Here is a 59,026-nt window from a genome sequence, read left to right as displayed (position 1 = left end):
ATTAGGTCACGCGATTGGAAATATACACGCGCAAAAAATAGCAAATCATCCTAACCTAATTACCAACAGGCCAGGGAAATTACCACACTATTGTTTTGTCATCTTGATTGATTTCTGCTAAAGCTTCCCCCCCCCCCCCCCCCCCCCCCACCCCCCTAATGCTGTAAAACACAAAAAATTACGTTTCGGTTTCAAAATCACCGCTTGCAGGAAATATTGCCAATCACACGTTCCCGCGCATGCGTACGCACCGTAAATTACCGGACTTACGAAGTTCGCCGTTTACGCAAATTAACAAATTCAGAGTCCGAACCATATCTTCCACCTAAGCGCCATTTCACGAAACTCAAAATTTACAGCCCGAGGAGCCTTAACACACGAAAGTTCTCTTAATAAATTTATCCGCAAATTGGTTCAAAAGCTGCAGAAAGCCAACAGCGAGAACCCGCCAATGTGACGTGCACATGCGCCGCACGCCCGCACCGATTCGCTGTCAAAAAACAATCTGCCGATCCCAATTGAAAGCAATCTATCATTCGCCGACAAGCCAATAAAAGTGTGGCGCGTGTTTAGGCTTTACACATTCAACAATTACACAGCGTATACGCTACGAATGGCAATACTCCATTCCTCGCTACACACGCCCCGCGAGCTACGACGCATCTCACCACCTACCAACCCTACCAGAGTGACTTCGAAACCCCGGGAAAAAGACCATCCATCCCGTACCGTAATTATCCGGATAATTAGTAAACACTACAGGGACGCCGACAAATGGATGACTGCATTAGCTCGATTATTCAGCATATAGTCAAGCTAGAAATTTTTGTTTGTATTATTTAACACCTTTTACAAGCAGTATTTCAGTCATATAGGCGGGTACTTTCCTAACCATCGTTCCTGGAGAGTTACACAATATCTTCCTCCGTGCTAAACTACCAAAGCATCTCCCAAGGATAGAACCCAAGGCAGAGAGGTAACTGGATTAGAAGTCATCGACTCTAACCTGTCGACCACGGAGGCGATCGAGCTAAAAATGGATGAGGGGTGTAGTGCCTTACTGTTTTTAGGAGGTGAATTGTCTTGAGAGATGAAGTCTCTGAGGGCTGAAGTGTCTGGGGTAGAAGTTCGTCAAAATATATTGACGTGCCAAAGCTTGTTTCGGAGATATTTTGGTTAAGTTTTTGCGAGTCAGCATTGTTACTGATCTGCAATTTTCGAATTGCTAGACATAGAAAAATGCCAAAATGTATTTGGACCGATTTGGTTTTGGGCCGAAACATCCTGTTTGCTATATAAATATAAATAAAACAAACTTCAAAAAAGCAGTAAAAAAAAGAAGTATTTACTGGCTACACCCTTCTTCTTTATTTTCCTTGTAACAAATCGGGCACTGTTCAATGTTTCATGTTGTAGAATGATTTTTTCACCTTCATCGTCACTTTTTGCTACGTGTATAGTAGCCATGTTGGATGTAGAGGGGGAATTCCCGGGATCCGGGACGCCCGGGATCCGGGATCCGGGACGCCCGGGATCCGGGATAGTATTAGATATATAGGGAAAAGGTGTAAACTATATTTGTGTTGATTATTGTCGTAAAGAAAAGCGATTAAACGATAACTTTTTATTTTTTAATGTATATAATGATTGGTAAATTATTTAACTTAAGATTTAAATATATTTAGAGCTATTTATTAACAAACTTTAAATGCGGAAATCGCAATATTTGTAATTATATGCCTAAACTGAAAAAAAGCAAAAGTTTTTGTTTATATAATTTATGGCTAAATTTTATGTTCATGTATTTAAATATTATTTTAGAAAAGATCATAAGATATACTAAACATAATTGATAAAAAATTTTTTTCCATCAAAATTGATTTCAAAGTGATGCAACTTCTTAATGGATTGAGATAGAGTCAAATGCTTTTCAGCGTTGGTTACACGTTACCTTATGATCGATCTGGGGTCATTTTTAGCCTGTCACATGTTCAAAATTTTTTTGGCGATGAGTGGGACTGCCAACCCCTTCAAACCCCCCAAACAGAAGGGGGCACATATCCACCTTCTGGCACCCCCTGCTGTATCTTTAGGTTGGGGGCCGCGCCGAAAAAGTGGTCACTTTTTTAAACAACAATTCTCTATCAAAAACAAGTGTTGGGGCCTAAATAAGGCATTTTTTTCACCATTTGAGACAACAAAAAAGGGTGAAAAAGGCGTTTTTATCCCGGCTTTTCTGAATATGATATGGCAGTGATTAATTCCCGGGATCGCTATATATCTAATACCATCTCGGCTTTTCTGAATGTGATATGTTAGATCAAAGATATTCTGTTTAAAATACTGTACACGTAACGGTGTCAGACGTTTCACTATTGAGACGTTTCACGTACTCAAAAGACAGTTCACACGTAGACGTTTCACTCTTATTTTGTCAATTGTATGGACGTTTCACTCTCAATTTTTATAGATGTTTAGTAGGAAAGTTAACAGATTTTAATTTCATTTATATCAAACAAATTAAAATGGAAATTCAATTTAATGTTTCATTCTGTTGATTTCAATGGTATTGTTAATACGAATTATTAGAAGATTACTCTTTTAATTATGGATTGAGTTAAAAGAGGTGTAAATAAAAGACAAATTTCTGAAATATCACTTTTATTATAAGCTGATAATTGTAACAACATGAGAAAATTCTATTTAAAGTAAATTAAAAAAAAATAGAATAGCATAAAAAGAACAAAAAGACATACTTTAAGTACCAGTTTAAATATTGAAATCACCACCAGTATAAAGTACTTAATAATATTCAAATAATAAAAAAATATCTATATATTAAATATAATGATTACTTTTTGTAAGTCTTAAACAATGAAATGCGAAACATGTATATAAAATAAATTATATTAAAAATTAATTTCTTCATCAATTTATTAAACAGTAGCCATTAAACAAACTAAAGTAATTGTGGTGTTATCTCATCACCTAATTAGTTGTATAAACACTGAGACCATCAACTAACAGTTTGACACCACTATTAAATCAGTTGTATAAACACTGCACTTAGGCATCAACAGTTTACTGATCAGTTGTTTATTGGACCATTAAAATATTTTTTGACAACAGCCAATTTAAACACAGAAACTTCTGCATAAGTGATTATACATGGCAAATATCGAAAAAGTCCAAATGCTTACTTGCAATTCAATTTAAAGATATTTCTGATTTCAATGGCCATTAAAATTTTTGACATATATCGCAAAAGCACTATACTAGCATTAAATAAAAATAAAAACATTTTTTATCCCAACAAAACAACACATTACTCACAGTTAATTGTTGTAACAAGTTTGTTATGCTTGAAATTAAAATTGCCTTATGAGTCCATGTTTACAAAAGATCAAATAGTTAAGTTATATTAAAGTGTTATTTTAATCAAAAAAATTCTTTAAGTGAAATAATGTGATAATTGCACCTATGAATCCAGGAATAGAAAAATACCTTATTTCGAAACAACAATAAAGAAGATAAGATAACTGAAATGATAGAAGAACTTAAAGTACTTGACAAAAAAAGTAAAATCCCCCCTTTTTAATATTATATTTTTATTAAATTTAAGGACTATTTTGGTTCAATTCAATTCAAAATTTTAGGTCTATTTTAGTATATCATAAGTATCAAAATAATTTTGGTATAAAAAGGGTCTTCAATTGGGAGTGAAACGTCTTGGTGTGAACCGTCTCAATAGTGAAACGTCTGTCTACCCACGTATATAGGGAAAATGATCATTTGTCCTATTGAAACGTTTGTTTTAATATTATTAAAGGTACAATATACTCATATATTGATAGGTGTAAAATTATTTGAATATAACAAGTCTGATTCTGTGTAGATGTCACCGAGAACAGGCTGTCAATTCCCGGATTACAATATGTTTAATACCACCCCGGATCCCGGCTTTTCTATAAGAGAGGGCGGAGTTACGGTTTTTACCGTAACCTTTCGGTTTCTACCGAAACCTCTTCTCACTGGTGTCCCCGTAAGTACCTACCGCTAATGGTGGGTCAATAGCGATTACCTGCAAAAATAACCAAATTCAAGGGCAGATTACTGCGTCATTATTTTTCTCCTTAAATGATGCAAAGTTTAAATCAATTCCAATGAAAAAGAGTTCGTTGTACCTATTTATCCATATGAAAATTATGACAAACGTGTTTAAAAATGTTTATTTTAGCTGATAGTTATTTTGTGATAAGAATGTTTTTCTTTCTGAGATACAGATTTAACATAATAAGTTTCTTTATTTTAGAAAAAATACACAGTTGATCTTTGAGATGATCCCCAGGAACTACAGTACTTTCAAGTTCGAATACGGTTTATCAGTTAATTCTGTAGAAATGTGTGCCTAAGTTATGTATCAGTTATAAAAGCTTCAGCTGTAAAATCTTTTGAATTCTGTGATAATACATCAACCTGTGTCCTAGGGCCATTCTCATTTTTACGATATTCAAAAGTCTTACATGAAAGATTCAGCCATTTGCAACCACTATTCAAGTAAGTACGTTTCGATTAACATTTCTCTTATTCAAGATTACTGATACTCAAAGTGGAAAATAACTCAAAACTTGCCACAAATTATTAAACAAAGATGTTCTTTCCTTTTTCTTGTTATAATAGAGGAAAAAACCTAAGAATACAACCTTTATTTACCTCCTAAATCATTTACCATTATCTCATAACAAATATAAAGCAATACATTCATTTCAATATGTATCTTGTATTTCAGTACCATGGGTATAAGATAGGTTATATAAGTATATGATATAATCAATTGTACTGTATAACTTTAAATAAATAAGTGAAAATTTCCATATAATGGAATTTTATGATAAAATGGTATTAGGATGGCAACGAATACCGAAAAATTAATACTCGAGTACTGCGGTCATTTTTCCGATCGAGTACTCGGTTACTAAAGGACGATTTCCAATGATCTTCAAAGTTTATCACACAATGGTATCAACACCGTCCGTATGCTACTTTCGTTTTCTATTTACATTCCTAGAATTCGTAACTATAGATAGGACTGCAAAGGGACAAATTAATTAAAACTTAAATCAACGACATTATACTTTAGAACATTTTAATTAATGCAATATCAAGTTTAAAACATGTTTAGCAGTTGAAACATCTTTTTCTTCTTGTTATAAAATAGATACTGATCGGCGGCAACAAAAGTTTAACCGGGACTAAATACTACTTAATTATTATATCATAATAGCAATACGGCCCTTTGTTTGTTTTTCAAAAATGTTACCTTAAAACAAGATTCGGGTACAACTGCATTGTGTTACACAATTAAAGGGTTACTAAATATCATAAGAGGCCGGATGACGTAAGCGACACATGTGCGCGTGTCAAACTGTTGATCGCCTCAATAAATTTATGGTATCAATTTTCGCACCTCTGCAAGGAAGTTGTGATTGCATTTAACAGGTATTTATGAAGGGTATATGCTACATCTCCGAATTTTGAACAAATTGGATACACCAAACTGTCTAAATAGCAAATAAAAATAGAAATTATACATTTTTTTTCCGAGTAATCCAATATCAATTTGTTAACCGATATTCGGACGTTCGATCGAGTACTCGGTTAACCGGTTACTCGTTGCCATCCCTAAAATGTATACATATATATATATAGGTCTATATAAATAGCAGACATTATCGTCGGGAAAATATAAGCCCTTTTCATAGCCAGCAGTCCTGAACTTAATAATCTACAAGATAATTAAAAAAGCTTGAAATTATCACGGAACCCAATAAAAAATAAAATTAAAAGGATTACTCGTTGTTTAGGCAAATTTTACCCAGCATTGAATGGCTGACTTAACGATACCTCGCATAACAAGCATTACCATAGAAGACATGTCAAAACAAGTTTTGATTGGACAATCCAATACCGAGCACAAAGTTCTTTGCATATTCAAACGGAAATATGTTTCTGTCTAATGCACTTCGTTTAACCGACAGAACATATACGTTCATTTTCATGCGTATAAAATTTCAAGCAATGTTTCAGCTATAGGAAAAAATATTAATGTAATACCTGCCGTCACTCATGGTCAGATTATTATGATTTACAGGAAAATATTTGTCTGATTTCAAAGCCAATGGGTAATCTGTATTTAACCCCCGTATATGACCGTGTAATTAGTGGCTGTCAATGTTGAACAGTGTGCTAAATTATGTGTCGAGGAAGAAAGACTGGAGTGTGCTAGTTTCGCTTACTGTTTCAATACAACAGACAGTAGACCCAGAAGAAACGGAATATAAGTTCAGTGTTTCCTCTCTGTTAATACCTCCCAGTGTAACGTTTACAATAGTAAGTACATTTGATATATTGTTTTAGTATACTTTATGAAATCTTTTCCAGTTTTCCAAAACGTAAAATTTTTCATTGTAATGATATTGTATTCTAGTGGACTTTGTTCAGGTTATTGCCACACACTCTTTACATGCATTTCGCTTATACATAGTTACGTTGGTACCAAGACTTTAATATTCGGCAACGTCACATTCATGGGCTTCAGTCTATATAACATTTGTTGTTCTGTTGACATGAATGTTTATTTTCTGTCGGCGTCCACATTCGTGTTCAGTCGAAATATAACGTGTGTTGTTTTGTCGACGTCACATTCGTGGTTCAGGCGAAAATAATATAAGTGTTTGGTTCTTTCGACGTCACATTCGGTGGTTTAAGTCGATTTTTAAGTATGTGTTGTTCTGTCGACGTTACAGTCGTCTTTCAGTGGGCATAACTTGTGTGAGTTCAGTCAACAGTAACTTGTGTAGTTCAGTCGGACATAAACGTTTGTGTTCGTTGATTATATTATAGGATATCGAGTGAGTTTGTGTGTTGTTAGTCCAATTTTTAAATTTATTGAACGAGTGCCATGAAATCTATATTAAAACATGTATTAAATTTAATTCAATGCTTACTTTGCTCGTTCAGGGGAGACATATCGTGACGGAACACGCGCTACTCGTTGCAATTTCTCCAGCACCTACCATTTCCTGCCGACTTCAACTGACACCCCGAAAACTGGTACGTGTTTTGTTTTATAATATGTTATATCCATGAAAGATCTTATGAATAAAAGTCTTTATCCGACTACGCTCACATTGTTATATAAAGTTTTAGCTTTAACAATCAGAAAAAACATAAACAAAAGAATTTTATTGATGTATATTCATTTTTTATTGACGGTAAGTGGCAACGGGTTCAACGTGATATATTAAAAAAGAAATGTTGCTTTTTCAGTTCTCTTCCTCCGGACCCACAACGTCTAAAATACTTCAAACTACTACTCAGACGAAAGTACAGTCATCTAGTACCAACCTACCAAACCGCTACGTTTTATTTATTTACAATTCATTCGATTAAGAGAAATAGACACAAATAACAAAACAAATATGCTACTGCAACATAAAAAATCACAGAAATGACTGGATTATCGTAACAAAAATGAAATCCCAACTAAATCTGTATGTTAACCAGATCTAACACTTTTATATGGTTAACACACTTGATTTAGGATGGGCTACGTAACATGGTTTAAACTCATTTTTGAATGGCTTTATAGTAGTGCAAGTTTTTAACGTCCGCTTGTTCATTGGATAATCGTACGTTTATATAGTTTTTTAATAATACTGCAGCGTTTGTTACGTCGTTTTTTATTGGGATAATCGTGACGTCATATTATTAGTTAAAAGCATCGTTGACAGGTTATATTGCCCTATATTTAAACGGCTATTTTGTAAATATAGACGAGCGCTAGGAAGAGGGTTATATTTGGCAAACAGCCGTTTATATATTGCCATATAACCTGTTTCAACCTTCTCAGCCACCCGTGTATATATAAACTCACGATATCAATGAAAAGTGACGTTACAAACGTGCAGAATTATAAAGTTTTTTTATAATACTGCAAGTTTGTAACGTCATTTTTCATTGGATAATCGTAACGTTTATATAGTTTTATATACACGGCTGCTGTCGATTCATGAGGAAATCTTGTTTTTTTTTGCTCTAAAATAACTATGCTTGCTGTAAATTCGTAATAAATATTCCTGACATGTTAAATGGCCGTATATAAACAGTTGTTTCCAATATATACTAACAACCGTTTATATAGGACCTTTTAACTGTCAAGAATCTTTATAACTAATTATATAACATGGTAAACTAACTTGTAGAATTGCTATATAACATGGTAAACTAACTTGTGGAATATAGTATATAACATGGTAAACTAACTTGTGGAATATAGTATATAACATGGTAAACTAACTTGTGGAATATAGTATATAACATGGTAAACTAACTTGTGGAATATAGTATATAACATGGTAAACTAACTTGTGGAATATAGTATATAACATGGTAAACTAACTTGTGGAATATAGTATATAACATGGTAAACTAACTTGTGGAATATAGTATATAACATGTGTAAACTAACTGGGATATAGTATTTATATAACATGTAAAAACTTAACTTGTGGGAATATAGTAATTTAACAATGGTAAACTAACTTGGGAATATAGTATAATAACAATATAAGGTACCAATGGAAAGATGTAGATTATCTGTAACAGATTGTACCTTTATACTATTTTTGATTACATTGTTTACTAAAAAACAGCATAACACTTTTTACAATGCAAAACAAGTTTAAAGTACTTTTTGTCTTTCAGGACAAAACAACTAATAATTATAAGAAGGTGTTGCTGAGAAGAATTGTTTTAAAGGACTCTAGTTCATCGCCTATAGTTAAGAAGGGACTGTCTGCAGGTATTATCAGAGTAACAAGATTTCAAAACCATATAATCTTTACTTTATGCTGCATATTTTCTGTGTCAAATTACGATTATATAAACTCTCTAAACTTGAATCATTTACCTTAATATTGTGAATCTAAAGGGCGTCATATTCTACCCCCATCTTGCTCCGCCCTTCTCAACTCTTTGTACTTAACTTTACCTTAATATTGTAAATCTAGGTGCCCCAAATTGCTTCGCCCTTCTCAACTCTTTGTACTTAACTTTAAACGCAATTGGAGCATCATCTTATTCTGCTTACACTTTCTTAAGGATTTCCCCCATTTTCTTTCAATACATAATAAAACAAAATTTTGAAAATGAAACTGTCCGTGAATGACTGATTAATCATGTGAAACTAAATATAAAGTTGAAACAATTTTTAACATTATTAATATGTCCATGTCTTTGTATTTTTATGAAGGCGGAGTTGTGGGCGTGGCCTTTGGTATGCTGACAGCTTGGTTTACTTATTGCTCTTATTGCATTGGCTGAATAAACGTATCAAAAAGAAAACAGACCAGATGAATGAAGTTAACTTTAACGAGGAACACGAGTTAGGTAAAGTTAGTTGTTGCTAAAATGAATTTATTTGCCAAAAGCGTTACAATATCGTTATTTTCCACAGCCTTCATCATAAAGTCCAGTGTAAATAACAAATTTACATGAAATTCCTATGCTACATTACCACGTCTGTTTTAGAAGAATATTTGCAATAATTATAATTTGCCATGTTTATTGTTAATTAGACTGTTCTTCTTCTATAAAATTTATAATTGTTAGTGTTATGTAACGGACTTTGTCAATCTATTGAAAATTTTATATATCCAATCAACTGTTGAATTATTGGAAAAAAGTACTTTACCAGTTCTTTGGTTTTGATCTTTTCATGTTTATTTTTGTTTTTTCGTTTATTTTAACATTTCGCATTTTATTTTTTACAGAGTTTCTTTTACCCCCCCTTTGTTTAAAATTTTAATTTGTTTTATTCAATCATTTGTTTTCCTGCTGTTTTTGAACCAATTTTTTCGGGGGTCAGGCATGCGGCCCCTCTTGCACAATTTTTTTACTAGCAGTTATTGGTTACTTCATACTGAAATTACTGTTTTTTTTTTTTTTAAATTTAATTGCCGAAAATTTTGAATTTTATCTTTTTATGTGTGTTACTTTGCTATATGTAGCATTTGTAACATAAAATATCGGTTTTGCGCGTTGTTTTTTGCTTTATTCTGTAGACCCGGGAACATAAATTATCATCTGTGTTTTTCCCATCAGATATATTTGCAGAAAATAAATTTTTTTTTTTTATTCCGTATGATTTTTTGAGTGAGTAACATAGATCACACATTGAAAAAAACTTTTTAGCGGTTCAAACATGTTTTCTTTTAATAAAAAATTAAAAAAAAAGGGGAACAGATCATAAGTCTGCAATGCATAAGAATAGTTCTTTTTATATTTTCAATATAAAGGAAATCTAATTTTAATTTTAATTTACCATTTTTCAAGAATAAAAATATAAAATAAATTTGAATTTTTTCTAAATTTAAAACCCTCAAAAAAAATTAGGTCGACATTCAAACAGTTTTTTTACCAAAAGACGAACCCCTTTTTATTTATGAAAATTTATTTTTTAATATTAGATGACTGCATGTATCATTTTTTTTGATATTATTTTCAATTTTTTTTTCGTCTTTTTCATTGATAAAGTATTAGAATAAATCTCTTTCGGGATTTTTTTTAAAAGTTCATTTCTTTGTTTAAATTATTCTTCGATTTATTTGTTCGTTTACTTCAAAACCCATAACCCTTCACCCTGCAGGTTCGAAAACCCGCAGGGTCTTTAATCATTTATGTGGGAAAGCTTTTAGCCAGCTTACTGAAAAAATTGGGTTTTACCAGGTGCCCTTCGTCCGAAATAATGCTCGGAAGGGACCTTTTTTTTTTCTCCACCCGTGAACTGGGAAAATCATATATTCCATATACTGTGTTGGTGCACGTACAACAAAAACAACAACAACAACTAAATAAAAAAGTGCCACCTGGGGGCTTCCCCCGCCAGTAAACCGGAAAAACAAAACCCCGGGGGGGGTTTAAAAACAAGACAAAGTGACGGATATTTTCCAACAACATTTTACCTGGCACTCTTTATTTGACCCCCCTAGTCGGAAATTCCCTAAAAGTTACTATCTAGCTTTTTTAAATCGATATAATGTATTAACCAGTTTTTTAAAGATCTAAATTAAAAAATTTCCTTTCTTAGCACAGTCGTACAGTGCTTTCACTTCAAGAATTAGAAACACACACTCGTGGGTTTGGGAATCCGGGGTTTAAGCCACTTTTATTTTTTTTTCTTTTTAAAATTCCCTTTTTCCCTCCTTTAACTCGTCCCCCAAAAACGTTTTGATTTTTTGGTTGTATATGAATTTTTTTTGGTATTTATGGAGGGTGCTGCCCTTTTTTATTAATTAAAGATAATCTTAATAAAAAAAAAAATAAAATTTTTTATAAAAACACTATTTAAAAAGGTACCCCTAAAAACCAGATGTAGAAAAACCCATTTTAAAAATTAAATTTTCCCCCCAAATTATTTCAAAATGAAATTTAAAAAAACCTTTCCTCATAACGGGTGTTGGTAAGGTTCAAACCCAGGGAACTTCAGATAAATAGCAGGCATCTATACCAAACCCCCAAAAACTCATTCCCGTGTGAAAAAATAAGATATCGATATATTCGTTAAACCCCACTTTTTTATCACCTGACCTTTAGGGAAAAATTAATAAAGTCCGGGTCAATATTTTTGGAAACAATATTTTCCTGTTTTTTATAAGATTAACATGTGACAATAGTGATGATTGGTCAATTTAAAAATATATATATAGATATACAATTTACTTCAGGGGGTCTGTTGGAAAATTTGGCCACCAGATTTTAAACAAACAGATGGATACCCCCTTTTTGATTAAACTATGGGAAATTTTTTATTGGTAAATCTTTTCGGTCAAATAAAAGAGGGCCCCACCTTTTAGTTTTAAATTAGCCCCTCGGACATTTTTAAAAAAACTTTTTCGAAAAAATTTCCAGAACAGAACGAACGATTTTTTTCTAACTTGTACACACAAAAGGAAACACGTTTTTAAACAAGATTTTTTAAATTTTTTTAATTTTTAGGTCACAAATTTACAATTACACAAAAAGAAAAAACAAATCAATACAATACGACCCCAATGGGATAAAAAAATTTACATACAATTATACATTAATACACTGACAAAATTTCCTTTTATCAATTATATTTTCCATTTTTTTAAAAATTACTTCTTAAATGAATAATGAAGAGCCTAAAATTTAACCCCGGAGAAAAAACTATAACTTCCCTTTTAATCGAATTTTTTTTTGGATAAATTATTTTATATAAAATATACTAAAAAAACATCACCCCTTATTTATAATAAAAACCCTCCCCATCAATAAAACTTTTGAAGTTTTTCTGAATAATCTTTTCCCTTTTTGATTTCCCTTTTTTAAATAAAACATAAGTTTGAAAATTTACTTTAATTGACTTTTAGATTGAAAGAAAGTTCTAAAATTTTGGCCATACAAAGGGCCAATGTAAAAAATCCCCTTAAATGTATTAAACTAGGGTAGTTTTTCATAACCCACTGATTTTAAAACAAAATGATATTGGGTTTCGAGTTTCCGTTAGTACACAAAAATTGCCCAAAGTTTTTTCGGGGCCCTTTAAACAGGGCCTTCGCCCCATACCTTCCCGGGACTAAATTCTAATCTGTGAAAACACTCAAAGGCTTTGAAAGAGCCCCTTCTAAAAAGATTAAATTAATCTTATCAAAAATTTAATTCATAACAAACTGATCTTTTACATATGAAAAATAGATTGACTGAGCACCCCAATTACAAAGATACATTTTGCACGCCATTCTTGAAAAATAACAACCCCGAAAGTCTTTCTTTAAAAAAAAATAAGAAAACTTTTTTAACAATACACTTTTGGGGAAAATTCCAATTTGGGAAAAACCCAAAAATTCCCCAACCCCAGTTTTTTTTAATTTTTTACATGGCCATTTTTGTCCCATTTTCACATTTTTTCAGGGCCCTTTTTCGAAAAATGAAATTTTAAATTATAATGTTAATCCGATTCATTTAATTTTAAACCAATACTTTATTATATGTTTGTTCCTTTAATAAATTAAATAACGGATACCCCCCAATTTTCCCCGTAGCCCGATACTTTATTTGTACTTAATTTAACGAAAAAATTTCGTTTTACAGTATTTGAGATTACACGTTCTAACCCCTTTGGATTTTGTGAAGCCCCAAAACCGGGGCCGGGCCCTTAGTTTAAGATAGCCCCAAAAAACCAATCAAACAATTAAACCCGATTCAAAGGGCCCCTAATTTCATATTTTTTTATTTTTTTTTGGGTATTTTTTTAGGTTTTTAAAGGGTTTTTCCGACAAATGTATGGTTATTTAATACGAATGACCCGGGATAATTAAAAACCACCCCTGGTATTTTTGAAGCCCATTAACTATTTCAAAGGGGCCCCACTTTTATTAAAAATGCCAGCCCCTCATTACATTTTAAGCCCCCCCTACGACGAAACCCCAAACTATCTTGGTCTTAGATGTTTTGACTTGTAGGCCCCCAAAGTATTTCCCCGTACTCTTTAAAATTTTGCCCAAAAACGGGCCTGCAAATCTTCCAACAAAAGGGCCAAAATTGCCTATCATGGGCCCAAAATAGCAGTATAAAAGGGCACATACCCTAAAAAAAACCTGATTTAATGGATCCTTGCGGAAAAAATTTCCAAGTCTTTCAAAAAAAAGGGGGCAAACATGACGGGCCGAATTATTTAGGCCTTCCCTTTCAATCCAATGGAAATATTGAAAAATCAGAATAGGAATCAGAATGTTTAACAAAAGATTTAAATATTTAAACTTTTTTTTTTTTTTTGACCTAAAATTTTAAAAGTTTTCCACCCAAACCCAAAGAGGGAATCCCAATTTTTAAACCACAGTGCCTGTGATAAAGGGCCAGCCCAAAACCCCTTTTGGGTTTCTAAAAATGCACATGGAAAACGTGCCCTTTGCGAAAAAAACCCTTTGTTTTTTGAGGTTTTTTAATGCAAATATACCCAATCTCCCCAGTGCCTGTGCCCTTTTTCTAAAAACCAACGGGGCGTCAGATAGAATATTTATAACTTTCCCCCATTTTTTCAAACCCTAGTTTGTTAAAACCAAAAACCAGTGAAAAATTTTTTCCAAAGGGTTAAATTTCAAAAGTGTAATCCCCCCTTATTTTTTAGGTTTTTTACTTCCCTTTTTTTTGGATCTTTTTATAAAACCTTTGGCCCATTATTTTTGGAAAATTAAAAACCGGAATTTTAAAAACAATATAAAAAATCCTTTTAAAGATGGCCCCCAATGATATCAATCGTTCGTTTAAATTTCTTTTAAAAATATTTCCAAGGGACATGGCGATTTTTTGGGCCCAGCCCCTTGACTCCCACCGGTTCCCTTTCCCCTAGTGGTTTAAGGTAATTTAAGCTCACCGTAGTGGGATCATGTAAATTTAAATCATTATTATCGTAAAATTTTAACTTCTTTTATAACAGTTGTCGAATATTTTTAAAAACAAATCTAAAAAATTAAATTTTTTAAAATGCTCTACGTTATTCTTTTTGACATGACTAATTTTTTAGTTTTAAAATTTTCCAAAATCCCCGGGGTTTTTATTTTTTTCTTAACTCCGAAAGTTTTCCCCCTTTTTCAATTTGTAACCCGCGTTTTTTCTTGCCCACTATTTTATTTATACGTTTTCGCTGTTTCCCCAAAGTTAATTCTATTTTTTCGGACTGGTTACTTTTAAAATTTTTGCAACCCCGCGTTTTATAAAGATCTTAGGGTTTCGACACTTTCCTTATTTTACCAAAATTTTTTGATTTGCTTGGGGGAGGGCTACATTTTTTTTATTTTTCACTTTTTGAACAGGGGCAAACCGCAACTTCCAAAAATGATGTTTGTAAACATATCCACTTTTAAAATCTACTTATTTAAATCACTCCCAACCCGCATTTTACAAAAAAGGATTATTAAAATGGGGTAATTTAGCTTTTAAGGGCCCCGGCCGCGAAAGTTTCTTTGTTTCCGTTTCCATTTGTAAACTGGGGTGAACGCCGAAAATTCATTGTTATTTAAAAATATCCTCCTTAAATTTTTTTAAAATCGCTCCCCATACCAAACTCAAAGCAGCATGAATCACAAAAATATTTTTAAAAGGGGAAAAATTTCAAACTTTTACTAAGGTATAAAAATCGGCCCTTTTAGAAGTAAATAATCAATTACACTATGCGCGCCGGGGTAAAAGGAAAAAACCCACAAGAATTATCTAACGGGCCCAAAACCCTTCCCCTTAGCTACCCCAAAACCCCGGTTGTTTAAAACAAGTCAAGCTTTTTGGGACCGGTGTATTCACAAATTTTCAAGCGGGGCCCGACAAGGGTATTATCGGGACAAAAAAAGTCCGGATCTTTAATTTTCTAATTTTTTTGTAAAACAAACAATGTAGTCAGGTTTTTTACCAATACACAGTTCCCACACCTCCACATATACTCGCCCCGATTGTTCCCAAAATTAAAACATCTTGTTCATTTTTCTCAAAAAGGTTAGGCCCTTATAACTTTTTCCCAGCGGGAGATTCACCCGGGCCAAAAAATATTAAAAAACAAAAAAAAAATTCCTTAAATAAAAATTAAAAAAATAAACAATCAAATTTAAGCCAAAAAGTGTAAAAATTATTTTTTAAACTAAAATTTTACACCTTTTTTTGATGCTTTCACTTACGAAAATTTTAAAATTTCCACCATTTTCGTCTTGCCCCTTTTATTTTTTGAATTTTGCATATAAATTTATAGAAAACGATTACCCCTTTTTTGCCCAACATTTAAATTTTTTTATGGGTCCTGTTTCATTTAAAAAAAAAAAATAAAATTATCAGTTAAAATGGAAAAAAAATCTTTATCAGAACTTTTTTTGTTCATTAAAAACCAAAAAATTTCCATACTAGAATACTAAGTTCATCCCCAAAAAAAATTTCCTATTCGTCCCTTGACGGGGGCCCCGTCTATGAAAAGGGGTGTCGTAAACAAACCACCCTTTCTTCTTACCCTTTATGGGCAGCTTTCAATTCGGTTAACAGTTTACGGCGCTAGGGGCCCAAATTTTCAGGGGAATTCCCGTGAAAAAAATAATCCGTGTAAACAAAAAATTTTTTTTGTCGTTTTTAAACATTTCAGGGTCTTAGAAATTTAAGCGATCTGCAGACAATTTTCCCAAAAGGCTCCTTGTATTCCCCTTAAAATTGGGCCTTTAATCAATGTACTCGTCTTTTTAAATAAAAAATAACAAATACTCTTTTCCACTTTTTAACTTACCCAACAAAGAATTTGCGCATAACCCCTATAAAGTTTTTCCATCTTCCTCTTCCTTGAACCCCCCCAAAAAAATGAGTTTTTTGCCCCTTTTAAATTGAGTTTTTCCAAGAAAGGTTATTTGGTCCTTAAAGATCATTTTCTTTTTCCTCTAGAATTCAAGGGCCGATTGTTTACTGCAGGCATTAAATTAAACCCCTTTCCCCCACGATGTTAACCCGTGTAAACTATCAGTTGTAGCTTTCTTTGGATCGTGAATTTTGTTAAAACAAATTTTAATGTTTTTATCAAATTGAGTAACTTTGGGGGCCCTTAACAAATCAAGTATTTAAAGGGCCCCGTTTCAACACTAACAATTTTTGTTTTCCCAAATTTACAGGGAAAGCCATTAGTCACTATTTGATACTACTTTTCGTTTTTCAGTACTTAGAGAGATCGTCTTTTGCCCCATTTGCAGATTTGTCTATATCCCCTCTCTGGAAAAAAGAAATGTAAAACAAACAAAACAGAAAATTGTTTTACGAATAATGTCAAATTTCTGATTTGGGGCCAAATTTTTGTCCCCGGTACTGGGGCCCCTTAACGCGGCCTCCTTTTTAAACCCTTAAATTCAATGCCCACATATTCAACACCACTACTACTCCCTTTTTTTTTTTATCCGGTTTTTTTTTTATTTGCATCATTATCCCTTTAAATTCACAAAATATTTTAAAAAAATAAATAAAATTTTGCCAGTATGTTAAAAATACACAAAATATGTTTCAAAAAATCCCAGAAAAACCCCAAACATGTATCAAAAAATCATTTGAAAAAGGGTTTTGTTCAAATTTTTTATAGCCCCTTTATTTTTCGGCCAAAATTTCATATGAAAAGAAATAATAGGCAATCTCGAGTAACTAGTTTTACAATATTATTTATTCCCCCTTTTTTCCCCCTTGCAAATCTTTAAAAGGGGAGGGAAAAATCCAAAAACTGTCAATTTCGGAAGAATGGACAACGAGGCCCCTTGCCCGAGATCTGTTTATTCTTCTATTAAAAGGGCCCGTTTGAGTTTAAGGGGGTTTTTTTCTTACTTAAAACATGTTCAAATTTTCATTTTTTAGCAACCAGAATTACATTTTACTATAATATAACATTTTTAATAATAAAGACACAAATTTACGTTTTTTAAAGATAACATTTTTAAAAATAACGACACATTTACCCTATAATTGGGTAAATTTTAATAATAACACACATTCACGTTTTAAATAACATTTTAAAAATAACGACAATTCACGTATAATGAAAAACTTTAATAATAACGAAAACATTCACGTTTTAATGATATATTAAAATTAAAAAAAAAAGTTCAGTTTTTCATTTTAATAATAAAAGACACATTCACTTAAAATGATTAAAAAAACTACCCTTTTAGTTTATAGATAATTTGATATTATTTTTAGTCAAATTTTGCATGGGAAAGGGGACATCTTAACTCCTCAAACAGATAACCCAAAAGTAGATATACTTTAAAAAATTTGAAACGAAAATTAAATTTTGAGTCTTTACACACCTTACCACCAACAGGGACAAAAAATCTTATTTTCGAAAAAACACAGCAGGGAGGGTTTTGTCGGTAGAAATTTTGAAACTATTCTTGCCCCTTTTGTTTGTGTGTTTAAAATAGGCCACCTTGGGCTAATTTACGTTTACACTTCAAAATTTTTTTTTTTACAAAAGAATGGAAAGTATCTGCCCCTCAAAATCAACTAAATTTTTCCCAAAGGAAAAGGGCCCTTAAGAAATTAAAGGGGGTATTCAGGGAAAATTAAAGACAAAAAATTTAAAATGATCTTTTGTACTAAATCAGGGTTAAAATTAAAGTTTCTTTAATTCCGGCATGAATTTCTGTTTAATTTTTATATTTTTGAGTTTTAAACGTAAATTAAACTATTTAAATTATGTTTTTAACAAAATTTAGACCCCCAAAAAGAACTTTAAAACCCAAATTAAAGTTTTTTAAAAACAAAGTCAACCGGGGAAAAAATTAAAAAACCCAACCCCCTTTAAGTTACCCCCAAAAAAAACAGATATTTTTTTAAATTTTTTTCAATGTCATTTATTTGAAATGTTCTTTAACAATCCCAGAGTTCACCCTTTTAAAAATTAAAGCCCAAAAAACATAGCCCCTTTTAACCCCGCGGGTCAAGTTAAGGAAACCCCCCCCCTTTTTCTTTATTTTGGAAAAAAAGTTTTTTTTCCATTAGCTGTCTAATAATTTTATTTTAGGGCATTTAAAAAAATAATGAATGAAAACTTAAAAATAAGAAATGAAAAATTTTTCCTGTGTCTCCCTTTAAGGTTAATCTTATGGATTTTTTATTATTTTTCTTAATTTTTTTTTTTTTTTTGTTCAACAAAAAAAGAAATTCAAAAAAGTTTTGTGTGTTCCAGCCCGTCCCCCCACAAATAAAAATCTTATTCCCTTTTTCCTTTACAAAAAACCCACACTCAAAGTCCAAAAAATTTTTAAACATAACAGGTAAGGAATTTATACTTTTTATATCGTAATGTTTTCCTCGGGCCCCTTTGGGGGGTATGGCTTTTAAAAACCAAAACTTTTGGCCCGGGACATAAGGAAAACTTTTCCAAAATTTTAGGTCCAAGACGTGCCATTTTTAACATTACGCCCCCTACTTGTTGAGGTTGTTTTCAATGTTGAACATAGTCAATTTTTTATTAGTTTTTAAAAAATTGTTGACAGGTTTTTAGGGCCCTATATGAACGCTATTTTTTAAAAATAACCCGAAACCGCCTTTTGGGGGGGGTTATATTGCAAACGTCGATTTATACAGCCAAAAAAACCTTTAACCCAAACTTTTAAAAAGAATTTTTAATACAGCAAGCCCTTATTTTTTTGGGGAAAAAAGTAAAATTTCTTTATGAATCCACAGCAGCCGTGATATAAAACTTTTTTTAATATGCACGTTTGTAACCGTCGCCCCTTTTATTTGGGTAATTTGTGAAAGTTTTTTTTGTTTTTATACACGGCTTTTTGGATTCATGGGAAAAAATCTTACTTTTTTCTCTATAAAAAAGATTTTTTGCTTTTTTATAAATTTTTTATTAAAAAATTGTTGAAAAGAGTTATATGCCCCTATATAAAAGGGTGTTTGCAATATTTAAAAACGCCCCTTGCCCGGGTCCCCGGGGTTTTAAATTTTCAAACCCCCCGGTATATTGGCCATATAACCCCCGTCAAAAAAATTTTTTTATAACAATAAAAAATAACCGTCCACGATTATCCATAAAAAAAGGGGACGTTTTCAAACCCATACAGTTTTTTATAAAAAAATAATAAAAAAACCCCTATATCAAGGGGTTTATTTTTAAAATAATCGTTTTATAAAGAAACTTTAAATTTTGTCCGATTTAAATAAATTTTTAGGGGAAAACAATTTGCCGACACGATGTTTCGCCCTTAAAGGTTTATGTAAATATTTTTCTCTGGGCAAATTTAAATTTTTAAAAGAAAAATCATACAAGGCCCCTTTTTAAAGATCTATTTTTTTTGTGTTTTTTATTTAATTTTTTCTTTACAAATTTGGCCCTTTTTTATTGTAATGGTTTTCCCGGGACTGAAATTTTTTTTTTTCCACTTTTTTTTAAAATTGGAAATTCCCCAATTTTTTGCCAGCGATTTTTGAATTGGGAAAGGGATTTATCATTTTTTGAATTTAAATTTTTGTTGTTTTTTGGCCCTTTTTTTTAAAAAATACCCATAAATTGCCACATGAAATAAATTTATTTAAAATAACATAGACACAAAACTAAAACAATTTTAAATACAAAGATTCATCATTTCGTAGCATTTTTATTTTAATTAACCGACGCTCCTAATCAATCAATTAATTAATCTATTAATTAATTGATTTACAGGCATTGAATTTTGGAAATATTTTGTACAAAATGATGATCTCATTGTTAAGTTATTTATTATTTGATCAAGTAAAATATGTTAGTGTGTCGGTATTAACTTCAATAAGTTTAGACACACGTATTTTTACCTAACGTTTAACAGAAAAAAATGTTAATGTATTGTTATATTTAAGGTCAGTCTTATGATGATTATTTTATTACAATAAGTTAAAATCTGTATTCATTTTTTTTAGCAGACTACTGAATTTTAAAATGTCTGTTATCAAATTCTTTGTTTTCATGAAAACAAGCATGTTATTTATTTTCCCCTTCTTAGATTAAAACCATCTACATTTTGTCCCTGTTGGTCAGAGAAACACTTTAAAAAAGTTTTGAAACCCCCCCCCGGGACAGAGTCCAAAAATCACTTCATGTTTAACGTGCCCCGCGCCATTCTTAAAATTTTTATGTAAAATTGAAAATAAATATATCGGTTTCGATATTTTAATAAAGCGATGTTTTAATTTTTTGGGAAAGGGTTACTTTTAATCCCCAAAGATCATTTTTTTTAAAAAGGATTATGATGTTACAATATTTCTATAAGATTTTCTTTAACTATGATGCTATGTTTATTATTTCTGTTATCAAATTTTTTTGGGGGGTATATTTCTTTTATTGCGAGGAGTAAATTCCGATTCAAGCCACTATCTTAAGTGTTTTCAATACTTTCATATACAATATATATAATCAACATCTATAGGGTAAAAAAACATTAATGTATAGTATTTTAACGTTTTTTCACGAAAGAAATCTTTCAACGAAAACTTTTAATGGTGGTTAAATAACCTCTATCCCCCTAAGGAAAAAACTTGTTCACATATTGATTTTATTTTTCAGAGGTTACCTCTAAGTATATCCGTGTTATTTGTCTGGGTGTTGTAGTGACTGTACTCGACAGGCCCCCGCCCATTACAACTACCCTTCCACCTGTGCACCCAGCAAACCGACCATTCTCGATCCATCTTGTTAAGTAACATAGTATCCATTCGCCAACAGCAAGAGATAGTAAAAGTCACAATACAGCCTCCCCCCCCCCCGCCATCATGTATAGCAACACAAAAAATTAAAAAAATACATAGACTATAATTAAATCAGCTATCATGCAGTTTCATCATTTTCTAAAATAATTAAAAAGGCACTTTCTATTAACATGTGAATTGATTGGTTTAGTGTATTATAGTTCTGTTTTATCTAAAGTACCGGCAAATCAACCATCGTTAACCGTATGTGATAATAGTGTTAAGCCCACCGTTCTACCAACGGAATCTACCGCCGTTACCTTTATAGTGTATTAAGGGTTTTGTTTTATTTAAAGTACCCGTCCTACCAAGAATCTACCCGCCAGGTTACTTATAGTTATAATAGTTTTGGTTTTATTAAAAGTACCGTCTATAACGAAATCCTACCAAACCGTTTCCTTACAGTGTTTAATAGTTTTTTTTATTTAAAGTACCTTCTACCAACGAAATCTAACCGCCGTTTCCTTATATGTAAATAATAGTTTTTGTTTTATTTAAAGTACCGTCTATAACGAATTTCTACCCCGTTACCTTAATAGTTTATTATAGTTTTGTTTTTATTTAAAAAGTACCCCCTAACACGAATCTACTTCCTTACCTTATAGTGTATAATAGTTTTTTTTATTTAAAGTACCGTCTATAACGAATCTACCGCCGTTACCTTATAAGTGTATTATATGTTTTGTTTTTATTTAAAAAGTACCGCCTAAACACGAATCTACTTTCCGTTACCCTTATAGGTATAATAGTTTTTTTTTGTTTAAAGTACCGTCTACCCACAAATCTACTGCCGTTACCTTATAGTGTAAATTATAGTTTTTTTATTTAAATTTTAACCGCCTAACACGAATCTAACTTCCGTTAATAACTATAGTTGTATAACTTAGTTTTGTTTTATTTAAAGTAACCGGGTCTCCTATAACGAATCCTACCGCCGTTACCTTTATAAGTGTATTAAAGTTTTGTTTTATTTTAAAGTACCGTCTACCAAAACGAAACTAACGCCGTTACCTTATAGTGTATAAAGTTTTGTTTTATTTTAAATAGTACCGTCTATAACGGAAATCTTACCACCGTTTCCTTAATATACAGTGGTTTAATAGTTTTGTTTTATTTAAAGTACCGGGAATCTACCACGAATACTACCGCCCGTTTTCCTTATAGTGTATAATAGTTTTTTTTATTTAAAGTACCGTCTATAACGGAAATCTACCGCCGTTACCTTATAGTTTATTATAGTTTTGTTTAATTTAAAGTAACCGCCTAACACGAATCTACTTCCGTTACCTTATAGTGTATAATAGTTTTGTTTTATTTAAAGTACCGTCTATAACGAATCTACCGCCGTTACCTTAAATAGTGTAATTATAGTTTTGTTTTATTAAAAGTACCGCCTAACACGACAATCTACTTTCCGTTACCTTATAGTGTATAATATTTTGTTTTGTTAAAGTACCGTCTACCACGAATCTACTGCCGTTACCTTATAGTGTATTATAGTTTGTTTTATTTTAAAGTACCGGCCTAACACGAATCTACTTCCGTTAACCTTTAAGTGTTATACTAGTTTTGTTTTATTTAAGTTTACCGTCTATAACGAATCTACCCGCCGTTACCTTATAGTGTATTATAGTTTTGTTTTATTTAAAGTACCGCCTAACACGAATCTACTTCCGTTACCTTATAGTGTATTAATAGTTTTTGTTTTATTTAAAGTACCGTCTATAACGAATCTACCGCCTTACCTTTATAGGTATTATAGTTTTATTTTATTTAAAAAGTACCGCCTAACACGAATCTATTTCCGTTACCTTATAGTGTATTATAGTTTTGTTTTTTTAAAGTACCGTCTATAAACGAAATCTACGCCGTTACCTTATAGTGTTTTATAGTTTTGTTTTATTTAAAGTAACCGCCTAACACGAATCTACTTCCGTTACCTTATAGTGTATTATAGTTTTGTTTTTATTTAAAAGTACCGTCTATAACGAATCTACCGCCGTTACCTTATAGTGTATTATAGTTTTGTTTATTTTAAAGTACCGCCTAACACGAATCTACTTCTGTTACCTTATAGTGTATATAGTTTTGTTTTATTTAAAGTACCGCCTAACACGAATCTACCGCCGTTACCTTATAGTGTATTATAGTTTTGTTTTATTTAAAGTACCGGCTAACACGCCTCAACCACCGTTACCTAATATCCCGGACACGTTTCAATTACGGGTAGAAGCAAACATCATCAATAAACAACAAACCTGGTCTACTGCAGGAATACTATGATGACATCATAACCGTGCGGCACTCCGGTTTAGCTAAGAATAAATCTTCAATGGATTATATGATTTTCGATTACTCCCAACAAATCAGAATTCATATACGATGTCAGTAAGTTACTTTATAACTTTAACTTTACTTTAAAAGGGTACAGCCAAAATTCAAATTTAAACAATAAATTTTTCCCGTTATAAAACAACCCCGGCTTAATAAAACGAAAAGTAAAATTTAAAATAGTAAGGGTATGAATTACGGACAATAAAAAGGGGATATGAAGTTACGGAAAATTTAGAAAATAAACCCAATTCATACTTTTTAAAATTAATCTTTTTTTTTTAAAATTTTTAAAAAAAATTTTTTTATCACTAGACAAAAAATTTTTCCCTGTGAGATTGAAGAGACCCTTCCCGGAAATAGTTTATTTTTGGCATGAAGGGGTGGGAAAGGGGGTTCGACGGTTTACCTCTTTAAATATATACGAACTAGTTAAAGCTTCTTTTCGGGGGAAGGGGGGTCAAGGGGGTTTGGAAAATATTTTTAAAAATTTTATTTCCATTTCGGGGGGTTTTTTTTTTAAGCATTGAACTCACACTTTAAAATGGATGGCTTATTAAACATGTTTATCAGTCTGAGAGAAACGTCAGATGTGTTAATCAATATACTAGATTATTGTTATGATAAAGTTTACCAATTAAAGGAAATGTATATTATTCATAAAGTTGTTAGAATGCATATATCCCTGACCTGTTTAATTCTTATTATCAGATTAGTGAATACAGTAAGATTTTTCCATCACAACATGTTTGTCAACAAAATAGCACATTGTGGACATTAAATCTATATTATTCAAATAAAAGGTGAGAGTAGGAATTTATCAAATGATAAAACTCAACAATATTACACACATGCCAATATGTGATATGTTTTAGATGTATCATGTTTTAGATTATGTTTTAGATGTATTATATTTTAGATGTATAAAGGAACCAAGGTTATACGAGGGATACAATGTGACTGGTGGCAATCTTGTATGTTCTGGCCAAACTTATTTGCCAACTTTACACTCGACTATTACTTCTCTGGTAAGTCAATTACTTTTACTTTATATACATAATTATTATTGCACCGTATGCAACACAATAGTGACCTTTATACAGTATATTTATAATTGTTATAATAATGCAGGTTTGTAACGTTGTTTTTCATTGGACAATCTTGACTTTTATAGGTTTATATATACGGCTGCTGTCCATTTATGAAGTTATCGCACTTATATCCTCTAAAATGATGCTTTATGTATATTATTAGTTATAAAGATTTTGACAGATTATAAACGGTTGTTTGTCTGCTAGTTTATCACTTTATAGACGTCACGATTATCCAATGAAAAGCGACGTTACAAACGTGCAGTATTATAAAGAAAAACTTTATAATACTGCACGTTTGTAACGTCCCTTTATCCAATCAAAAGCGACGTTACAAATGTGCAGTATTATAAAAACTTTATAATATATAATATACACGGCTGCTGTCAATTTATGAAAAAAAATCTCACTTTTCTCGCTAAAAATGATGCTGTTAAATTATAAATTCGTTATAGATATTTCTGACAGGTTATATGACCGTATATAAATGGCTGTTTGCAATATAACCCGTGCCTAGCTAACTAATATTATACACGGTTAGTGAATGAAATATATATTTTTTTAATCGATGGAAATATTTGTGTAGTATTATAAATAAACGACCATTCCAAGCATTTTGGATATTCTGATATATGTTTGACAATTTTGCCTGAAGACAATACGAATTAGTTACAACTCACTTTCAAAAATAAAATGAACAATGTTAATTAACATTTTAGTATACAACTGGACATCACCGGATTTATCCCCTCAAGTTCCAGTAATGGCGGAGATACAAGGACTTAGTCTTACTGGAAACTTTCATCACACATATGAATACTTTGACTACAGGAATCATATCTGGGACGCTGATTCTGTGTTTGATGTAAGTATTCAAGGTTATATATGTGTTTGATGTAAATATTCAAGGTTATATGTGTTTGATGTAAGTATTCAAGGTTATATATGTGTTTGATGTAAGTATTCAAGGTTATATGTATTTAATGTAAGTATTCAGGGTTATAAATGTTTGATGTGAATATTCAGGGTTATATGTGTTTGATGTAAGTATTCAAGGTTATATGTATTTGATATAAGTATTTGGGTTATATGTATTTGATGTTAGTATTCAGGGTTATATGTATTTGATGTAAGAATTCAAGGTTATGTGTGTTTGATGTAAGTATTCAAGATTTTCAAAGGTTAACAATGTGTATCTAAGGTTGCTGTATGTCTCCAAGTAATATGTATCCAAGGTTTATAAACTATAATTATACGTGTTTCCAAGGCTTTGTATGTTCCTTTTGTTTATTCATGGGATTGTTTAAAAGTTTTGCTAAATTAAATTATTTACTTTTCTGCTTATACAACAGAATTACACCATGTGTTTCACGTGTAACTCATTTCGACCATACGTGTGTAAAGTTCATACTTTGTATAAATATTATAGTGGATACTGGTATGAATGCGCCGTATCAGGTAAACCACCGTTAGATGTTATTATATAATTGTATCATAGTTTGGAGACCTTTCTGTTGAAAATGTGTCAGGGTTAAATCGTATACATATACATGCACCGTGCGGTAACTGGAGTGCGGGTATTAGTTACCCGCACTCCAGAGCATGCCCATTGATTGGCTCATTTTTGCTGGGGTTTACATATTGTGACGGCAGTGAAAGTGAAATCGACAGAAATGTCATATTTAGATGCTCGTTCATTGGTTCATTTTTGCCGGGGTTTCATATTGTAACAACAGGGAACGTGTTTTTATGTTTGACTATGATACAAAAGACAAAGAACACCAAAACACTCGGTAATCTGATTAATACTCGGGGGGCTACGCCCCCTCGTACAAATCAGATAACCTCGTGTTTCAGTGCTCTTTCTATTACATAACACATGGGTTTGTGGGTAACAGTAAAAATATCATCCCGAGGAAAATACTGTTACCCGCGACTACGCCTCGGGTAACAGTATTTTTACGAGGGATGATATTTTTACTGTTACTCACAAACCTATGTGTTATTTATTTTATTACCCCGAACAAAAATACTGTGATGATCTGAAATTGTCACACAAAAATAAACCAAGAGTAACAATAATTTAACTGTCCTTACCTTTTAAGTTTTAGTCTAAGTGTACTTTAGGCCTACTTGAGAAGTTTTCTTTATTCTTTATGCAAGTGATGCTATCTACAACTCTCAAACATACAATAAGCTAGGTTTTATTTAGAAAACAAAACACTAACCCATTTATAAGGTTATGATCTGTGAAATCTGATCCTTCTGTTTCCAGAATATTCTGAGCATGGAACAAAAGAACGATGATATCCTTTGTCTGTTCACTATATCAGCAACGTTTCACTGATTAAAATTGTTAAATAATCCTTTGTTTCATGCTTAATCGTCTGCATGTTCCAGTTTGACACATAACTATTTACATTGCAATGACTTCCGCTGAAAACGGATGTTCACTTTTTGACTATTCAACAAAAAGATATTTTATACGCGGGTGCAAACAACTAAATTTTATGAGTGTCATAGGTACTCCAGAGAAGAAATTGATGTCCTATTGGGGTTTAACGTCGAAAATAAGAATGAATCGAGAGAAAAAATGGCGGCCATTTTATTTCATTTTATTTAGAAAATAGACCACATGACCATATTTTATACTGTTAAAAAATACTGTTACCTATGTAACAGTACAAAATTCTTAGTCACGTGGTACACTTGCATTAACAGTAAAAATAACTCCCAGAGGCCTATGGGAAATTAGCATTACGAAAAAAGTGAGGGGTAATAAAATATGTTATTATTGTCACCAATTATAGACACCACAAGGAAAGGTTTGTCCAGGAAGAACTCAGACTAGAAAGGTTCCAGTACTATCCGGACAGTATTCATATAGAGAAGAAATTGTAGATAATATTAACAGAGGCGTTTCAGAAGCAGATGTAAGCATTTTGTTTTATATCAAGCTATTCCTGACATGTGTCAATTCATGAGAAAGTCTCTCAAACAAAGTGTTAACATATAATTTTGGAACCCTGACATAAACCACAAAAATACTATTCACAATACTAGTACATTACTTTTAGCTTATAAACACACTGATTTGATTTAATTTTCACTCATAAATCTTTAAGTTCAGTACGATTTCTATTTCAAGGTAAACTTTGATAATACATGTAATATATTAAATTAATATTTTATGTTTAAAGGTCTACTATGATTATACATATAATCTGGTACGATTTGACTACAGACCACCTTACTCTAGATACCCGTATTATGCGACAAACCCTGTCAGTGAAATACATGACTATTCTACAGGTAAATTTAACATAATTATACTACATGTACATTGAATGTTATATTACCTGTTTGTAACGTCATTTTTCATTAGATAATTAATTGTGACGTTTATATCATCTATATACACGGCTGCAGTCAATTTATGAACTATTTTCATTTTTTTCTCTTATAAAGAAAGTTTGAAGTATCATCGTTATAGTGATTCATAACAGGTTATATAGCCATTTATAAAAGGATTTTTATATAACGGCTTGGGTTATATATACAAACAACTGTTTATATAGGGCCATATAACCTTCCAAAAATATATAACTAATAATATATCATCATATATGTTTACGTTTTCTTGACTTTCATTAACCAGTTCGTTTCAGATTTCACACTTGTTAGTTCTTTAATTCATGCATGCTGGTTTTACACGTAATAAATTTTACACTTAACCATTAAAACATTCAGTCTTAATAATATTAACAAAATCTGAGTATACACATAGAAAAAGTAAGACACGAAATTACAAAACAAAATTGATAAACATATTTTTGATCTTCATTTCATTCAGTATATCAATAATTATGTTTGATATATTTTTAGCATTTCATTCAGTATATCAATAATTATGTTTGATATATTTTCAGCATTTCATTCAGTATATCAATAATTATGTTTGATATATTTTCAGCATTTCATTCAGTATATCAATAATTATGTTTGATATATGTTCAGGTATTGCCTACGCCATCGACAATTATTTGGGTAATTGCTCCATGATCCCCATACAAAACACGACATTCGACGCGTCCGTCAAACTCTCTGTGAACGCTAACCAGAGTCAACAATTCTATATTCAAATGAAATCTCCATCCCAGCTCTTCTACCTCGATAATACATCATATACTTACGAAGGAACGGTAAAAAAATATATCTGTTTTCAACCGTAGTCCGTCGGTTGGTAAATATACGTGCTATTTGCCACCCCTTTCCGGTTTTTGACAGAAGGCAACTCGTGTGCTACATTTTTGCTAATTATTAATAATATTCCTTCATTAATATAGCACTCAGAAATTATCAAGCACGTTTACTTCGACCGATTATCTTTATACATATATTAAGATAATTCTTATTTATACATAGCTCTCTCCATATTAGTTAAAGGATATAATTCCCATGTGGTGTTTTTTTTTGTTTCTTTTTCGTATTAAAACTGTTTCTTTTACCTTTTTCCTTTCGTAACAACCTTAGTACTTAGTATTTTCATCCGGTATATAATTAGTTTACTTTATGAACTATTTTCATGATATTATGTAGATAATTATTATACTTTTTTCAGAGAATGGTGCGAGGTATACTCTGTGACGTATTTATCTCAAATCGTACTGATTTCCACTTGCCAAACTACAATACTTTCACATCTACATTCGAGTTTTACTTTATGAATGTAAGCCAAATGTTATAATAAAATCAGTTAGGTATATTTGACACGCTTATTAAAAGAGATATCTAGTCTAAAGAAAGTTGTCTTATAGGCCAATTAAACCCTAAATTGATATTATTTTTATTTCTCAAAAACTTTATATATTCGGTGTCCTGTTTATCGCTTCCTAAGAGTTATTCATTTCTATCTATACAGCTGAACTATTTGTTGTTTCTTTTTCATTTTGTAATTAAGTAAAGTTACAGTGAATAAGTATTTTGTATGAAAGTCAAAATACCACATCTTTACATTTGGCTAATACAAATTATTTCACATTCAGTGTTTCTACGTTCTACAGGTAATTATCTTCAAACATCCTATAAATTCATCATTAAAAGAGTATAAACCTTTCTCAAGGGTAAATGTCATTTTTGGGGTTTACTTTGCCTTTAAAAACGAGTTTTCGGAACTGATATGTACAAGCACAAAGTATTTAGGGACAGCCTATCGCGAACAGTGTCTTACTGATTATCTGTCATAAGACCGTAGAAGAATAGCCAGGTTTGTTTCAACTTCAAAATTTATTTTGTTAATTCATCACTAAAGTCCTCGTGACTTCGCTTAAAAAGGAAAATAAGTGCAGTTATAATAAAATTTAAGTTGATTATGAAAAAATCATATATGGATTTTAACACAATTTCTAAAGTCACGCCCCTTCCATTTTTTACTATAATTTTGTTTACGTAATTTTTATATTGTAATTCAGAACCAGTGGACAGCAAGTACATCTCTCGGTGCTAAATCCAAAACAAATACAAACATTCCAGTTCAACTACGAATTACAGCAGCTGACTGGGTAAGTTCGTCATAATTTACACTTTACTTTACTCTATTTTGAAATATATTTTTACAATGACAATGTTTTAACTTCGGTTAAACAGCGCGTCAACTTTGTACTCAGCACATACCATAACAGTCTGACTTATTTAAAACTTCAATTAATTCATTCCATCAATTTTCTAACAACTTCAATTTAAATCACCCATCCGTAAATAGACGACATGTTCAGATATGTAAAGGTATGTGTATGCTAACTTTGTTTAAAACACGTCTCTGAATATGACACGAGGAACTACTAACCCCAGCGTGTCTTTGCAGCAAAATTATTTAAAGTATGCAAAAGAAAAGTGTATGTCAGTCTTTATAAAACTATATGTGTACATTTTTTTCGGATATTGTCAATTTTCTAATATATGAAATTTCTCTAATTTACCACTGCGTAAATGATGTATTTACAAAACAGTAAAGTTTGAAATAAATGAGCGTTTCAAGATATAAACAACATATATCTGGACCGAGGCGTCGAATCGTCAGTGTTGAAAGATGTTTACATACTATGTATTTCATTCCATATGCGGTGTTTTCAATGGTGCTTTACACACCTTATTTAAACTTAATCCTCTGTATGTCTTTATTTCCTGACCATACTCATTCCCGCAATTTCAACAAGTTGTCAGTGCTTTCAGTTCTTTGATTTACATTTAGGTCGGATACCAGGCTACGTACAATATTTACAATTTTGATTCCGAGGACCCGTCTTATAACAGATTTTCTATCGCCAACTGTTACGATGACTTCTCGAAGAAGGCGTTCATTCTAGAGTTTCCAGGTACTTGAATATTTAGCTATAATCTTTGAATTAAAATTTTAGACATGCAACTAATGAGACAGTCGAAATTAAAGATCCATTCTTACACACAGTTTAGAGGCAATTGGAAATACGTTTAAATTTGGACTTTTCAAACATTGTTACATGTTTACAAACAACACCAAAAACAAACACGTAAAGGAAATTTGTGATATCTCTCAATAAAATTGGGACAGACTGTTTAAATTTATGTTAAAGACTAAATACGTTGCTCAACGCTTCTTTTTTGTTTAGGAAAATAAAAGGTCACAGTATATTTGTTATGTTTTCAGGCTCATGGGACAACAGTCTGTTACAATACCAGAATCAATTTATTACACAAATCACCAACAGACTAGCTACTGTCGGTCACGTGTCTCATATACGGGTACAGAACGCTCAGTTCCGGGTAGAATCAAACGAGTTCTACTTTGTTGCTACACTTCTAGATTTACCGCCACCTATCGGTAACTTAACTTTTATCTTCATACCAAATATAAATAAAATAATTTAAAGGAACTTCATCGAGGTCCAAAATTAGAAATAAACAACAACAAACAAAACATGATTTGAAATTTTTGCAACTTGGGCATTAAAACAGAAAAATATGTAAAAGATAAGAAAGAAATATACTCAGTAAATAATTGAAAATTGATATTTTGTGCTGTTTTTAGCTCGATTTGGGTCATTTTCCACATATGGATTATTTTTTTCTTTAAGAACGGAAAGAGCGAATGATCTGAAATTGTTCACACAAGTGATTGGTTCAGACTTAGATCTACATCAGATAGAATATTTATCTAGAAAACAAAACCCATTCCCATCGTGTCAAAAAAAACGTCTTTAATGATAAAGAAAAAAATATAATGTAGGAGTTTGTTTGTTTGTTTGTTTCATTTTACGCCTTTTTCAACAGTATTTCAGTCATATAGGCGGGTAGTTTCCTAACCATCGTTCCTGGAGAGTTACACCAGTACTAGACTACCTTCCTCCGCGCTATACTACCAAAGCATCTCCCGGGGATCGAACCCACGCCAGAGAGGTAACTGGATTAGAAGTCATCGACTCTAACCCCTCGACCACGGAGGCGGTCCTAATGTAGGAGTATTGAATTAAGATTGACTAATTGAGTTTTATTTACCACGTACATCGTCTATGTTGGTCTTCTTACAATTGTGTTTCCTTCTTTTCAGCTTATTTCAGAAAGGTTACAGGTCGTTTCCGGCAATTCACAAACGACTTGTCTGTAACAGTATCGAGTGCTGCTGATTGTGCCCGCCAATGTAATGATCCGGGTACTTTAGGACAATGTAACAGTTTTGATTACTGCGCTTTCCAAAATCTGTGTGGTCTAAGTAAATCTCACACTGAGGACGGGGTTGCTATTGTAACATCTTCCGGACAATGTGACCACTACGTTCGTAAGTACTTATATACATATATACATGCATTGTTAACTTTTAAAAGGTCAGCTTCATTGTATACACACCGGTTATCGGTCAGTAAGACCGGTGTACACAATGGGGTCCGCTTTTATAAGAGAAGACACGTGGTATATTAATGATCGAAGCAAAGTCGTTCATATTTTTAAGGATTTAAAATTTGATTGTATGTTTAATCAGTTGACAATAAACATTAATCTCATTAAAGGCCAAAGTTAATTCAACTTTCAAAAATGATTAGCCAAGTTAGTAATTGTATAGGGAATAACTGTAAGTTTTATTATTCTTAGGTACAGTGTTTTGAAAATTGTGACAGGAAAAATAAGTATGACAATTTGAGTTTAAAATGGAATCTACACAATTTTACTTTATAATGCTGAACCACCCCTTTAAATTATTTATCTTATCATTTGTACGGTCGGTCTACACTCGTAACCACTTTGTTGTTGTTGTTGTTTTATATAGTAAATTTAAACGTACTTATTCAAGCTCAATTGCGAAAGAAGTTCTTGCAACTTAATCATTTTCGTGTCCTCTTCCTGGAACCAACCAGAACTGGTGTCATATGAAAAAAAAACCTTCGTCGTGACCTGATTAGGGCTCGAACCAATGATCCTCGGGTTGAGAGGCAGGCACTTAAACAACTAGTCCACCGCTCCCCTTGTTGTTGTTGTTGCTGTTGTTGTTGTTTCTGTTCATACTGTTGTTTTGTTCATTTTATTATTATTATTGTTGTTGTTGTTGTTTTCTATTGTTGTGGTTGTTGTTGATGACGTATAATCGTGTTTTATTTTAATTATCGTACAGGTACGACGCAGACGTCAAATTTTAACTTAGCACTCGCTGACGCCTGGAAGAACATAAAGAACGACGTGCTTATTGGTAACTTTCAAATCAAGGTCAATATAAATGGACAGGTCAGTATTTTAATTAACTCACATATATATTTTGCCTAGTAATTGTAGTATATTGAATTGGATTTGTGAACGTTGCTCCCATAAGTTTATGGTGTGTGTAAAATAAATAAACAATAAATCTTTGATATGAAACGCAACCCATTTATTGGTATGTTGGTATTTCTTAAATGAATATGTCCAGTTTTCATTTTTAGACTCAATCGGTTAGAGCGGCAGAGCGCGAGACTTGTAATCTCGACATTGTGGGTTCGATTCCCGGGCTGGCCAACTAAAATTACTAATCAGTCTTTCGGATGAGACTTTAAATCGAGGTCCCGTGTATGGGTGCTTAAACACTTGGCACACTAAAGAACAGGAGAAGCTTCTGGAATTGGGGCATCTTTCTGTATCTGTAATTGCACTATCCTCCAAAAATCTAAAATGACTAATACTTTTCTGGGGGACTCGCCCATATGGGCAACCGGTGGCGAGTATAAATAAACGCAAATACACACACACAGACTGTCCATTACCAAGATAGAAATTTACGACTTCAGTACTGCGTTTACCCTGCTTTGAATTAGGAGCAAACATGAAATGTCTGTTTGGTGTTTTCATGGTTTCATTTTGTTTCAAATGCAAACATTTAACTACCAACAGTATACATTATATGTTTAAAAACGGTTTTGAAATTTTGAGGTGATTTAAACATGTTTGTATTTTAGGCAGCAACATTTACTGCTGGTACTATAGATGATAACGTTATACAAAATGCCCAGCGTACTCTTACAACACGTATGTATATATGTCTTATACACAAGTTATGATAAGATAATTAAATCTTTAACAATTTAAACCTTTATGTTTTAACTTTATAGTAAGATCTATTCGAGTGAATTTAGACAACTTAATGTTTAATGTGTACATGGCGCATTAATATCTGACATGAATTTGTAATTGTATACACAGAGTCTCTTATGAATCAATTCAACACGCAAATCAACAAGAACATTCCCGGCTACGACGACGCAATTCTGACCGGTATTGCCATTGACGACTGTGCGTCTGCGTGTGTAACACAACAATCCTGGGTGTGCAATTCGTTCTCATATTGTTTTGATACCGGATACTGCGTGTTGTCCAAACTTCATCCAGACGAGCGTCCGTCAGTTGTCGTAAATATGATGCAATGTGATTTATATACAAGTAAGTTATATGGAGACAATGGAGTTGATATATAACGTTGTTCATATATCCCGTGAATGGCTTAACAACATTTTACCTTTTAAAATAAAGTTAAACTTGTTTGAATATTTTTTTTATTTTTTTTTAAAGCGGTTTTTCTTTTTCATGACAAGCAATCGTAACAAATACCAAGGAAAGAATATTACAAAACAACACCTTAAATGTTGAGTATTTATTGTAGGGAAATATACATCCGGGTACCAAATGTTCCAGGGCACAACCGTCCTATCCAGCTCGGACACGGTGTATCAGAATATCTACACGGCGGATGAGTGTGGCAAACTGTGTAATAACTACAATGGTTTTAACTGCAAGTCATTTGATTATTGTGACGGTATATCCACGTGCTATCTTGGACGAACACATTATTACGACGTGCCACAAAGCGACAAAGTGGATACACCATTATGTAACCATTATTCCAGTAAGATATCACATTTATCATTATTCCAGTAAGATATCACATTTATCATTATTCCAGTAAGATATCACATTTATCATTATTCCAGTAAGATATCACATTTATCATTATTCCAGTAAGATATCACATTTATCATTATTCCAGTAAGATACCACATTTATCATTATTCCAGTAAGATATCACATTTATCATTATTCCAGTAAGATATCACATTTATCATTATTCCAGTAAGATACCACATTTATCATTATTCCAGTAAGATACCACATTTATCATTATTCCAGTAAGATACCACATTTATCATTATTCCAGTAAGATACCACATTATCATTATTCCAGTAAGATATCATATTTATCATTATTCCAGTAAGATATCATATTTATCATTATTCCAGTAAGATACCACATTTATCATTATTCCAGTAAGATACCACATTTATCGTTATTCCAGTAAGATATCACATTTATCATTATTCCAGTAAGATATCACATTTATCGTTATTCCAGTAAGATACCACATTTATCGTTATTCCAGTAAGATACCACATTTATCATTATTTCAGTAAGATATCACATTTATCATTATTCCAGTAAGATACCACATTTATCATTATTCCAGTAAGATACCACATTTATCATTATTCCAGTAAGATACCACATTTATCATTATTCAGTAAGATATCACATTATCATTATTCCAGTAAGATACCACATTTATCATTATTCCAGTAAGATATCACATTTTATCATTATTCCAGTAATAGATATACATTTATCATTATTCCAGTAAGATATCACATTTATCATTACTCCAGTAAGATACCACATTTATCATTATTCCAGTAAGATATCACATTTATCATTATTCCAGTAAGATACCACATTTATCATTATTCCAGTAAGATATCACATTTATCATTATTCAAGTAAGATATCACATTAATCATTATTCCAGTAAGATATCACATTTATCATTATTCCAGTAAGATATCACATTTATCATTATTCCAGTAAGATATCACATTTATCATTATTCCAGTAAGATACCACATTTATCGTTATTCCAGTAAGATACCACATTTATCATTATTCCAGTAAGATATCACATTTATCATTATTCCAGTAAGATATCACATTTATCATTATTCCAGTAAGATATCACATCTATTATTATTCCAGTAAGATACCACATTTATCATTATTCCAGTAAGATATCACATTTATCATTATTCCAGTAAGATATCACATTTATCATTATTCCAGTAAGATACCACATTTATCATTATTCCAGTAAGATATCACATTTATCATTATTCCAGTAAGATATCACATTTATCATTATTCCAGTAAGATATCACATTTATCATTATTCCAGTAAGATATCACATTTATCATTATTCCAGTAAGATATCACATTTATCATTAATCCAGTAAGATATCACATTTATCATTATTCCAGTAAGATATCACATTTTATCATTATTCCAGTAAGATTATCATATATCCATCATTATTCCAGTAAGATATCACATTTCATCATTATTCCAGTAAGATATCATATCTATCATTATTCCAGTAAGATATCACATTTATCATTATTCCAGTAAGATATCATATCATATCATTATTCTAGTAAGATACCACATTTATCATTATTCCAGTAAGATATCACATTTATCATTATTCCAGTAAGATATCACATTTATCATTATTCCAGTAAGATACCACATTATCAAAATAATTGAATGAGTTATCATTCAAAAATGTGATAGAAAGTGCCGTAAACAGGCAAAACCCCATACACTTTGTTTAACTGAACATAATAACACCGGTGTATGACATTTTACCACATTAAAATTAACTTACATTATTTTTTCTATTATGTCTTCATTTCTACGTAAAAAAAAACTTCGTCTGTTTTTGGTAAATAATCATTTTTTCAATATCTTTACGACAGAAAAATACCTCGCCGATTTCCAGATAACAACACGACAACATCTCACGAACGCTGGTGATCGTATCATCAGTGGTGTACCTGTTGATCAGTGCGCCAAATTGTGTGTCGAGGAAGAGAATAACAATTGTGCTAGTTTTGGTTACTGTGGTAACACAACAGAATGTAGACTTAGCACGGCTTCCATGAGAAATGTTGGTCAAGTAAGCTCCGAAGCGAATCTATGGTGTGATGTTTATAACAGTAAGTGAAAAGCAGGTGTACTGAGTGGAAATTATGTTCATGTTTACAATAGTTTTTTGTGTTTTATATAGTAGTTTCATTATTTGTTTGGGTCGTCAGACCAAATAAATAATGGTAGCGAAATTTCAGACCCTGATGTTCTTATTTGCAAATGCCGAAAGTAGTCCAAACTCCTCGAAGCGGTTACTTCCCTTCATATGTACATTAACGCCGAAAAATTAAGGGGAGGTCACTGCGTAAAGATTGTCAACTGATAGGCGCATTAATTTTCGTAACGATAAAATAGTTCCCGATTGGTCGAATATTTCTAATATTGTGTTATTCTTATTGATAGACATGCTTATATTCAGCTCTATGATTATTTACAACAGGTTTACCGTGAACAAAATATATCAAAATTAATAAGGGTTACAAACTCTAATTTAGAATAATATGCTATTCTCTTGGAACTTCCCGTGGTCGAGTGGTTTACACGCTCGCTTTAGAAGCGAGAGGTCCGGAGTTCAAATCCCAGTTCAAACAACTCATGTTTTTTAATTGATTAAGCCAAATAAACATTGAATTGAATATCAGGGTTGCAATTAGTCTTATAGCCAATTGACTATATTTATAACACTGGAAACAGAATTTGTTGACATTATACAAACAAACTGGTTTATAATCTCACAACCTTCACCTTTCTGACATTCTGAGACCCAAACAAAGTCAGCGCCTTCTGTGCTTTTATTATATGATGATGTTACCTTTCTTGAAATCTTTATGTTTTACTTTTGTGTTGCATACATAATGATGCATTGATTTGTTTTTAACTACAAAACGTAGACGCCTTTCTTATAATGAGTGTTGATACAAAAAAAAACTTTAATAAATTGACGGTAACTATGATCCGCAATTATTTTAATGACCAACAAAGATAAAAGGTATAAAGCTATATCTAATGAAATTTTCCTTTATAATTTATTTACATTGAATTGATGTTTTTTTTCGATAATTTTATGGTTGATTCTCCGGATTTTTGTAACATATATAGTTTTTCTTTTTATATAGAGTTTCTCTTTTATACAAAAGATATCGTGTGTACGAGTAAGCAGAATAAATTCTTCTGGAACAAAATATAAAGCTGCTATTTAAAGTAGGCTTTTAAGCAATGATTTCTTGCATTGGCCATTCACTCTTAATTTCTTTCATAATTAGAATAATAACTTTTGAAGCATTATACATCACTTTAACGATGAAATAACAAAGATAATACTCGTTGACATTCTGTTTTTCTTATGTTTCCAGGGCAGACGTTCCCGGACGGGACACCTTTTATAAACAACCCATCAAAATACTATAGTCTTCCAACATCAAGTGGAAAATATACAGGAGGTAAAAGTAGTTCCGTCATGTTATACCACTGTTACAGTGATACCTTACATAAAGTAGTTCCGTCATGTTATACCACTGTTACAGTGATACCTTACTCATACAAGTAGTTCCGTCATGTTATACCACTGTTACAGTGATACCTTACTCATACAAGTAGTTCCGTCATGTTATACCACTGTTATAGTGATACCTTGCTCATACAAGTGTGATTCTTATAAATTAAAATTTACACTTTATCTTGTTGTAACTAAAATGAAAACCATTTATCAAATATGTCTCCAGTTTATCAATAATAGAGGTTCCAGTCTGTTTGTCTATTTGTCTATGTCTATATATCTCCGAGCAATGTCAATACTTGTCATTATCAAATATTCTTTGTTTCTAGGGGGAGAAGATCTTTGGAATATTTTATCATATGATCTTCTACTATATTGCCGCATCAAGATGATATTTGTTGTAATATATATAAACATGAACACCGTTTGTGATCCAGTAAAATATATTGTTATTAAGACTTCATTCATGGGCTTTTTTCAGCTTATGATAGACGCTACATGTCTATCTGAATGTATATGTGTCTAATTTAAATTAATATTTCTAGGTGCTATGGCAGGTTTGGCGTTTGGTATGTTAATAATGGGAATATTGTTAGCGGCAGGCATATACTTTGGAATAGCCAAATTCAGAGGAAAACCACTCGATGGAATGGCGGTTTCATTTGTGAAACAAGACGATTAACACTAACACGTGGACACATTGTTATACTTCACCGGTGTTTAATGTTAAAGTGGTGTTTTGTTTTTACTTATTGTTCCATCTTAATTAAGGACTTTGCTAATATATTATCGACATCAAAATGTCACTATCCGCAGAAATAATGTGTTCTTATTGTGTCTTTAAATATCGAATTTGCAACGTGGTTATTAAAATCGACCAAATACATTATGGAGGTTTCTTTGACAAGTATGTTGGTGCAAAAAGTTAAGGTGTATATACTTGAAAAGGTGTATATAAAAAAAGGCCATCATATGCTTATAAACCTTTTTAAAGTAAGGTTATTTACTTTGTTGCATACTTATATTTTAATTATATTGCAAAACTTCACCGGGTTTTCGTAATAAATAAATGTTTTATTTTAGTTTTAATGGGTTGTATAAAGTGTATTTGTTAAATTTCACTAGATAACAGTTGTACCATTAAACTTTGTGATATTTATCTATATACAATACATTAATATTTGTGTTTTTATTATAATATATTTATTTAATGTCTCTATATACATTAAACAGTCATGGTAAGACAATGTTTTTGATTGTGGTGAAGTATTTTTCCTCTAAAGGAAGCCTTTAACTAACAAAGTTAAAACGCAGGTAAACCGTCATTTAATTAATGATAATGCAAATAAATTTCTCGAATTTTGATTGGATGACACACTTTGTATTAATTCCCGTATATACCCTGCCGCGTTTGACTACGTCGTTATATAAGTAATATGTTTATTTGGTAACAAAATAGCTGACAATCGTTTTATTCTTTCCGTTAGTTATTTTGCTATTTATATACATGTTAGATACTTGTTGAAATAAATTACAAGTTAGTTATATAAGTTGCTGACAGAGTTAGATCTGATATCAAGTTGACACTCTGGTTATATAATTCCGTCACTGTCAGTAACCCTCATTACTAACAAGAGCAAAGGCGGAGCAATATACGACCAAATGTATTTGTTTGAGAAATCAAAAAATATTTTTTCAATTAGGGAAGAGATCAAATCAAGAAATTTGCCTAAAAATATTTTATCTTAAGTATCCTTACGATATTATATGACCTCCCAGGTGGAGGCCTTTTTATGCCAAATATCTAAGCTCTGGTTATTGTTTTTACACATGATAAGACTCAAATAAGTTCTCATATAGAAGTCTATATAAAGCATGTGACCCCCATGGTTGGTCCAGTATTGACTGACCCAAGGACCATAATTTATATCAGTTTTGCAGAGGTCAAAAGGGCAATGCTACATGACAAATGTTAAAAGTCTAGGCATTGTGGATTCACAAAATAAGAGAGAAATGTGTCTTCTCATACAAGACTTATTAAACTAAGTGAATCCAGGGCCTGGCCAGTACTGATCCAAAAGGGCATGATTAATACAAGTTTTGTTAAGTTTTGTTTTGTTCGAGGCAGTTCTATAAGTCAAATATCTAAACTCTAGGCATATTACTTTCACAAAAGTAAGGCATAAATGTATACAAAACTCTATGAACTAAGTGACCCACGAGCAGAACCAATATCGACCCCTAGGGGCATGATTCATAACAGTTATTTTGTGATCCACAAAGTGATGTTACATGTCAACATTTGAGTTCTGGACCAATCAGTCTCAGTATAAGTCTATATAAATTAAGTGACCCCTGGAGCCAGTCCAATATTGCACCAATGGACATGATTTATAATAGTTTTGTAAAGGTCAATAAGGTCATGCTACACTAAATATCTAAGTTCAAGACAATTTTTTTTCACACCATGAAACCTAAATGTGTTTGCCTATATAAATCTGTATTAATCAAATAATCCAAGGGGCGGGGCCGATTTTGATCTCAGGAAGCCCATACATGTGTTGGGCACATCGTCTCATTATAACTATTATTTCATAAAACAAATAAGTTTCTTTCTATTGGTTCAAGATACAGAACGGACACGAAATGTTTGAAAATCTTATAAAATATCTAAGTGTGACCTTTAACTTGAGCTAAGGAGGCCAATCCTGCTCTGCACATCAACCCGTTATGACATGGATATGAAAACTGCTAACAGACGGGCGGACGACCAGGTGCATAACATTATATGGCGAAAATTTAACAGGTAAATTTTGTATACCGGAGACATTTGCTAAACGAATCTTGCATATGGCGCCGTTCTAAACCGAGACCAGTGTTTTAAATTCAAAAAAGTTCATTGTGGCACACACATTTTTATATCTGATAGTTAGAATAATAACACATTTAAGTATAAAATATATTTAATATCAGTTGAATATAACCGTTAATCAATCTACCCAGTGACTTGCATCATTCGTACAGTTATAATAATTTCTTTTAATATTTCTTAAATAATTTGAAGGTGCAACTCGCCCCTTGACACAGTTGTCATAACCAAATAAGTCATTATAATTATAAATGTATAAACTGTATGTGGATGTAAATAGTTAAACGTTGTTATGTGGATGTAAGCAGTACAACGACTGTATTGGGACGTAAACAGTAAAATAACTGTAAGGGGATGTAAACAGTGCCACGACTGTAAGGGGATGTAAACAAAACAATGACTTTATTGGGACGAAAACAGTAAAAATAACAGTATGGAGATGTAATTAGTATAACGAGCAATGAATGCATGGGGATGTAAACAGTACAACGACTGTACTGGGATGTAAACAGTCAAACAACTGTATTGGAATGTGAAAAGTAAAACAACTGTTTGTAGATGCAAAATGAAAAACAAATGTATGGGGATGTAAACCGTACAATGACTGTATGAGAATGTAAACAGTAAAACGACTGTATTTGGATGTAAACAGTAAAATAAAACTTATGAGAACGTAAACAGTACAACGACTGTATGGGGATGTACACAGTTAAACGACTTATGAGGATGTTAACAGTACACAACTGTATAGGGATGTAAACAGTAAAACGACTGTATGAGGGTGCAGTACAACGACTTATGGGGATGTAAACAGTACGTCTGTATGGGGATGTAAACAGTATAACGACTGTATGGGGATGTAAACAGTAAAACGACTTATGGGGATGTAAACAGTACAATGTTTGTTTGTTTGTTTCATTTTACGCTTTTTCCCAACAGTATTTCAGTCATATAGGTGGGTAGTTTCCTAACCATCGTTCCTGGAGAGTTACACCAGTACTAGACTACCTACCTCTTCGCTAAACTACCAAAGCATCTCCCTGGGATCGAACCCACGCCAGAGAGGTAACTGGATTAGAAGTCATCGACTCTAACCCCTCGACTGTATTGGGATGTAAACAGTACAATGACTGTATGGGGACGTAAACAGTACGACTTTATGGGATGTAAACAGTATAACGACTGTATTGAGATGTAAACAGTTCAACGAATGTATGGGGATGTAAACAGTACAACGACTGTATGGGGATGTAAACAGTACAATGTCTGTATGGGGATGTAAACAGTAAGACTGTATGGGAATGTAAACAGTATAACGACTGTATGGGGATGTAAACAGTACAACGATTGTATGGGGATGTAAACAGTATAATGACTATATGGGGATGTAAACAGTACTACTGTATTTGGATGTAAACAGTACAACGACTGTATGAGGATGTAAACAGTACAGCGACTTATGGGGATGTAAACAGTACGACTGTACGGAGATGTAAACAGTACAACGACAGTGAATCAGATCTTCTTCTCTCTTGGGCAGGGACTTACAAAAGATATAAAATGCGATTTTGATAACTAAAAATAAATGATCAATATCTGTTTTTGATACGTACATAACTTCAACAAATAAAATCTCTAAATAAATTATAATACATCTAATAAACAAATCTAATATGACAATATGACATTTTACAACAATACAGTTAAAAGAAAACAACAAAAATAAATGATGTATGTGTGACATCTCTAACATGACCAAACCACTTTATCTTATACATGTATATCTCTCTACTTTATCTTATACATGTATATCTCTCTACTTTATCTTATACATGTATATCTTCCTACATTATCTAGATACCGTTATTTGTGAGTGCAGTGACAAAGCTTCTCAGTAAGCATCATTGAACATTGTTTTATCAAAACATAACCGTACTTCAAATCACATGACTCTCGAAACGTATCACGTGGTTTCTCGTCAGTCAGCAATCCTTCTTGTGAACAAATATAATCTTAAGATAGTCTGATTACAAAACTTTAGGTGTATGTTGTATTTGTTCTAAGTTTAGACATATTTGTACATACTCAATCATCCATCACCAATATCAATGTTATTTTAACCACTATAATTGAAGAAGGCCAATCTATGAAGATCAGACATAACGCCGGAATCATAAGAACAAATATTTCCTAGGTAAGTAAAATGACAGATTTATTTTACGTATCACGATATATAATAAATGTCAGACACACACTTGCACAACATCAATCATTTGTAGAGAGCATCTGTGTCTATTGTTTTTTGTTGTTGTGTTTTTGTTTGTTTTGTTTTTTTCAGGTAGATGAAATAGAATTTATTACATTCTCTAACAGTTTTATACATGTACTTGGAAATGCACGAGTTGCGCCATATCAATGCATTGCGAAAACTTTTATTCAACATCATTAACCTCGAATAATTGGCAATAATGCCGTGGTAACGTCAACGTATGTGACGTCATATATCCAATGCTGTAGAGTATTAATTAATGACGTTGCACAAAGTTGAAAGTATCCGCAGACGTTCGATGTTCGAGGGGACTATATAAAGATCATAATTCTCTTTTAATTTCATACACCCTGTTCTTTCAAATATTCACCAAGTTTTGTAATCAAGTTAAAACAGCCACCAGGGTGCGCTCCTTCCTCGTGAACTGCTATCACAACACACTTATTACATCTATAAATAACACAACCGGTGCATTCAGCACTTTCTCGACCAACAATAAGTCCGCTTTCTGATCGTGTACATGTGTATATTTTCCCTCCAACTTTCACACCTTGCACCCAAAGTTTTGTTGGATCTGTAAATCCAGACACAAGATTCTTTACCTCGTCACTAGTGACGTCAAAACCTTTCGAAGCGGCCCATTTTCTGCCTTCTGTGCCATAGATGGCGCCTTTTGAAACAAAACCACTGTCCGCCATTACAGTCGTGATGTACTCATTCCAGGAAGAGGGCATCTTTAAAGAAGCAATACGAGACTGCATTTTAATTGTTGTATCATACACACGAGAGATAAATTTGGTTTTAAATTTCAAGCACTATTTAAATGAACAAACTAAAATATCTTCATGCGCGAAAGTCAAATGTAATCCATTTAATCATTTGCGTCTTTTCTTAAGTACTAAAACTTCATTATAACTCAATGTTTTTTTTATAATTATTTATCTAAGAGTATCATAGTTATTAAATAGAAATGATAACTATACACCATTAGCACTTTATAATTTTGTTTAAATGTTTGCCTTGTTTTATGATATATCAATAAATCCATAATATAATCAATTAAACTTTGGAGTAGTACATTGATATGAATTCCATAGCTGTATACTAGATACGATAAAATTTGATTAAAAAATTTTCATTTTAAAACGATCTTCTTTTAAGATGAGGAAATAAATCATGCAAATAAAATCTTCTTTTGTCATGCAAATACGGTATTTTAAAGGTAGCTTTCCTATTCTACAGTGTGATATACTTTAACAAGTATCGCTGGGTTTTTTTCTTCTTAAAGACGGGCCAAAACTTGTGTGAGAATTTGACATCATCAAGTTTAGAAACAATTTCTGACAGAAAGTTGACGGTAAAGCATACAGACAGGAGGGATTTTATATTTAAGAACACACGACTTTATACCATATCAAGAAATGTCACGAAAAGTCTACTTTGTTTTTAAATGTCAGAATACTATTGTACGTCTAGGGGTTTGTCTTTAAGATACCGGTAGGACGACCGATTTTAAGATAGGAAAATCCATTTGGCGGCAATGATTGGAAATTAATTGATTGAGAAAAAGACTTTTGACAGATAATATTTTATCCTATTACTTTCACCAACCAGGTATTTAGATTTATCCTAGGAATTGTTTATCACACAGAAATAAAATATCATTTCCCACCCATGGAAACTAATTGTCACACGGAAATTAATACCACCCATGAAAATTAATTATCACACGGAAATGAATACCATTCTACTCGTGAAAGTCTAAAATATACTATATTAGCACTCCTTCTAATATGCACGACAATTAAGGGATCAAGACAAGAAAGTTTAAAGTGAATACAATTTAAAATACGTGTAATTTGTAAACCTTACTTAACAGATACAATTTTATACAAAATGAGACAGCATTGATTTCTGTTAAAAAGTTTCAGTCGAAACACATTTATTCAGTATTCATTAAATTATTCAATTACACAGTGTAAATATGCACGTTGGATCCACTTTGACGAGAGGAATATAGATAACAGGGGGTGAACTCAGAGTTTCATGTTATATTCATAATTTATAAACTTTATGACATATGTTATCATACACCGTTATCTAAAGGTTTAACATCAAACTTCAAAACTTATATATGACATTTTAGTGGAGAGAATTTAACTGTATAACCACGATAAGTCAACAATGTTAAGCAATTTTGTTGGCAACTTTCACCTATAGTTGACAGTATTGATTGAAGTAAACAAATATTGACTAACAATTCTGCTATGAGAATAACGAAATTACTTTTACTAAATGTGCTTTATTCGGACAGAAGTACAATGCAATCAAATTTAAATATACAAGTAGAAAAAAAAATAATTGTAAGGGTAATTTACAATTGGATTTGCAAAATTATACTTTCAAATGAGCGATCTGTATTTGATCAGGTTTTTAGAGCAATGAAAGGTTTTATAACTTAAAGGTACTGTAAGTTATTATAGTATAAATGAATGAGAAGCGGCAACATTCCAAGTTCATATAGACTCATTTCAGAGCTTCATAGAAATCACAGTATGAACAGAGAACACTCCTTACTTTAGACAGATGGTCAAATTTTCTTTCTTAAATGTGCAAATTATCATGCAATAATACACGTTTTTCATTACAACTATTCATATCGCTTGATTTTCGGTCATTGATGGATAAAACATAGCTATTTCAGAGAAAATGTAAAATGATTGAATATGTATTTGAAGAAAGTAGGGAAAACGTTTAGACGGATATTGAACATTATCGTGATTCTTGTATAAAACGAAAAAGTCTGCGTTGTTTGATTATTGTATAAAGAAACCGGTTTCGTCATGCTTTCGAATGTTTTGGAAGTGAAATTTCCAGGGCCGTTTTTGCAGTTAGTGGGACCGTGAGTCACACATATTAAAAAGTACAATCCGTTAATGTATGTTTTCTTCTATTGTACTCCTGTTTGCAAAAACTTAAATAAAAAAGAATAGTAAAGCCGTACCGTTTCAAAAAAAAAAAGAACAAAATACTGTGGGCTTACTGTTTAATGTAAATAAATAAAATAAGAAAAAGCTTAAAACAGTAATTGTGATCTGAAATAATCGAATACTGACAGACAGAGAGCATAATGCAGCGAGCGATGATAAACTGTCTTGTAGTTTCAAAAAATAACCACTTATTCAAGGGTGGTGTAGCAAATTGTCTATCCAACAGTTAGAATGAATTATGGTGAACAAAAATGTTATCAACAATAACAACAACAGCAACAAAAACGACCCCATACCTGAACATCCGGATTGATTACAATCCCATGACGGGTAGCCACCGCCATTATTACAAATGTATTTTGTTTTAAAAATATTACATAAAGTCCTTTCATAAAATAAATAAGGCACAAAGAATGTTAAAATCAAACTAAAAATTGTATAATGTTTGTAATGATTTAAACAGTTAATATAGCAATGTAAAGATTATATCATGTCGAATAAATCGCTCCACACAAATTGTCTTGTTCATCAATTAACGGACTGTGTTACCTTCAATTCAATATATTTAATTAACAGATCAATCGTTAGATAGTAACGTCAATGAAACACAAGTGTGCTAAATCAATGTTCTGATCTCTCAAAATATTACACTCTATATTATAGTTGTTATTTAACCTTGTAACGCGTTTATATTGATATTAAAAAAAATCAAATATTGAAAACTTAAAATTTTACTGGTTATGAATGTAAATCTGTACAACCGTTCTTCCTGTCTCAAAAGAGAAAACTAATGTATAAAGGGTATTCTGACATAAATTCTGATAAGAATTAGGAATACAGTAAAACATCATTCCATACTAAAAATATGTAAATTGAAAAAAAAAAAGTTTGACCCCGACGTGATTCGAACACGCAACCTTCTGATCTGGAGTCAGACGCGCTACCGTTGCGCCACGGAGTCACATGGTTCAAAGTGTTCTTTATTTATTATATATAGCTATTTATAGAAACTGTTTATAAAAGGGAATTAACTTATGTTGAATGTTTCACAATTTGCTAATGGAGTTGTCGTTCGTTAAACTCGTTGGACAATTAATTTGCGATAAATAGGTTTAAACAAATGCATATTCATGAATATTTTGAGAAAATTGAATGAGTTAAGGTTTAATACTAAGTTTATTGAACGAGTCGGGGTTAATGTGCACATACCCGTGCCGATTTTGCGACTTTTTGCGCCGTGCATATTTTGACGTGACGTCATGTAATTTATGTTCTAACAAACAATTTTTACATAGTGTAAAGACGTGTCAATGAAAAATGATTCATTTGCACGTTAAACAGTCTTTGTTTTGGGTAGATCTATATGATAAATTGAATATCATATTCGTATAGTTACTGAATTTATAGAACTTGTCGAATAATATAATATTTTGCTCGCCAGAGGCTGGCATAATATAATTTAATTTTTTATTCAACTTGTTCAATAAATTTAGTATTGAACCAACTCTCATTAAATATCCTCTATCCTCACGCTTTCGTTGTGAAAACATAACAACTATTCCTTATACAAAGCGCGTGTATACAAAGTCCTTCAGTATGTTACTTGAAAAAATAAATGTTGATGAAGTTCTAAATGCCTATGTATTCAATAGAACATTTGGTTCTAGAACATTTTATCACTTGCCATACAAATATATGTAATGTTGAGGCTTGCCAACAAAATTCATATATAATTATTTCGTTGTTTGTAGTTATGTCTGATACTTAATACTAGTATTATCAACGTTATTTATTGTATTACGGACATCCCATTGTAGACCAATACACTTTTAATGGTAAAGATATACGCGATAGTTATGTCATACTAATAGGCAGGGTAAAAGATCGCATGGTTAAGTAAGTTATATCATTTGGAATTACATTCATTTTTCAAGAACTGTTCCTAATTCCGAAAAATCTATGTCGTATGCATACTCTATGATACATGATCGGGGCTTTTTTGCTCGGATAATAACATCTTTACAAACATACTTCCGCAAATATATACTTCTGATGAGAGTTGTCTTTCTTTGATTGCAAGTACTCATAATTCCGACCATTAAGTGTTTGGTAATTGGTACACCCTCTCCACTGCTACTAAATTAACTTTGATCAAATAGAACGTTTGAATTTTACAGTAGCTCGAGACGTATGTATACATGTAAAATTTGGGTTAGAAAACTATACTCACATTTGATTGTTTCAACATTCATGAGGAAATAATGTAAGACAAGTTATCTGTATAAAACCGCTCGAATGTATGACTTATCTACAACTAGCAACATTAAAATCTATGTTCAGGACAAATTATAATTAACTTCAGATCATACGACTTCTATTAATTAAATTCCTCGCAACATTAATCTGTAAACATTTTGTATCTCTTTTTTTCTTCATTTTTTTCAGTTCAGTCGATCATTATAATATACGTACATGTATATTTTTCTTTGTTGCTAAGGTTTTGAATATCAGTGAATATATATGTTAAAAAAGTGGAACTGTTTATACCGTTAATTACAATATAGACCTGATATAAATTTATCACTTTTATTGATAGCAGAAATGTACATTATTAAAATAGAAAAAACATTTAATGACTTACTTGATCAACGGTATTTAACATTTCTGTATCCAAAATCAAATTTACGTCACTTTCTTTTAGAAAATTATGTAATAATAAATTAAACATTTAATGAATATTTCAATTATAACTAGATTTACAACCCGTATCAGATTTCTATATGTTCTCTAATATGGATCTTCAACTATTTATACCGCTTGTATAGATTCTTTTGCATTTCATCGTAATTTGCCAATCAATGCATTTCAATTCATTTACGCTTTTTGTACTTCGATCTGTTTATAATAAAGCTCAATACTAGAGTCGTGAACGCCTGGTGCCAAAACTTAGATTTCCGTAAACAAACATTGGTTCAAAAGTTTCGGGCATTTAAAAACGATTTGTATACATTAAGTCAAGTAAGTTATCAAGATTAAATATTTGCACTGAGAGTTCAAATTTGTATCAATATATTTCTATCAGATTAGATAAATCTTTCGTTTGTTGAAGAATCAATTTTTGAAGAAATAATCAAATAAATGGAATTAAGTTGCCAATATTCATGATTAAGTACAAAAATCATTGTTATTTGATTGTTTATAGTTTAGCTCCTATATTATTATGTTTAAATTACATTGTTGTGTGTTTATAATAAAATGATTCATCACTGCTGGGGATGATGTAAAAATATTAATATAAAAATGATTATTAAATAAATATATAAAAGCTATCTGTGCTTAAAAAGAATTAGAAAAAAATATCTTACAAAAGAATCGATAGCGCTGATTGAGTTGATAAAGATGATGGAATTACTATGTTTTGCTTTATAGTACTGCGACGGCGACGATAATGATGATTATGATGAAGATGATGACGACGACGACGACGACGATGATGATGACAACGACGATGATGATGATGATTTTTGTGGTGGTGAAAGCGATGGTGGTGGTTTTGCTGTTGTAATTGATAATGATGATGATGACGATGATGATGACGATAATGATTGTTGTGGTAGTGAAAGCGATGGTGGTGGTTTTGCTGTTGTAATTGATAATGATGATGATGACGATGATGATGACGATAATGATTGTTGTGGTAGTGAAAGCGATGGTGGTGGTTTTGCTGTTGTAATTGATAATGATGATGATGACGATGATGATGATAATGATGATGATCTTTAAATTCATAGTAATGTTATCGAATTTAGTGTAGAAAACAGTAATCTGTGAATCAATATTGAAACTCAAGTCTGTGCAGCATTACAGCGAACAGAAAGTAATTGAGCAATTAATCAGAATGATAATAAATAAAGATCGATATTTTAAAATACTCACAATTATTTCTATATAATCCGACGGTGTAGTTCTAGGCACCATTTCTCTCCTTTGTTTAACGTACATTTTTTGTTTGTTTGTTGAAATGAAATGTATAATATGCACACTGCACAATGGTAGGAACAGCGATACAGATAATCAGATTATGATTGCATTAATGTGTGCAGGGCGAAATAATCCAAATTACTGGCAAGTTACAAGTTGAAAAGTTTAAATCAAAAAGTTTAAAGCGTTTCCTTACTCCTTCGGGCTGAAAAGTTATCTATTGTTCAATTAACTTCTCTTTATTCTTCACAGACAGTTTACAATTTGTTTAAAATACACTTTAATTGAAGGTAATTACTTTATTGAGAAAGTACACTCGCATTTATTGAAATGGTACCACCAGGGGCACGCTTCTAGGCATAAACAACGAAATTTATATTAAAATTGACGTTCTTCAAATATAAATAATTACGAATAAACTTTGAAATTTGAAACTTTAATAATTCTTTTATACAAACAACTTTATAATGTATGATATATATAATGATGATAAAATAGTTTGCCAATAGCTCGTGATATAATCTAGTAAAGTAGAGAATTTAAAACAATTATTTTAAAGAAGATTGAATAAGTAGACATAGGTAGAAATTATCACCTTTTACCAAAGTTAATATATCCTCTTAATCAGTATTGACACCGGCGCCGTTCTATATTAACACCGGCGCCGTTCTATGATTAATATTAACACCGGCGCCGTTCCGTGATTAATATTAAAACCGGGGCCGTTCTATGATTAATATCAACACCGGCGCCGTTCCGTGATTAACATTTACACCGGCGCCGTTCTATGATTAATATTAATACCGGCGCCGTTCTATGATTAATTTTTACACCTGTGCCGTTCTATAACTTATAATAACACTGGCGCCGTTCTATGATTAATATCAACACCGGCGCCGTTCTATGATTAATATTAACACCGACGCCGTTCTATGATTAATATTAACACTGGAACCGTTCTATGATTAATATTAACACCGGCGCCGTTCTATGATTAATATTAACACTGGAGCCATTCTATGATTAATATTAACACGGGCGCCGTTTTATGATTAATATTAACACCGGCGCCGTTCTATGATTAATATTAACACCGGCGCCGTTTTATGATTAATATTAACACCGGTACCGTTCTATGATTAATATTAACACCGGGCCGTTGTATGATTAATATATTTACACCGGGCCGTAGTATGATTAATATTTACACTTTACACCGGGACCGTTGTATGATTAATATTAACACCGGCGCCGTTCTATGATTAATATTAACACCGGGCAGTTGTATGATTAATATTAACACCGGCGCCGTTCTATGATTAATATTAACCACCGGGCAGTTGTATGATTAATATTAACACCGGGACCGATGTATGATTAATATCAACACCGGCGTCGTTCTATGATTAATATTAACACCAGCGCCGTTCTTTAACTTATATTTACACCGGTGCCGTTCTATAACTTATAATAACACTGGCGCCGTTCTATGATTAATATCAACACTCGGGCCGTTCTATAAACTAATATTAACACCGGTGCCGTTCTATAACTTATAATAACACTGGCGCCGTTCTATGATTAATATTAACACCTGCGCCGTTCTATGATTAATATTAACACCTGTCCGTTCTTTAACTAATATTAACACCGGGGCCGTTGTATGATTAATATTAACACCGGCGCCGTTCTATAACTAATATTAACACCGGCGCCGTTCTATGATTAATATCAACACCGGCGTCGTTCTATGATTAATATTAACACCGGCGCCGTTCTATAATTTATATTAACACCGGCGCCGTTCTATTATTAATATTAACACCGGCGCCGTTCTATAACTAATATTAACACCGGTGCCTTTCTATAACTTATAATAACACAGGCGCCGTTCTATGATTAATATTAACACCGGCGCCGTTCTATGATTAATATTAACACCGGCGTCGTTCTATGATTAATATTAACACCGGCGCCGTTCTATAACTAATATTAACACCGGTGCCGTTCTATAACTTATAATAACACTGGCGCCGTTCTATGATTAATATTAACACCGGCGCCGTTCTATGACTAATATCAACACCGGCGTCATTCTATGATTAATATTAACACTGGCGCCGTTCTATAACTAATATTAACACCTGCGCCGTTCTATGATTAATATCAACACCGGCGTCGTTCTATGATTAATATTAACACTGGGGCCGTTCTATAACTAATATTAACACCGGTGCCGTTCTATAACTTATATTAAAACCGGAATTAATAATAGCGTTTAGACAAGTTCAAATGATTTTAAAGCTTGTAAAAATATACATTTTTGAGCGAAAGCGCTCACGGAAGAAAAAATAAAATCTTTTAGTGTATAGAGGCATCAATATACATGGATCATTAACATATTCACTTTAATTTGTGCAAATAAAACATTGACAGGTGCTTTTATTTCGATTGTAATTTGATATTCCAGTGAACTGTTGCAATAGCAGACGAAAACAAACAAGGTAATATGAATGTTGAAAAACCACCAAACTTTTATAAACATTTTGAATGAATAAGAATAAACATATTTATAAACAGGTTGTGAGAGAAAAGTAAGACATAACTGCACACACACTTTTATTTAAGACATGTTACAAAAAGTCGTACAAATCTGCGAAAAAAGGCAAAATGAGCAAAAAACAACAAGAACGGATTGTAAGTTTCATGTGAGCATATCAACTTTTCCCGCCAAAAAGATATATGACAATGATATATAAGTTAATGATGAATGATTGGTTGTATCAGGGTATATGTTTACATGTGACTGGAGGTAACAGCTAGGTATATCATTCCATCACCGTATCATCAATCAAACATGGCTCTGATTCTACGTATATAGCAGAAGAGACGGTTCTTTGTGAAATGACAAAGGAGTTCTTGTGAATAAATGGCAAAAATACCATATTGCAAACAACATTTGGCACGTCAATTTAATAAAACAACACTTAATTTCAGCATTTCATCTACAATTTATGTATCTTATAATGTATTCTTGGTTTTCATAACACAAATTAATTATACTGAATACGTTAACACATTTCTTAGCAACCATTTTAAATCTTAGCTACACGACATATACGTAGATACGTAATTCTTGTCTGACATCATTAATTCACTGTCTATATGACGTCACTTCCGTTTATACTATACTGCCAGGTGTACTATTTATGTTTATTTTGATTTTGTCGAAAGTTGGAGACAGTAATGTAAGCTATAAAGCTAGATATTGTTTCCCATTGATAACATGAACTGGTCAACTCAGGTCATAATGTTCAGTTAATTAATAATCTATCGAGGTGTCTACTATTAGCTGTCACTTTTACGACCACTTAAAATTTCGTCCAGTGTAGTAAAACCGAATCTTTGCGGTGCTCTCGTTTCATTCATGTTATCACCGGACAGTTTCCCATCTACAAGATATTTTTTCTTCATTTTTTCCTGCGCCCATTGAATGACGGCGTCACAACTCGGCATTGGTACTTCAACAAATTCAGCTATACCCCGTACGACAACCATTCCCATCGGTACATCTTCCGTCAAAAATCTACATTCAAAGTCTGGGTTGAACGTTTTCTTGTTCTTTTTCATAATATGCTTTACACCTTTATAAACTTTGTTTGTTTGAATAGCTTTGAGCAGACTTGTTCCATCTTCAATATCTTTCTTATAAAACTCAATGACCCAGTTAAAAATGTCTGGAATTTCCGTCAAATCAACCTCCGGTTTCTTGGCTGAAATAGCATGGGCCACATCTTGATACTCTTTGCTGCAACTTTCTAAAAGCTTTACAGTGTCTTCAGTAACGTCCTCATACAGAAGTGGTTCAGCGTCTAACGCTTTCCCGTCCCAATCTTTCCATTTACTATACATTAACACAGGGTTAAAGAATGTGTACGAAGTAAACAAAAGTTCTGCGAAATGTTTGACTTGCTGTAACGCTGGATCAAAACCTAAAGTCATTTGTAAGCTCATCAGTGCGGGTTTTCTTGGAATTGCCTTTCCTCTCAAGATTGATCCATTTATACGTTTGGCAGTACGAGTGACCTCGACCTTTTTCCCATACTCGACGACCTCACAAACCCATGGCGATATTTCAAAGGACATTATAGTGATTTGCTCGCTTAACTCACCAAAAGAACTTTTGCACAGATACTCGAATCCTGGAAGCCCAGGGAGTCCAACTACAACGATTTTCTTATGAAGGTGACCGGAAATAGCTTTCAAATTTTCCTCGGGGAGTTTTGCTGCCACAGAAAAAAATTTTTAAATCATTTTGGGGGAACAACTTTTTGGGTTTCTTCTTAACAGAATTGGGTTTTTCCTTTTAATTAAAAACTCGTTCTACCATTTTTCTTCTTTCAACCTAATTCATGTCATTGTTTTCAATCCTTTGCCCCCATTTCTCTGCCTCTTTTTAAAAGTTTTAAACCTTTAAATTTCCATATCCGGTTTGGGATGCCCCCAAAAATTTCCATCACGGGGCCCATTTTTCCCGCCACCAAAACGCAGATTTTTTAAAGGGTTTTGGGGCCATTCCCTTAAACTGTTCGTCTTTTTCCAGAGGGGGAATGTCTAAAAAAATAACGCCCTTTTTAAAATTTATTATTTTTCAATATTACAATTACTTGCAACATTAAATGACCCCTTTCCCTGTTTTATAATAAGTTAATATTCGCGGGGTGGGGTAATTTTAACAGATAGTATCAGCTGTCATTTAATATTTAGGGAATTTTGCACGAGTTGATTGTATTACTACAGGGTAAATACATAATTATTTCACTCGATCAACGTGAGTAATATTTTTTACCAGAATAGCACTCTCGTATAGTTTTTTTTTATTGTCAGGTAAAGGACGTTTGTGCATCATGACTAAAACATCAACTGAAAGTGTTGATTGATTGCAGGTAAAGTTAAACTATTTCCTCCAAGAAAATATACAATATAAAGAAAACGTGTACATGATTAATACGATTGCATTGATTATATGACATCAAAATGTTCCCGTTGATAAGCATTTTAGATGGCATATGTTTTACAGATCTAATTGACTGTTCACTAAAGTCATATATTGTTGATTCAATGCCAGGGTTAGCGCAAACAACACTTACTCCAACATTCTCGAACAGTCTTTTACCTATGTCTAGAATTCATGAGATTTATTTACTGTTTGTTTGTACATCACATTCATCAGTTTAATTACTAACATATGTTGTTGAAATATTCTACACGATATATTAGCAGAGAATATATTAATAAGTTTTGTTATAGAAGCATTCTTTTATTATAGCAGACAGCATGGTGTTCTAAAGGGCATAAAAACAGGACACATTTAACATATTGTACATGTACAGTTGAATAAATCATCAAGGCTATACAGTACAAGCAAGAATTCCAGAATTAAGAACAATATATTTTCCAATTATATACCGGGAAAAGTATCTAATTTTATTATATTAGTGTGAACTTGAATGTTATTTATATCAACTTATTATAAAATATACATACTTTTTGGCATATATATGTCTATGTATGCATTTTCGTCAAGGTCAAGGATATAGAATGTTTGAATTTTAAAGTGTCGCCAACTCAATTTTTCTTCATTAACATTAAAATCTCTTTGATAAATTATTTAATATTTCTTATTTACAACGTATACATTATAAGTAGAAAATCAAGTTTCTTACCTTAAATATGAACACAAAAACGTTTTCCTTTATCCTGGCAAACTTACATGTACACACAATCCTGCAGTTCGTATTAACGTCAAAAAAATCTAACGTAGATAAACAAATCACTCCGCCATTCTTTCTTCGAAAGTAGTTCCTTACGGAAAAGGTAAGCAAACAATCCAAGAGTGCTATCACATTACATCAGAGAGAAAAGAGAAAACAAGATTTACCTGAACTCACCTGTTAGAACATTTTCGTCTGCTTATAATTATCGTCTGCTGCAGTATGTGTACCTGCTGCGTTACTGATACACGTGATAATGAGTGGTTACTGATAGTTGATTAACCTATGTTTATATTAGTTAGACCAGGTTAGCAAGTGCAGCCGATAAGCAGATTTTGATGATATGCACGCTGACGAGTCACGTGCACAAATTACTTAACTGATATTAATACAATAAAGCTTCTTTGAGAAAAACATACGAGAGGTGTCTAAACTACTGCATAAGACCTGTCTTATTATGTTTTAATATATACACACCGTACAATCAAATGGGCAGACAGCTGTTCCAGCGTCCACAGCTGTACCAGCTGTACCTCGTACATGTCGGCGCGGAGAATACAGTTGACGTACGGTAAGTATTCATCTATTTTTAACATATCCCAACTGTATTCGAGCAAATCAATGTTATGGATTCATAGTCAACATCCAAAGAAGCATGCTAACAAATTTCTGGCCCTGTGCAAGCTTAACTTCACATGAATTTTGACTGAAAATAACCACACTATCCGATGAAATGCGGTATTTTTAGTTTGAAGTCACAAAAACTTATATTTTCTCATGATAATTAATCCTGTTTTTATACGATTCGTAAACGTCAACATTTCGTCATTAAACATTCCAAACCACACCTTCAAAAAAGCTTTTCTGTTAAAGTTATAAGGTATTTAAGTTTGTGTATCATCAAAATTTTAATAACGTCATCAGCTGTCCGCCTCTTTTTTATGATAACATCGACAGCAATTCATCGGCAAGAGCGAATAACGCTGAAAGCTGTTCAAAGAAACAATTACATGTATTCACAGCAGCGCTTTTGTCCTACAGTAACTAGGAAAGAGTAAAACTTTTTTGTTAATTTAGAATATTACTTTATTCATGATACTTTCTAATTACATTTATGTATATCAGTTTTATTATTACTTTCTATTATTTGTTATATCATAGGTTAGAGACCTTGATCTCCATTTACCCCCATTGTATTTCAATATAAAAAGGTAGCAAAACCTATTAAATGGACTCCACTAAGGGTTTTTGACATGACGGTCCTGGAAATAATTTTTTGAGATTATTTCTCCAGTTGATGTAGATCTATACTAATAACTTATATGCAAAATTTCCGATCATTAGCTTGCTCCGTTTTTCCAGAATATTATAATAGTGAAAAAATGACCCAAGAAGAGTTTAAACGCTTTTCACTCAAATCGGACTGAGAATAGCACAAACATATGATTTTCAATGTATTTCTCCTATATTTCTTGGTTATATTTTATTAATATTTATGTTTTAGTGCTCATGTTTTTTTTTATGTGAAAAAATAAAATTTCATGTTTTTAGGCTTATAAACCTCAGTGGAGTTCCTGTAATAGGTTTATGAAATGTTTAAGTCGAAAGGCAAAGGCAAATTTAACGCTTAATATGAATATTCAGTCTTGTAAATGAAGGCATCCATCAAGTGTTATTATAAATAAAGGCATATAATGGACAAGTCCTATGCAGTGAATGCCTGTGTAACCCGAGATATGAAAGTGCATGGAAAAACATGTTGTTATTTATCCTTGAAATCTGTTTTAATGTATAGTGCAATAGAAATAATAACCATTCTTAAAAATTATTTAAATTTTTATTTTTTAAATAAATCATTTTATATGGCAGACATCTCGGGTTACACATTTACTGCATGGGACATGTCTGCTATATGCCATTATTTATAAGAACACTTGATGACTTTAGTTATAATACAGAGTATTCGTAAAAAGCGTTAACTTTGCCTTTACTTTCTTTGAATTTAACATTTCAGAAACATATTAATAGATCTTGCTACCTTTTTATATAATAATAATAATAATAATAATAATATCTTTATTTAAAGAAGGTTATACATTAATAACATACAATAACAATCATATATATCTTATTTCCAATGTGGCCTTCTGAAATAGAAAAAAAAAAACAACAACAACAGGACATGCATAGGAAGAAAAATGAATGTATAATATGTAATTTTAAGAATATTACAACTCATATACTTTCTACAGACAATTTGTTTTAACATATACGTATATTGCATCATTCGTTCGTTCGTTCATTCGTTCGTTCGTTCATTAATTAACTCATTTATTCATTCATTCATTCATTCATTCATTCACTCACTCATTCATTCGTTCATATG

The 59,026-nt window shown here is 32.0% G+C and overlaps 3 protein-coding genes and 1 non-coding gene across 6 annotated transcripts; 1 reads left to right on the top strand and 3 right to left on the bottom strand.

Annotated features, from left to right (window-relative positions):
* Positions 1-24,528: 24,528 nt before the first annotated feature.
* LOC132758117 (uncharacterized) lies at positions 24,529-39,929 on the top strand. The gene is made up of 17 exons (XM_060749631.1): positions 24,529-24,674; positions 25,457-25,602; positions 27,548-27,670; positions 27,938-28,049; positions 28,755-28,939; positions 29,359-29,466; positions 30,209-30,298; positions 30,988-31,111; positions 31,423-31,596; positions 32,323-32,550; positions 33,379-33,488; positions 34,193-34,262; positions 34,437-34,673; positions 34,894-35,136; positions 37,091-37,330; positions 38,615-38,701; positions 39,303-39,929. Exons 1-17 carry the CDS (start codon positions 24,566-24,568, stop codon positions 39,437-39,439), a joined length of 2,523 nt encoding a protein of 840 aa, XP_060605614.1. The 5' UTR covers positions 24,529-24,565; the 3' UTR covers positions 39,440-39,929.
* A 2,096-nt stretch (positions 39,930-42,025) lies between these two features.
* On the bottom strand, positions 42,026-50,974 carry LOC132758116 (profilin-1-like). 3 transcript variants are annotated; one of them, XM_060749630.1, is made up of 2 exons: positions 50,822-50,974; positions 42,026-44,629 (listed from the first exon to the last, which is right to left on the bottom strand). In XM_060749630.1, exons 1-2 carry the CDS (start codon positions 50,885-50,887, stop codon positions 44,237-44,239), a joined length of 459 nt encoding a protein of 152 aa, XP_060605613.1. In that variant the 5' UTR covers positions 50,888-50,974; the 3' UTR covers positions 42,026-44,236. The 3 variants fall into 3 exon arrangements, with proteins under 3 accessions (XP_060605613.1, XP_060605612.1, XP_060605610.1); XM_060749629.1 differs by lacking the exon at positions 50,822-50,974 and adding an exon at positions 49,527-49,724; XM_060749627.1 differs by lacking the exon at positions 50,822-50,974 and adding an exon at positions 47,182-47,419.
* Trnaw-cca (transfer RNA tryptophan (anticodon CCA)) lies at positions 47,775-47,846 on the bottom strand. The gene has a single exon. It is a non-coding gene; the product is annotated as a tRNA-Trp (tRNA).
* Positions 50,975-54,214: 3,240 nt separating the features above from the next.
* Positions 54,215-55,012, bottom strand: LOC132758118 (octopine dehydrogenase-like). Its single transcript, XM_060749632.1, has one exon. It carries the CDS (start codon positions 55,010-55,012, stop codon positions 54,215-54,217), a length of 798 nt encoding a protein of 265 aa, XP_060605615.1.
* Positions 55,013-59,026: the final 4,014 nt, after the last annotated feature.

Source organism: Ruditapes philippinarum, unplaced genomic scaffold, assembly GCF_026571515.1.
Source record: "Ruditapes philippinarum isolate M1 unplaced genomic scaffold, ASM2657151v2 ctg42_1_1_1_1, whole genome shotgun sequence".
In the NCBI taxonomy this organism is placed as follows: Eukaryota; Metazoa; Mollusca; class Bivalvia; order Venerida; family Veneridae; genus Ruditapes; species Ruditapes philippinarum.
The sequence above is the reverse complement of the archived record's forward strand: the minus strand, read 5'-3'. Positions and strand labels throughout refer to the sequence as shown.

What these genes read in the sequence shown, in the direction of transcription:
- LOC132758117 (XM_060749631.1), top strand. Translation starts at nt 24,566, where the DNA reads ATGTATAAAGGAACCAAGGTTATACGAGGGATACAATGTGACTGGTGG. An exon ending in AGGTCAATATAAATGGACAG is followed by an intron (nt 33,489 to 34,192) that starts GTCAGTATTTTA and finishes TTTGTATTTTAG; the next exon opens with GCAGCAACATTTACTGCTGG. An exon ending in AAGTGGAAAATATACAGGAG is followed by an intron (nt 38,702 to 39,302) that starts GTAAAAGTAGTT and finishes TAATATTTCTAG; the next exon opens with GTGCTATGGCAGGTTTGGCG.
- LOC132758116 (XM_060749627.1), bottom strand. Translation starts at nt 47,277, where the DNA reads ATGAAAGGACTTTATGTAATATTTTTAAAACAAAATACATTTGTAATA. An exon ending in TAATCAATCCGGATGTTCAG is followed by an intron (nt 44,630 to 47,181) that starts GTATGGGGTCGT and finishes GCTTCTTTAAAG; the next exon opens with ATGCCCTCTTCCTGGAATGA.
- LOC132758118 (XM_060749632.1), bottom strand. Translation starts at nt 55,012, where the DNA reads ATGTCCTTTGAAATATCGCCATGGGTTTGTGAGGTCGTCGAGTATGGG.